At 41.1% G+C, this 60,948-nt stretch overlaps 2 protein-coding genes across 3 annotated transcripts; one reads left to right on the top strand and one right to left on the bottom strand.

The window, feature by feature from the left end:
• The first annotated feature begins 3,650 nt into the window (after positions 1 to 3,650).
• On the top strand, positions 3,651 to 32,042 carry STK17A (serine/threonine kinase 17a). The gene is made up of 7 exons (XM_080340480.1): positions 3,651 to 3,963; positions 11,944 to 12,156; positions 18,869 to 19,013; positions 25,683 to 25,809; positions 26,549 to 26,597; positions 26,752 to 26,931; positions 27,763 to 32,042. Exons 1-7 carry the CDS (start codon positions 3,791 to 3,793, stop codon positions 28,094 to 28,096), a joined length of 1,221 nt encoding a protein of 406 aa, XP_080196606.1. The 5' UTR covers positions 3,651 to 3,790; the 3' UTR covers positions 28,097 to 32,042.
• A 3,041-nt stretch (positions 32,043 to 35,083) lies between these two features.
• COA1 (cytochrome c oxidase assembly factor 1) lies at positions 35,084 to 45,822 on the bottom strand (the record flags this gene model as incomplete). Of its 2 annotated transcripts, none has more annotated exons than XM_080339436.1 (4): positions 35,084 to 35,474; positions 40,227 to 40,303; positions 42,238 to 42,389; positions 45,729 to 45,822. In XM_080339436.1, 4 exons carry the CDS (start codon positions 45,820 to 45,822, stop codon positions 35,381 to 35,383), a joined length of 417 nt encoding a protein of 138 aa, XP_080195562.1. In that variant the 3' UTR covers positions 35,084 to 35,380. The 2 variants fall into 2 exon arrangements, with proteins under 2 accessions (XP_080195562.1, XP_080195561.1); XM_080339435.1 differs by lacking the exon at positions 35,084 to 35,474 and adding an exon at positions 37,360 to 37,638.
• Positions 45,823 to 60,948: the final 15,126 nt, after the last annotated feature.

Genomic DNA, 60,948 nt, shown 5'->3' with positions numbered 1-60,948 from the left:
CATCAAGACATAAGTAGCTCATCAATGCAAAAAAGATAGCTTCATATGGAATTTAAGCAGCCTGCAGAAATTCCTGCCACAGAAGATCAAGTTTTTCTCTCATTATGGAAGTAGAAAGGATGAACTTAGCACCTGATAAACAACCTTAAATTATGTATATGTGCTGAGCTACTGATGGTTAGATTCCATATTTCTGTTATAAATGGACCATGATGATGATATAGGGTATATCTTCCATCATGTACAAGTTGCCTGAATATATTCATATTGGGAAGAGCCAAGTCCTGTGAAGGTAAAGCTAGAGTCACACTGATAGAACTCAGCAAAGCTAATAGCCCTGTGCAACACATTTGATCCACCTCTTCAGGGCAGAACTGAAATTGCTCTTTAACTCCAGTGCATGCGGGCATAAATTGAAAAGGACATTCTTCTAAACAGAGTACCTGTGCTAGTGTCTTCCACCTCACCTCCAACTTCTTAGCTTGCAGATCAAACACAGCTCATGAGAATGAATTCCTTGAATGCTACTGGTAGAAAAGAAAAAAAAATATTCAATGTAAACCAGTTAATGTTATCTGTACAAGCAGAAATCAATATATGTTATGCCATCTGAGTGCAACTGAGCATATAGCAACAGAAAAAAAGCTTCTTTTTTTTTTTTCCAGTAGGTAGCATATGAGAGTAACCAGCAAAATGTCTGTTAGCTTATCTCTAAATAAATCAAGTTTTATTCATATCTGCATATGTTTCTCCCTGTGTGGATAGCACGAACATGTTGCAGTATTTAAGGCTATCAGTGTTTTAATATATAGGTGAGTTATAAAGCTTATGTTTATTCTTTCTACAGAGAAAAATTAAACTAATACAGCATATATTGGGTCCATAAAATTCTGGTGTGACTGGACAAAGCATAGTCTGTGGTATGGCTAGTACATAGGAATTTGTGGGAAAAGATTTTATTTTCTCAGTTTTCAAGAAAGTAAAGCACGATTTTTCTTTTTGTCATTGTCTTCCTATTCTGTGGATAATTCTTTTAAAGAATGGAACAAACCCATCTTCCTGTTGTATTAAGACACTGTTCATGTCTTTGGTAGTTTCATGCTATGGGAGAAAAATAGTTAAGCTTACATACTGTAAGGAAAAAAAGAAATTCCAGATAGGAGGAAGCAATATACTCAAAACTCTCCATAAGTTAGAAATCTATCTTAATTTTTTCTGAATAACTGCATCTGGGGAAAAAAAAATGTAAGCCAAACAGAACCAAATGCTAGATTTTTGAAGGCATTTAATAATCTAAAACTTTTGATCTATTTAAAATATGAGCAGAGAACCTTAAAAATCCCAAAGTATTTTGAGGAAGGTCTGTTCATATTCCAGAATCAGTAATTGCACTCCTTTGCATCCTTTTTTTTGCAGGTTCCTGCCCCAGGAAAATGTGGTTTTGAAAGTAAGTAAAGAAGTAGAAAATATAATAAGAATTAAGTATCCAAACACTTCATTTAGGATTAACATAAGACATGATCTGCTTTTCAGGAAACAATCTTTTCTCCATAGTAAATGCCTCTAATACATACTTTCAGATGTAATAATTTCTTAACCCTCGTTTAATCCAAGTTTTACTGTTCAACAGTAAGTCTGTCCCTGCTGAAGCATAAGCAATGCTCTGATTGGGAAGCACATTGATATTGTAGGTCTTGAACCATCCATTACTCTCTATACTGGTTCTGGAGTTTATTGCTAAAGTATTTATTTCTGCAAATTGGGTGAATGAGGGAATTCCAGCAAAATGCCTCATCAGCAATTGTACTCCCATCCCTAATCAATGACTGGGGTTTGGGCTCGATCCCTTCCTGTTTGTTGGCCTGTTTCCTCATTAGTCTCGTCTCCACTGTGCTCTAGATATTGGCAGGCAATGGCAAACACATTCTGTGACCTTAATGGAGACAAATGCCAAAGCACTGCCCTGATAAATGGCTGAATAAGTCTCTTAAACATGTACATTAAGTAAGCCAGTCAGTGAAGAGCTTGTGAAGTGAGAGGAGCACAGCCGTTTCTCAATCCATGAGACAATTTCCACCAGCCTGGACAAAAGGGTATTTGGAAGGAGTTCCTACACACCTCATGCAAACACTGGGAGCTCAGGCATGCATGGAGGAGAGGAGCCAAGTACGCCCCAGCCATGGGAAAGGCTTAATTAGAGCTTGTGCCACAGACACCACAGAGGCCAAGACTTCATCAGGTAGGCTCAGGGGTACTTGACCCCTTCAGACATGATGCTACCCCTTTTGTCCTCACCTCCCCTCAGCCTTGCAGCCCAATGTCCCCATGGGGCCTGGGGGCTGTTTCCCCACAAGGGCATGCCCATCACAGCCAGCTGTTGTGGTTTCTACCTTATGATTTGCCCTTCTGTCCTACCACTCCCTCAGGCCACACCTGAGCACCCATGAAACCAGTTCCTGGGTCGCACAGATGCGAAGTCCTAACGGCAGTGCCAGGTGAGCCAACAACAGGATCACAGAATGGTTGGGGTTGAAAAGGTAAAGAAGTTTCTCCTTCTATTCAGACAGAACCTCCTATGCTTCAGTCTGTGCCCATTGCCCCTCACACAATCACAGAATCACAGAATGTTAGGGACTGAAAGGGACCTCAAAAGATCATCTAGTCCAATCCCCCTGCCGGAGCAGGAACACCTAGATGAGGTTACACAGGAATGTGTCCAGGCAGGTTTTGAATGTCTCCAGAGAAGGAGACTCCACAGCCTCCCTGGGCAGCCTATTCCAGTGCTCCGGCACCCTCACTGTGAAGAAGTTTCTTCTCATATTTAAGTGGAACCTCCTGTGTTCCAGTTTGTACCCATTGCCCCTCGTCCTATCATTGGTTGTTGCCGAGAAGAGCCTGGCTCCATCCTCGTGACACTCACCCTTCACATATTTATAAACATTTAGTTATATATATAAACATATTTATAAACTCACTCTCGCTGAAAAGAAGTTTCTCTCAAATTTAAGTGAAACCTCCTGTATTCCAGTTTATACCCATTGCCCCTTGTCTTACCATTGGTTGTCACCGAGAAGAGCCTGGCTCCATCCTCGTGACACTCATCCTTTACATAAACATTAAGGAGGTCACCCCTCAGTCTCCTCTTCTCCAAGCTAAAGAGCCCCAGCTCCCTCAGCCTTTCCTCATAAGGGAGATGCTCCACTCCCTTAATCATGTTTGTTGCCCTGCGCTGGACTCTCTCCAGCAGTTCCCTGTCCTTCTGGAACTGAGGGGCCCAGAACTGGGCACAATATTCCAGATGTGGTCTCACCAGGGCAGAGTAGAGGGGGAGGAGAACCTCCCTCACCCTGTCGTTAGGCACCACTAAAAAGAGTCTGGCCCCATCCTCTTGACACCCACAACAGGTCACTCGGCTTTACGACTATTTAAAAGTCGCCACTTGGCGGGAGGGTCCGCGGGCCCCCGCTCCCGACCCTCCTATCACTCCCCTCCCTCCCTGCTCCCCAGGGCCGTCGGCAGGCGGCGCTGCGCAACCGTTCCTCGCGGCACCGCGCGGCGCCCCGCCCCTCGTTCCCTCCGCCCCGCCCACCCCTCCACCAAGGTGAGGTGTTAGAGGGCGGGGCCCCGCGGCCAAGCCCCCGCCCCCTCCGTCCCATCGGCGCGGCGCGTGCTGCCCGCCGCCCTCCTCCAGCAGCGGCCGCGGTCGGGAGCGCACCCGCCGCCCGAGGGGAGCCCGGCCCGGCGGGGAGACAGACCGAGCCGGGAAGGGAAGGAGTCGGCGCCCCGCGCTATGAGCCCCGAGGAGAAGCCGCCACCCGGCCGCTCCCGCGCCGACCGGCCGCCGCAGCCCACTCCCGGCCGAGGCCGGCGGCGCGGCGGCTTCCTGACGGAGATCCGCACGCCCATCCGCACCGAGCCCTTCCAGGAGCGCTACAGCCTCAGCCCTGGCAGGGAGCTCGGCAGGTGAGCGCGCCGCGGGCGGCTGGCGCTGCCGGCGCGTCCCCGGGATGCGGGGGCGGCGGTAGGGAGAAGGTGTCTGGTGTGTCCGGTGTCCCCCCGCGGCCTCCCCGGCGGCTCCGCTCGCCCGAAGCGCCGGGCGTAAGCCGTGTGCCCGCGGCGGAGCCTGAGAGGCTGAGAACCCAGTCGGTGCCTTTGCTCTGCTCCGCGTCTCGCCCCTCGCTGCCAGGAGCTCACCAGCCGCTGTCACCTGCTGCCGCTTCCTATGCTGCCCTGTGTGGGATGACAGCGGGAGCGGGGAGCGAGGGGCTCGCTGCCCTGTCTGCTGTTTGCTCGCCTCGCCCTGCTGGCAGTCAGCCCCGGGGACGTGCCCATCGCACTGGCCGGGTGGTGTCTGGCTTGGTTGGAAGGGGTGCTGGGAGGCAGCTGTGCCCCAGCTGCTGGCCGCAGCTGCTTGTCCCTCCGGCTGGCCAACAAGTCATCCTCAGCCTTGGGAAGCCGGCTGGGGAGAGACTGTGCTCTTCCTTGGGAGCCAGTGTGGAGTAGAGAGTTTTGCCTTAGAGATTTCCCTTGGAGATAGAAACCTGCCTTTTTTTTCTTTTTCCTTGAGCTTTGTAAGCTTTGACATAGGGGAAAACAAGCCTAGAAAAGACTAGTCTGTAGTAGCATGTGCTTGAGAGTAATGGTGGGACTTTTGAAAATATTTTAAAAGTGGTTAAAAAAAAAAAGAGCTTGAAAGTGACTGCACAGGTGATGTTTAATTGATGTATAATTTCAACACCTGACTGATAACAAGCAGGGCTTGAGGCAGAAAGTCTCATTAAAAGGTTTTTGCATCTCGGGAACCATATACATGGAATTTCAGCACCACTAAACCAGTATTTTTGTCTGAAATTGTCACTTATTAGAAGGATTATAGTATTCTTACTGACGTGTACTTTATCTAAACAGTATTCAGATAAAGATGATTAGATTAAATGCCATAGGATATATGGCAAGATACACTCCTTGGTGCATGTTCTTTTGCAAGTTATGCTAACTGTGTAGCTCAGCTTATACAGCAGCACCAACAGCTCCTTTGGAGCTAAAGAGAAGTTTCAAAACAAATGTAGCTGCTGTACGTACCTCTAACAAATTTTTAGGTTGCCTAGGTGTCAGCTTAATGCTTAATTAATACTTCTGGTGTACTATTTGAATAATACCTGTTTAAACATAGTGGCCTAAAGCATTCACATGGGAAGCAGGTGGGAGAAGCCTAAAGTGAGAAAGCTTGATGTGACCATAATGTCCAGGGACTGGAAACCAAAGCTACCTAAATGCAGACTGCAAAACAGTCTAAATTCTAAGCAACAGTGAAGAAGTCACAGGAGCAGTGCAGCACAGGTTGTCTTGGTAGCACTACTTTTCAGGGTCTTTTTTAATTTGAAGATGAGATGACTTTTCAGAAAATATTTTGCCACTCTGCCATGGAGTGAGAGCTTCTCTTAGAGCTGCATGATATTCATTGGGCTAATCAGAAAAGAGGCAAGATGGAGCTTCCTTCTGGCGCACAAAAGTACAACTTAAATTATTAGTTTTATGCTGCGAACAAGAATTAAGTACTACAGCAAATCTTAGTCTGTAGTTTAGACAAGTAAATCTCAGCATGGCTTTCGTGTGGAGTCATTTTTGGTCAGAACTACATTTAAAGATGACCTTTGCATGAAGGTTGTGATTTTGTAACTGTAGTTACAGTAAAATGAGTTAAGTGACTGTTCTGAGGTTTTGTCTTGTTTTTGTGCAACAGTTGCACATATTTTGGTTCTTACTACCTTTTTCTTTCCTCAACTCACAAATGTTTTCACTGTCTTAGAATATAGAAATGTATAAATTTGAATGTATGTGCTTGGGTTTTTTTTATTCAATAAGTCACTACCTTTTCATTTATAAAAAAAGTGGATACCTCAGTTTGAGTATTCCCATCAAAACGGTTTTTTTTGCTAGGTTGTTGTGACAAAACATAGGTGGTAAATGGAAAATCTCTCTGCCACTTATAACTGTCTCTGTCATTTTATTGATAATGTATGCTTCAAAGAAATAGTTTCACTTTTGAGTGTTTATGAAGTGTGTAAGTCTCTGCTTATGCATAGAGTTTATATTTACACAGAACTTGAAAAAATGATCACTCGGGTATGACAGATTTTAGTCTCAGATGAAAAGCAGTCTTTGTACACACAACATAGTCTATTTTAATTCTAATTTGAAAGCGGAGTTTGCTAGTGGAAAATGTTGATACACTCTGTATTCATCCATCCCACTTCCCAGAATTGGGGAAACAATTTAAAAGCTACATTTTAGGTAGAGGTTTTGGGAATAACAACACTTGTATAAACTGAGTTTAAAACTGACAGCAGGGAGAGACAAAAAAGCAGATTTAGCACCATCAGTGAGAGTAAGACCGCTTCATGGGCTCAGTGGGTTTGTGTGCTCTTTGGCCTCTCATCCAGTCAGCCAATATGTGTATGTTGAACTCACCTGGGCACTTGGGGCCTCTGTCCTCTGTTTCCTTGTCACCTGTGTGTGTGATAGGTGGGAAGAGGGGAGAACATGGGAAAACATTCAGGTGTTTTAGTTCTAGCAGTGCAGGGCAGGCAGGTACTGGGGCTGGTGGTGCTGGTGGCACGTTAGAGGTGGAAGTCCCAGGGAAGTATTGCTGAAAGTTGTAGATGAGGGAGGAACCTTGTCACAATGTCACCAGAGGGACTTGGGTGCAAAGCCATAGGAAATCAGGCTTCATTAGTTCTGCTCATGCGGGAAAAACTGCTTTGAGACTGCAAAGCTTATGTGCTTCAGAAGGCTGCTGCCTTGTTCAGTAGCTGAATGGGCCTTTGCAAGTCTATCGAAATAGAGCTGCGAGGAAAACCAGGTTAATTTAGGAAAAAATACGGAAAACTTGGTTGTAGTGGCTACTCTGGAAATGAAATGAATTTAAGTTGCTTAAGATGACATGGAAATGGCGGGTTTTTTAATGAAATGAAACTTTGGGCTAGTCTTCACAGCCTTATTAATTCTACTGTCCTAAAATCAGAATGTTCTCACACAAATCTTCATCTGCCTGATGTTTAAAATCGAACTTACCTCTGATGGGTGTTTTAAAGGTGCCATTTTCATCAACTCACTCAGACTTAAGTGTTTTCAGATGGTGCTAGCTTGAGTTAGGTTAGTTTGAAGTAGTGTGACCTTTGCAGAGGACAAGGCACCAATTGCTTAACTCTTCTTCCACTTACCATCTATGCTTAAGCCATGATTGTGCTGTAAAATGGGGAACAATATATTTTGTATTACCTAGAGCTTCTCTAAAGAATCTAGTATAATTGTATTTAGTTGCTTTGCTCGTTTTCCTCAACAAAAAACTTCTAACTAATTGCACACAAAGTATTACTAGACAACTAATCCTTCAGCTCACTGGAGTATTGCACTCTTTTTAAATGTAAAACAAGCTATGTACATATTGAAAATCATCATTTGTGTACAGAAAATAATGCTCCTGGTGCTAGAGTTGGGTTGGAAGAAGGTGTAAATGACTGGCCTTTCTTGATGCCAACATTCATCTTATTTCTCTAAAATAAGAAATCTTCTGCTAGCAAAACGTATGCAACACATATATGTAAATGTATGTCAAGTGCAATTCAGTTGATGCTCATCATTCTCAGTTTCTTATTAAAGCAGACAAGCTCACTCTCCACCTGAGCTAAGAATAACAAGTATTTAATAATTTTAGGACACTGAACAGAATAAGGAAATATTATTTGTTTCTAACTAGCGAACTGGCTGTAGTTTCATGTGCAGATAACCCATATCTTGATTTTTTTTTTTTTCTTTTTTTCCACAAACTCTGGCATGACCTTGCTTATTTCTCGGGCAGCTTTCAGTAATGTGCATCTTAGAGGCCCATGACATCTGTACAATCTTGTGCATCGGTAGGAATGTATATGCTGTCACACTTCTGTCCTCAGCTGCTCTCTGCAGTAGCACAGCTGGGGTGGAACAGTTGTGGAACTAAGTAAAAGTGGAAAAGAGGTGAAAATGAAGAGTTGCAAGTAGTTGATTCCACCATTTGAGAGTAACTTTATGCAAGTAAATAATTTCTGAACAGCAGAAATTGAATGCCACACCATGCTGTTTGAAAATCAGAAATTCTAGGGAAGGAAAAAATCTCACTTCAGAGAAAATGTTTGATGTGAGTTACGTAATAAATTGCATAGTGTTTTGTGGGTCTTGGAGAATGTTTCTGAACTTTATGAAAAGTAAATATCTTCGCAGGAGTTGCTATTATTCCTGCATTTGTCACGGTGACAGGGTTTTATTGGTCGCTCTAAACATAATTATTAAAGTAAGGTTAGTTCTCTGTTCTTCTGAGCTTATGACAACCAAAATTAACTGGTGTGGCCTAAATGTTCTTGCTTATCTGATTTGACATTTGATTTGTGATTTGAGGCTTTTGCTTTAAGCCATAATGTATGCCAGATAAAACAATGCTAATTCTGTTGGTGATCTGAAAAGATGACATTGAGCTTCTTTGAAATCAGATATGATTTATCTGAAATCATAATTCTTGAATGAGACTCTTGTGAGGACTGAACTACTTCTGCTTTCCTATTCATATCTCCCTTCAAAGAATTTTTGTTTGCGTTTGGATGACTGATAGTCAGTTTTTAACTTTGGAAGTGCACATTCAGTATTTTCTCTCAATATTGCTCTTCCTTCAATGCAGTGTTCTCCCTGCTAGCTTTTCTCAATACAGCTAAACAAGCAGGGCTCTGATCTAATACTATTTTCACTATTTAATAGGATGTTTTTATAAGGAGTTCTGAAAAGCAAAAATGAAGCCTGTGCCATTTGTACTTTATGGGAAAGCTTGTTTCCATCTGTTTTGTCTACTATTCTATCTCTATCAAAATAAATTCTCTACAAATTTATCTTAACCATACAGTGGGTGATATATTTGGATCTCTCAAATTGTTTCAGGCATGAATCTATATTGCTGCACAGTAATTAGTTCCATTAGCTATAAACGTCAGGTTTGCCAAGTTTGATCTTTTGGGGGATTGTATTCAGAAAAGATGAGTTCTACAGTCTATAGTTATAATAGCTCTAATTATAGGTGTAACCATAAAGAATCTGGGCAGGATTCTTGGTCTTAAACAACTAAGAATTAGTATTTGTCAGCTGTCTGAACTCCCGTGTAACCTGTCCTTTTAATTACGTCACCTGTCAGGCTTCTGACCAGCGCAGCTAAACAGGACATGCGTGGCCACACACAGTGGTGGCTCTTGCTGTTTCTTCCTGCCCGGTGAATACTGTTTTATTTCCACAGTGACTAATGTGCAATGAATTGGCAACATTGCTACTCATTAGGCTAATTAACATGCTTCCAGATGGGTTTGTATGCAATGCAAAGCAAGGCCATGCTTCTTGAAAGCTGTATTATTGTGATTTTAAACTTTTCTAAACTGCTCTCTCTAGGTCCTTCACCAGTGCTAGAATTAAAAGCTTTTGACTCTGAGCTAAGACAACATTCAACCGTAAGGAAACCATTCATTCAGAGACTATTTAAGAAAAAATAGAGAAGGCTGAACCCAGGGGTCTAGATTTTTGGTAATAAAGGCTAAGTATCTACCAGGCAGTAAAAAAATTTGCTGTTAAAGAGCTTATCTGTTAGTCTTTCAGTTTTCTGTTTGGTTTTTTCTTATCAGCGTAGTCAATAGTGGTTTGTTTTGGTTTTTTTGTTGTTTGTTTTTCCTGTGCTGTTTTTGGTGCTAAAAATTTCAGGAAGGATTTTAACGCTTTTGATAAATTTATACCTTTATACTGTACACAGATTGTACAGATGCATGTCTTCATTTGGAGCAATTTAAAATCCTTTTTGCTTCCCACATGGGGAGGGTTGCTCTCTGTTGTGGTTTAGATTGCAATACTGGAGGGATGTTTCTACTTGTAGCTACCAACACTGATGTCACAAGCTTCCTAGAAATCTACCTAAAAGAAACACTGTCCATGCAATATTTTGGGGATTCAGAGCACATTCCAGTGTTTCCTGATGAGCTGTCTGTACTGTACACGTTTGTTATTTCTTCCAACGTGTTTTTTGACAGATGCATAGCAGGCTCCTAGCAGGTTGTTAGCCTTTAGGTGTCTGTTCCTCCTGTGGTGTTCTGTGGTAACTCTATTAACACATTTCATAGTGATCTTCTGACCACACCATCATAGTGCTACAAAATCCTATAGTATTATTTTAATGCATTTGCAAAACTGTAATGTTGTCCTAATGTATATATTAGTAATTAAGAACTTTATTCCAAGAAACAGGATGGAAGACATTGAAAGCATATTCTTACTGTTTGTCTGCCTTCACAGCCGTCTGGGCTGTGCTCTGATCTAGGCTTTGTACCTATTGTGCTGTAGATAATGTGTGCTTATGGGAAATATTATTCCTAGAGGAAAACTGTGGTTGTATGAGCGGTTACAAGTCAGATTATTTTGGTGAGATTGCCTAGCGAATACCCACTTTGTGGGATCATATTTGACTTCATTCATTTAGACTGGCTAATTTTGAAAGAAATGCTTATTTTAAGTAAGCTGACCACAGCTTCTTTTAGCAGTTTCATTTCATGGATAGCTGTCTGCCAATAGGTTAGGAGCTGTGAGGGGGAAAACTTCGACGTGAGCAGACTTGGTTAAATCTGTGAACTGCAGCTTGGAGGTAGGAAAGGCAAAGCTCATGTAACTGTATTCCAAACCAGATGAGGACTATCATTTTTGTTTCAACAACCCTTCGATCAGTTAAATAAAGAATCAAAATAAAGACCCTCAAGCAATTCCTGCAGCTTTATAAGACTATTTTCGCGTAAAGAGATAGATTTGATGAACATTATACATGTATGGTAATAACTAAAAAAAGATTGCTGTACCTTAAAGTATGATAATTCATCATTGCATTAGATTACAGATTAATTAATAGGCTTTTTTGGTTTAAGAATTCATGCTGTATGAATGAAACTTAGTGGAGCAGGTGGCGTGGGACTCTACTGCAAGGAAGTTTAGAGCAGACACTTCAGTCCAAAATGCTGTGGGGAAGTCTTCTGACATAAGTGCTGCAGCGTGGTTTTAGCCAGCCTGCTGGCTTCCTGTAACTCATCGGTTGTGTGTTGTGTCAGGGATGGAGATGACGCTCATTAATGTGGGTTAAGCACTATGCTCAGTTCTGCTCAGTGTGTGTCTGTGTTGATGTTATCATTGTTGCAAGAATTTTGTTAAAAAACTCTATGCTGGCCAAGGTGCTTATTTTTTTTTTATTATTATTATTATCTATGTTTCTTACTTACACAGTGAGACTAAGAATAAGGAATTTTGAGAGCTGTTAAACAATCAAAGAACTGACTCATCATTTGAGACCTATCATGGTGAAAACAAAGTGCTATCTTTGAAAATACAGAGCAGAGTCTGGATATGACATGGCAAATGGAGCAGGATTTTTAGCAGTTATTCAATAAGAGTGATGGTTGCTGTTGCCTTTAATATGGTGGCAAACTTTAGAAAACTAACTGGGTTATTGTGATGTAGACACCGAAAGTAGAAAAAGCCTATTTGTACACTTTGTTTTTTCCAGCTTTTTAATGAAATTTTTGAGGGTGACATAATTTTATGAACTAGCACAGATTATTTATTCTGTATTTTTGAAATCCAGGTTCCTTGAATTGATAGGTTTTTTAATTCCCTATTTTCTGTGGAGATTAAATTGCATTCTGAGTTGTAGTATTGCTAACTTTTAAGTGTAGGGGTTACCACTCAGGAAGGCGTCTTTGTAAATTTAGAACATATTTAAATGTATCCATTAACAGTGACTGAGTTCAGGTTTCCTGAAATGTTAAATTATAAGGGTGATACTAAAGTCGTCATTAAGAGACTTAATTTTAATTTTAACTTTAAATTCTTCTTTAATTTCAGGGGAAAGTTTGCAGTGGTGAGGAAATGTATCCAGAAAGACACTGAAAGAGAGTTTGCAGCAAAATTCATGAGAAAAAGAAGAAAGGGCCAAGACTGTCGGATGGAAATAATCCACGAAATTGCAGTCCTTGAGCTGGCACAATGCAACCTTTGGGTCATTAACTTGCATGAAGTTTATGAAACTGCGACAGAGATGATTTTAGTCCTGGAATAGTAAGTACTACTAATGAGTCCTGAATAACATTCTGCAGTATTTGCTTAAAACTAATAATGCAAAAATACTGTGTGTCTGTATGAATAATGTGAAAATATCTTATTGCTTGCCTGTTACACTTGCATGAGTTCAAAAAGAACCGCTACAAAAATCAGTATTACAAGAAATTATACGCAGTCTCATAACTACTGCAGCTTATAATAAATTTTTCCATTATGTAGTATCTTTCAAAGCTGAACTATAAATTGTGTATTAAAAAAAAATCTTAAGTTAAGTATGACCTGGCTACACTCCTTACTTGTATAAGAGGATTGCAATGAGCATCTCTTCAAAAAGTGAAGTTTCTTTCATTGACTGCAACAAAACAGACAAAACATCTGTTTGGTTTTTTTACCACTTTTGAAAAGGGTATTGAAGCAACCTCATTGTTAGAAAGAAACTATCAAAAACCCCTATGATCTGCAATGAAAAGCTCTCTAAATCATCTTTCTGGCAAAGAAAAAGGAAGAGGATTCTGACCTAGAATAGTTTCTTTCAAATGACATTTAACTTGACTCTACATTTGTGTGTGTGGTTTTTTTTGCCTCCTCGGGTTTGCCCAGGTGGGTGTCTCTGCAGCTGTTGTGATTGTTCATCTAATAATATGCCAGTGGCTTATATGTTTGACACGTAGGTGTTAAGAGACAGTCAAATGACTGTTAAGATTCTGTTCAAGCTTTATGGATTTTAAATAATTAGGAGAGGAACAGGAAGGCTTGAGAGTTCAGAAGTTACTTAACCTGTCTGCTAAGATAAATCTAGTTTGTACAGCTCTTTTCTTGCTTGATAACAAAAAGAAATAGTGAGAAATCTTGTGTCCCAATCTAATCTCGTTTAGATATGAAAAGAAACTGTATCTTTAGTGTTCAGTGAAATGGAATCAGAGTATGTCTGCTAAGGCAATCTTCCTTCCAGAGTACGTTTTTTCAGCTTGATTGTGCCCTTATGGAATTCACGATTTATGAGATACTCAAGTATCTGTTATAATGCAAAGGTGTAACAGAGCTTCTAGAGTTTTAACTGCTGCTATTGGAGACTCAGAAATACATGCTTTAAACCCTAGCAGCACAGATCTAACTAGAATACAGTCTAAATTTCTGGATCCTATAAGTATATGACATGAGCGGTAGAATGAAAATCAATGGGTTTTGTGATAATTTTAATCCAAAATTGCTTGTTTTCTTTTATAGCTCAGTTCTCTTAAAATTGCAAAACATTTTAATTCCAAAGTATTAACTAGGTTGTTCAGTAGTCACCAGGTTGTTCACTAATTAGCAACATTATGTTTTTTATATGCATCAAACAGTCATACCTTGTTTCAGATAAATAGCTGTGTGTTAAGTTGTAAATTACAAAAAGCCATTCCCTGACTCCAGTCAGTATGTCTGGATGCTTCTTTAATGTCAGCATGTTCCAGAGACATGTTGCAACAAAACAGGTATGAAGGTTAGTAAATTTCTGACATTCTGTATGCAGGGGATTAAAGGTCATATCTAGACTGTAAGCTTCTCCAGGACATTTCAGTTTCTATTAAGCTCGATGGTCTGTGTGGCAAATGCTTTATCTTGGGAAGGAGAAGAACAAATACTTAATTGTTGGCCACTAACTTTATCTGCTAAGGTTTTGAAGTTTCTTGTCTTGATGTTGAATCTGTCGTAAGGGGTGAGGAGGACACCTAGTGCTTTGCCTTCATGAAGAGAAATATTAATGTTTCCTAGAGGGTTGTCTTTCAAGCACTATCAACTTTTGACAGAAAACAAACTTAAAATTGGCCACTAACTGTTAATATTAAGTGCTGAGGAATGGGAAGCAATGAGGCATTACAGTATCGGCTTCAGCTGGCAGGTAGCAAATTGGTGGTTGTCGGCCTCCAACCTTACAACAGTCTCTGATTTGTGTTTGTCGGCACAAGACATGAAGCAGAGGATTTAAGCAGGAGTTGAAGGGGTAGCATGTAAAGCCTGGAGTTGATCTGTGGGTCAGTCAGGTTTCTATATATCAGTGAAAACTGAATGAAAAAGAAATCTGGACTTTTACTGAAAAAAACGTAGAGATACAGTCTGGGAAGCCTGACACATCAGATATAAAAAGAAAAAAGCAAAGTTGATAACTTTCAAGCTCAATATTTGTATGCAAAGTACCTGGCTTTTTCCAGTTTCTTTTGAAAGAAAGAGCAACAGAACATCTGATGCTTTAGAACTGGTGAGGTTTTTTATATGTGTTCATCACGGTATATTTATACATCTGTGGAAGGGATAGATGGTATTAGTGGGTTGAATATTAAAGAAACCTGTATGTGTAACTTCAGAGTCTAAGCCATTAAGTATTCTTTTGTGAAGAGCTTCTTAACTGAATAATTACCTGCCAGGGTCTTGTGTAGATATAGTAGACTGTTGTTATACTTTTTAAAAAAATAAAAAAGTTGTCTATATCATATGGAAAATATACGGATTATTTGATGATGCTGGATGAATTGCTTTTTTAACCTATAGTTGTTTAGACCCGGACAATGTTACTACTTGTGTTGTCCTGAATATTACTTATCCTACTCGCTGGAAGTGCAACTGGTTAAAGTAAGAGTCTGCTGTCATTTAACAAAGGATTCAATAGATAAACCTTGATGCAAAACCACTGTAATCAGAAATAACTGCTGCTCCAGTCTTTGCATTGTGTCTATTAGGACAATTAGCAAATTGTTCTAAGTGACAATCTCAAATCAAAGCTGAAGCTCTTCAGAAAGTTTTAGGGGAAAACTATTTGAATGTGTCAGTTGCCTTCTGTTTGTGTTTCAGTTCTTGGGTTGCCTTACTGGAAAGGTTAAGGAAAAAAAAAAGAAAGATAATTTGTCTGAGAACCAAGAACTTAAAAGAACAGAATCTGCAACTTAGTGCATTTGGATGCTTCTCTTCCCATATAACCTCTCATAAGATACAGATGTGTAGTTTTCTCAGGCTATGCAGACATTGGTATGTTATGGTAGCCTTACACTGGAAAAATTTTCAGTAAATTCACTTGCTTGTTTACTATGCAATGTTGTGCTGAGCCAAGGAAAGGAGGGTAGGTATGACTGTCAGCTGTAGCAAAGGTGAACCTTTGCTGATAGTGTTACAACCACCTTGGTGTGATCTTTAATATAAGCTCTGTGTACAGAAAGCAGAAGATGGGTTTCCATTTATCTTCCAAAGACAATGCTTTCAATAAAGGCTTTTGGCAGACCATAACATTTAGGAAGTAAATTTTTGACCCTTGCAGACTGTATATGCTCTCACTCAGCATTTGAAATCAAGTGTAGTCTAGGAAGTTATCTATGTATCTGTACTCTGTGGATTTGTACTTCTGAGTCTTTCAGAAGACTATCTTAATGTCTGATCCATTAGAGCTGAGGGGATGTTTAATTTTTTCAGATGCACTGAAATAGGTTTTTTCAATATTTTTCTAATGATACGCTAAATGACTGTGCGGGTGTATTTTAAGTACCCTTGGGAAAAGTAGGACGCTGAATTCCATACAGTGCATTGTTAAGCTGTTTGAAGGAAGACAAGCAGTCTCTATTGAATTTAAAGTCAACATAACTGTAACCAAGATTAATGCTCTGGCCTTCCAAATGACTTTTACCTCATTTATGCTGATAAGCAGTAATAGAATGTTAGCATGCTTTTTGTTAATGAAGAGCAGTTGGATTTCACTTGAAACTATAGAGAAGTTAATAGCTAAGGGGGTGTATACTGGAGAAATAATGCCTTCTAAGTAACACTGGATTTCAATATGTTGTGCTCTTATATATTTCCTTATTAATTTTTTTTTTTCAGATTAAGATGGCTGGTTTTCCTAGAGATTTTCTTGTCCTAAGGACAATTCTTTGCTTTTATCCTATGGGAACATTTTGCATGGAGATGGGTGGGGGTACCCAGTGGTTTGCAAAGTTATTTTATAATGAGTGTTAGAAAAGCTACAGCTTAATAGAAAATGTGATCCTAGAAGAAAAATGTGTAAATGTTGTGAACGCCAGAGAACTCCTGGTCTGTATGTGTACAGAAATCAGAGGAATGACATGCCTGTGATACCTTCATAGCAAGTATCAAAACCCTTCTGTGTTTTGATTGACGTTTTTTCCCTAAACTCCAGCTAGGCAATACAAAATAACAGAGTTGAAAGTATTGTTAAGGAGCTTGGCAGAATTTGGCATAGATGTGCGGGAGAATCTTTTTGGAGTTCATTTTGATGTTGTACTTCAACCATTTGTGACTGGGTTGGCTCACAGCTAAGCTGGCTGTTGTGCTTAAGTGGATCAGTTAAGCTCACTCCACAGCAACAATACACGAAACAGACTTGCAGGAACAAATTTCCCCATGTTCTTGTAAAGGGTCACTAGTTACTTGTTTGAATGGGGTAATTTTTTGATTAAATGAATTGTCTGGAAAAAGTTGTTCTAATTAGTAAAGTTGATTGAAAAATGAAACATCGCCTGTGAAACTACCTTTCCATGTGAAACTTTAAGGGTAATATTAAAATTCTCTGTAGCTTATGTTTTAGCTTGATGCCTACTTCAATGCTAATATGTTTATTAGTGTCACTTAATTGTAACAGATGTCTGCTGAATAAACATATAGCAAACAGGACTTTATAAGGCCCCCCCATTGCTGATTTTTGTTTCAGCAGAGTCTATTAAACATGCAGTGTGATCCCTGGTTGACAACAGCAACTTTGTTGAAATAAATCCTATTTCACATAGAATTAAGTAGCAGAAGTACTGCTTCACTTATTTTAAGTGGCCAAGCAATACCAGAAAAATCCCAGGGTTGTTACTGTAAAACATATTGTGTTAGTAATTTTCGTAGTAGATATTACCACCGCATTTACGTTATAATTTACTGCTACAAGGAATTAAATAATTCTTCAAGTAACATATTATGGAATTCTTAAAGGAGAAAGTTTAATTTCTTGACTACAGTAGATGTTTTTCTATCCTTATCTTGAAGATCCAAATGATGTTGCTTTTCAGAAGAATTATTTTAAAATTTATTTTATTTTAAAATATTATAATATACCTGTTCAAACCTGAAATGTTATTAACTTTTTCCTTGAATTAAGTAAAAATGTACTGAAGAAAGATGTGATAAAGTGTCAGGCATATGCAATTCTTCTAGAGGAATTAAAGCATTAATGCTGCTTTGGTGGAAATTGATTTCAATTTTGAGTTCTATCATCTTTGATAAAGGATGAAGAAAAATAATTATTTCATGGACTTTTCTTTTTTTAAAAGAAACTCTTAGTTTCAAAAATAAAACTGCATTTCTGTACCAGTATGCCAGAATATAGAACAGAAATATAAAACTCTTTAGAAAAAGACATAACCCTCTTTTAAATTCCTTTTGCTTGTAAGACACTCCACAGGAAGAATTTTAAATAATGAGAATATCTGAGAAAGCAAAAAATTATCAACCATGACTCATTTTCAGGTCCTCCGACTATAGCAGTTAGTATTGCCAAAGTGAAAAATTGAGTATATTTGTGTTTTTTGTGGGTACATAATCTAAATTCACCATTTTTATAGAACTCTCATTTGTTGTTACGTCCCTGCTGAATACCACTCTCTGTCTTTTGGATTGCCAAGGTAATATAATTTATTAGAAAAGAGCAAGCATAGGCAGAATAGATGGCTGTGCATCAATAATGATTAATGCTTGTGCAAAGTCAGGTTTGGCTTGTCACAGTTCGAGGTAACTGGAGAAGATCCTGTCCTCGGGGGTTTCACATCTTTCACTAAGGGATGATTATAGAATTTAATGCAGAACAAAGTGTGTATGTGTTGATTTCATTTATACTTTGCTAAGTAGTAATTCAACAATCCGTATGCAAAATGGTTCCATTCTAATGCCCATTCTTGTTTTAAGATGGAGCCTCTGCTCTGCTCATTTTCCTTTAGATGCTACATGGTTATGTTGTGAAACAATTTTTGTTCTCTAGAGTCACTCTTATATGGAGACAGTACTGCATGTGGCTTCAGAGTACTTTAAAACATTCATTCATCTGTAGGTTGGTTTTTTTTTTTGGGGGGGGGATTGTTACTTTGTTATTTATTTAAATTATACAAACAAAAGATGAGGAATCAAACTAAGAGCTAAAATTTTCGTAACTATTTTTAGATGAAGGCCATTTAGAAACCGAATGCATCCCTGTGTACCAGAGACCTCAAGAACAAATTATAAACTTTACATTTAAAATTTTGAGCACATACAAAGTATTTCGAGGAGGATTGGGGGTGGGGCTGTTTTGCTTTGCATTTACAAAGGTTCACCTTGGCCAAATTTCCAGGTGGTTTCACATAAATGGTAAAAGGCACATCTTCTATGTAAACACTGCCCTCCAACTAATGTGGCATTCATCTTTAAGCATAGTCAGTAGTGTTTCCAAAACAGTCCCAAAAGTTTCCGTAGTACTCATATTCTCTAACCTAAATGACTAATGACTCATCTTTGCTTCTCTCCAAAGCCACCACACTGCAGAGAGGCCTTCCTAGTAAAAGCTTGCCAAATGTTGAATAACTGAAAGTATCACTATTGAATGCCAGTGCCTGCTGATCTTGTTTATGCTAAATAAAATAGTGTAAATAGAACAAAATGGGTACTATAACTGAATATTTGAAATAATAGAATTCATATTGTTCCATAGTGCTGCTGGAGGTGAAATCTTTGACCAGTGTGTGGCTGAAAGAGAGGAAGCCTTCAAAGAAAAAGATGTTAAGCGACTTATGAAGCAGATCTTAGAAGGAGTTTCATTCTTGCACAGAAACAATGTGGTTCATCTTGACTTAAAGGTAAGGTTGTTGCTGTATTTTTCTCATTAATTTCTTATTTGGTGACGTCTTGGTCATATGTCATACTAATACTAATTTGTAATTAACACAATTTTTATCTACTTATTCTTCTAAGGATAAAATTCAACCTTTGAGGGGTTGCAGGCATTTTGGGGTATTTCTATGATTATGTCAAATATAAACTTGGTTTGATTAATGGAAATGTAATTAAGTCAAAAGTGGATTTGCATTTCACCCTAAATTGCAAATGAGTACTGTGGATAAGACTTGGCTCATTTTTAAAGTGCAGTAAAAATGTCTGAGTATTATATGATCATTGAAAAATAGGTTGGTTTTAGTATTGACTTGAGTTTCAATGAAGCAGAAGGATGGCAGAGACAGCGGTATTATAATGTTTCAGAATTAAGTGTTCATACTGGACTGGAAAACAGTATGCTAATGTGTTAAATGTATTTCTCACACTTCAGGGATTTTTTTTTAATTACTGTAAAAGTTAATTTAAATATTTGTCAATTACTGCCAAACAGTTGGCCACCACCCTATTGGTATATCAATTATCATGACTTACTGGAGTAAATATTTTTTTCTTGCTCAAAAATACTTTTGACCCAAAGGAAGAGAAAAATACAGTTGCCATCCTACAAATATCAGAGTGTTGTTTATGGTTGTACCACAGATCCAGAAAACTATCATCTCCCATTGGCAACAAGCTGCAACTAATTTCCTTTAGCTTCCATTTGTACTGTCATATGGACAGTCTGATTTTGAGGTTGAACTACTTTATTATTACTAAGCAAGGCAGTAGGAAAAGTATCTTGCATTAAAATTTTTGAATTTTTTTTTTTGCATGTCCAATTACCGTATTTACTAAGTATGTAGTAAGCCGCTACATGTTTCTTCTGTTCTGTTGCTGAGATCCTTACTTATACTTAATTGCTTTTTGGCAGTAGTACAAAGCTGCCAGTAGATTCCAGTATCAAGCTGTACATATTTAGTATATAACCTAGCACATCATACACCATTCATCAGCTAAAGCAGATGATGAGTAATATTTGCACACAAATACCTCACCTGCCTGGTTTCCCAACCATTTATTCAAATTAGCTCTGGAATCCTTTAAAATTCTCTGTAGTCCATTGATTTAGTCATACACGTAATATTTTAATAATTGTATTAAAATAATTAATGGAAAATTTTTAGCAAGTGATGTGAGAATAAGTACTCAGAAGGACTGAAAGTGAGCAGTTAGAATTCCTTAAAGTTCCAGTACACTTTTACATGAGATATTCAGTGTCTGTACTATGGCTGGCCAAAAGTATTTCCATTGAATGTCCTTGAAGCAAAGTGCAAATTTGCAAATTGAAGCAAATTAAAATGTCTTTCATGGACAGTATGTATTCATACATGTTTGTAGTTAAAGCTGTGGTGTTCCTGAACACTATCAGCTGAGTATCTGTAATCAGAAATATGTTGTGCTTTATTTGACTACAGTACTTAGTGGCAAAAGTAGACTGGAGTGTTGATTACAGCTTGTAGACAGGCAGCTTTTTCAGAGTTCAGGAAAAGCTTACTTAAAAACTCTTTGCAACTGATCAGAAAACTTGTGCTATAAAATTGAGCATCTCCAGTTCTCAATGAAAGATCCAGCATTGCTTTGCTAGCTTATAAAAATTAATTAGGAGAGCAAATTGTCTCGTATTCAAGTTAATATGTTTATACGTTATTGCAGTGTGCAATGTGTTTTTGAAAAGTGGATCTTAATAGGAGTTCTAATTACAGTGTTATCACTTTGATGATATATGAGACTCTTCTGCAAAATAAGGTTTAGAAAAATCTTCAGAATATTGGCAAATAAGGATGATAGAAACTATAGGATTAAAAACCATGACTTGAGAAGATTGATTGACCTACATGCCTTGCAAGACTTCAAAAAAAAAAAAAGGGGGGGGGGCTATTTTTCAAGGAACTGAAAAATGGAAGCTAGTGCTGGTTTTGGCAGCATGTTTATGGCCTCAAACCATCTTCTCTTGTGTAGTGTGGCTCACACTACCTAGTGCTTACAGCACCGTGGAATTTACTAAATACTTGGTTTTGTGGGCTGACATTTAGAAGACTCATGCAAAGTGTACTGCTGGTGAGCAAGGTGTTCGCCAATATCAAAACGTTTACAAATACATAATAAAATGTTTTGCTTGTGCTGTTAGTTTTGGCTCTCTAAAGGTTTCCCTTTCATTTGTCTGGTACAAGTACCTTTGGAAAGGTCCATCCAGTTTCCCTGTGTTGCACCTTGAAAAAAGGCTCTATGCCCGAAAGAATTTAGGTCAAAATGGTTGTCAGGATGTGTTTATCAGCTTGTTGTTGTAGTTTTGTATTATAAGTCTAATCAACCAGATCTATGACACTGGCAGCTAACTTACTTTAGCTTCTGTCTGCCTCCTTAATAGATGCAAGATTTTTCCTATGAGACTAAACACTGCAGAAAAAAATGAGGTATTTTTATGTGGTTTAGCAGGGTTGTCACCTGATCATTTCTTTCCAAAGACATGGTTCTTCGGAAAGATCATTGAAAAATAGCTTGTTTTTAATAGCAAAATCTAATCATGTAATCCAGTTTTGACTGGGAGAAAGAGCTAATATAGTGCTACTGAGTGCAAATTAAGTATCACTCGACAGTATTGTGTTGATGCTATTTAATTTGCAGGGTGTGCGTAGATTGTAGTCAGAAGTCTTTCATCTCCACTTAATGGTGCATAAAAGCTGCAGAGTAAGGGAAGACTCCTTTCTCTGTGTTTTTGCTGTTTGACTTGATCTTGAATTGGTGTTTGGTAAAAGCTTAAAGTAGTTGGGAGTGGACGAGCATTTAAAAAGGCGTGGGGGTTTAGGGAGGACTTGCTGCCTCTTGTATGCAGTGGAGATGGGTAAAAAGAGCCTTACCTCGCCCTGAGGTGTGGGAGAATGCTTCATGCAGCACTCTCCTACAGCATGTATTACAGACAACTTTTCAAGGTGTTGTGTACAGTGAGGACAATGAGCGTAATCACTGTTTGGAATTGTTTTGGGTGTCATTTTACACCCGTATTCAAGCAAGCAAGCTAATTACAGAAGTGGCCTCTTACAAGAAGGTTACAGTTTAATTTTCTCAGCTGAGATTTCCAGGTGGGTTAAGGTGGAGTGTTTATTACATAGAAGTGTGGTATTCCAGTCTAAAGAACACCTAGGAAAGAAAGAAAAGAGTTAAAAATTAAAATATCATTTTTTCAAGGCAAAAGAACAGTTTAATCTAGAGTTCAAACCTTTATAGCAATTAGAGCAAAACTACTTAATAGGCAAGTATAGAGTATCCAGGTTCTACAGAACCTATTTTGATTATGGCCTTATTTCTTAATTTGAGACTTGCATTGCTTATTTTTGGGAATAAGGTGTGATGCCAGTCTAATATGTGTACTCTTTTAGTAAACATTGCATTTTTTTCCATTTTTACATACGGATGGAGACAACCCAACCCCCAAGTAAGTTCTGCTCTTGCATTTCAATCGCTTAAAGATATAGGAGTCCTTTAATTGTTTTTATGGCTGACTGCTCAGCCTGCTTTAGTATCTTTACATACCCTGTAGCTGGGGGATCCCACCTAGTCTGTTTTTCCCATTTCTGCCCATTATTCCTTGAACAATTCCTGTGCTGTCTTATAGGGATCTGACTTTTCTTTTTGACAGTATCATAAAATTAGATAGCTAACTTAATGTTGCAGGTTAAGTTGATGCACTGATAAAAAGCATGACCTTTATGTGTTCTTAGTCAAACTCTTCTTGAAAACAACTAAAGTTACAAGAAATATTAGGACCAAAGTTTCTATGAAACTTCTAGAATAATGGCAAATTTGCAATGTACAGATTTTGCCATTATATATAGTGCCATTATATAGTGAGTTTACAAGATTCAGAAACCTTCTGGCAACATACGGTTGAAGGTTATTTCATTTCACTAAGTACATTTACTACAAACTGCAATTTGCAGAATAAGTTTCTAGATGAAAACAGATCTTTGTATATATTGCCTTACTTTGGCCTTTGCACTGACGTTCGTAGTGTCAGGAGAGCCATGCTCTTTTTATTTGGCGCTAGTTTAGTCCAATTTAAGTGATTTAAGTGATGTATATTCGCATTGACAAATTATGATTTACACTGCTATTACTCTAACACGATGATACGGGTATAACCAACATCTCAAATTCCTAAAGCCCAAGTTTCTGATTGTTGACAGTATGCCTGGAAAAACAAAACTTTTCTTTTTTCCATAATCTTTCCAAAGGTTTCTACCTATGCTAACATGACATTGGGCTAGACTCGTATGGCCATGCCACGTGGTTTCTCTGCACATATGCATCTTGTAGTAAAGTGCATCCATTCAGATTGCCTGTTTGGGCAGGAGTTTTTTTCCTTTTATGTTTTTGTTCAGTGCACAACATAAAAGGATCTAAATTGGAACCTTTAAGCCCTGCTGCAGCGGAGGGGGAGGTTTTTAAATGTTGCCCTTTGACAGCTGTCATTAGTCATTTCATTAGCACCCAATGGTAAGAGTGAAAGGCCCTTTTTAGAATGACTACCAGGAGAGCCTCTGGCCTGAGTTGCTCTTGCATTTGTGGGCTAATCAGCATTAGGCAAACCTAGATGTATTGTAGCAGTGGAAAGGCAAAAGAGAAACAGCTTTACAGATGTGAGAAAGTGATCTTCCTTTTATTAAACCTTTAGAGTAATTGTGTCGAGCTGAAAGCTATGGTAAGTTAAAAGCTGTGGTTTATTTAAGGCTTCATGCTCATGTTTAGACTGTCACTTCTCTTGAACTCCTTAATGATTCCCTAAAAGAAGAAAATCACTGATATTTCATTATGAATTGATTTAGGCTTATGACTCAATTCATTCTTCAGAAAGGTTTTTTCTGTATATGTGTGTTTGGGGTAATTTTTGTTTGTTTTTTTGTTTGGTTTTTTTTGGTTCGTTTTTTTAAAAAGAGACAGGCTTCTGGCAACCACATTAGTTACAAAAATATTACAATACAGGGTCTGAGGGTTTCACAAAACATTTCCATCAAAAACTTTTCCTCGTTTAAATATAGAAAACAAATGCTTTTCTCATGCTTTCTATTTGCCTCTTCAGAAAGTAACTAAATTTCCCAGTGGGAAGAACATCTGAGAGGCTAATTAGGGAGGCATAGTCAGCATTTTTGGATGTTTGTTTTTCTAATACAAATACAGAATAACAAATGTGAGCTATAAAGCATATGGTAATGTGCAGCTCCAAAAGCCTTTGTAGGGCCATCAGAGCCCAGTTTGTAAGCAAACAAATTTAAAAAAAAAAAAAAGTGTTCTTAATGCATAAATTTACAAACAAGAAATAGATTGACAACATAATGGAGTTATTTTGAAATACCATGGTTTAAGTTTGCAGGAAGGAAAGAACTTGACTGTATTTAGGTCTCGCAGCAAGGAGAACTGGCCCAAGGTTTTGAAAATGTTCTTGCACAATTCTATTTCTGTATTCAAAAGCAAGGCTGTTCCTGTGAAAACATGCCTTTGTGATTGACTGGGGGATGAGGAGAGTAAGATTATAAATGTTAGTAAAATTATAAATGTTAGTGTTAATTCAGTTGGATTACCAGCCAGCGGTTGCTTCGATGTTCTTTGGCCCTCCTTTCTTTTCAACCAGCCCTAATGCAAGATGATCCAGGTTCTCAATAAATAAAGGATTCTTCACTTTCATAGAACTTGTGCTCACCGGAGGCGTGAGCGTAGTGTCAACTGTCAGTGTCGCCACTGGAGAAGCTGATGTTAGAACCCAATGTGATCATTGGCCTGGGAACAGGGAGTGTCACACTTGGTGTCTTTTTTGGCAAGGATGTGCTTCAGTTACAAAAAAAAAAAAAATCTCTAAGACCTGTTGTGTAAAGTTAGTTTTCAGATTTTCTTCTTTTTTTTTTTTTTTTTAAACTGAGCAAGCATTCAAAGTAGACAGTAAGGAAATTCTTAATGACCACAGAGTTGCTTTGAAGGGTGACAGCCAAGATCTAGTGACGTCAGAGCAAACAAGTTTATCCAAAGGTGATGCTCTTAAAAACCTGTTTTTCAGGCTGCTGTATTTTTTTAAAACTGTTCTTGAGCTAGTATTCTGTAATACAATTGTTGGACTTTGAACAAGATTGAGGTTGGTTGCAACAGACTTTAAACAGATGTAGTCAATAGTTTTATGTGTTCAGGTCTTTTAGAATGGTCACCCTCCAACAGGAGGTATTTTGCACCATCTGTTGGAAGGACACGAGGAAAGGGGAATTTTAAGGGTGATATGAAGGACTAAAGGTACAAATGTGGAGGTATTTATATGCTATTGTTAAATCACTGTTAATGGTATGTCTTCTGTTTATGTTCTAAGCTAATAAAGGTAGATATTTTGTCTCAGTTATAAGCAGAAAAATCTGCCACTCCTTTTAGCTTGTGTGTTTCTTCAAGTTCACCTTGAGGGGTAGAGGGGAACACAAATAAATGAATGAATCATCCTGGGTCTCATACTTGCTGTGGGAACGCATTATTGCTACTTGTGATATAAAATATTTATGCAATATGGCGTCATAGGCATTAGATTTTGGTGATCCTGAAAGTCATTGTCTTTTATTTTTCAGCCTCAAAATATTCTACTAACCAGTAAGTCTCCTCTAGGAGACATTAAGATAGTGGATTTTGGCCTTTCCAGAATAATGAAGAGCAGTGAGGAGCTAAGAGAAATTATGGGAACTCCAGAATATGTAGGTAAGTTGTCACGACGAGTGATGTCACCCCAAGGAGGGGACTGCCCAGGCTTTGGGAAGTGATGAGAAACTACCTCAGTCCAGTGAATGTGCCAGGCTGGCTGGGTAGTTACTGTGTTGAGAGATCAGGTTATTACTTGGATGTGATACTGCTGTAAAAGCTAAAACTGGCAAGGTTTGCCAGTCTAATGTGTGACAATTGTGGGCTTGTGTTAAAGATGACTTCACACTTCAGATCATTCTTAGCAGCAGTGATCACAAGTATTACGTGGATTAAAAGTTCAGAATTGCTTATTCGGTCTCTGAATATAATATTTTAGCTTGTGCAGGTTTGTATCAATTTCATTTTTTTAAAAGCAAATCATTCCAGGCCTTAAAATATATTTTCAAGTACATTTTCATATCTTTATGGGTATGGGTTTCAGTGCTAGAATATAGAATGTTGGGTATTTCTCATTTTCCAATAAGGAATTTTTGTATAGCCTCCTTAACTGAGAAGGAGAATGACCTTGCTTCTGAAGAGAACAATAAAAGGAAAACAACCAGTTTCACTTAAAACCAGTGAATGGCAGCAATCACTTAAATAACTTGAAATATCTCTTTCAAAAGACTGTCGTGCTGCAAATTATTTATATTAAATTTTACCACATACCTGTTATTGCACTATGTAACTAAAATATAATGTCTGCATATGACAAAAAAAATAGAACTGTTTTTTGTTGGTTTTTTTCCCTGAATAGCTCCTGAAATTCTGAGTTATGACCCAATCAGTACAGCAACCGACATGTGGTAAGTTGAAGAAATTAATGATGGTCATAACTTCACTGAAAAGGTGTTTTGGTTTGGTTTAAAAACAGAACAAACCAAACCAAACATTTTAAACAAAAAAAGAACCAAAAAACCACAACACTAAACTGCTTTTCTGTTTTTTACTTTAATTTAGGAGCATTGGAGTACTGGCATATGTTATGCTAACAGGGATATCACCTTTCTTAGGGGATGATAAACAAGAAACATTCTTAAATATATCTCAAATGAATGTAAGTTACTCTGGAGAAGACTTTGACCTCATATCAGAGTCTGCTGTGGATTTCATCAAAACTCTCCTGGTTAAGAAACCTGAGTAAGTAAAATACACAATTGTGTATGCTAGGATGTCTGACTGGATTAATTTTAAATATACCAAGTGCTGGTATTTTCATTTTTAAAGTAAAAGGGGACTTTGAGTATTTGCATTTCATTGTGCTATTACTTTTCATGTATATGAAAAGAGAAGTTCTCTGTTTCCCTCCAAACTTGCATGTTCTGAATGTGTCCAACTGTTAGTAAGTAAAACTCAAATTCCTTTCAGAAAACTGTATATGAATTGTAGCATATGGTACAGTATACTGGCTGTTTTTACAGGTACCTTGCTGATGTCTTTTAAATGAACTGTGTTTTGAGCCTCTTATTCCTGATGAGGTGGTAGAGTAGCTTTGTCTTTTCTGGGTCGTTAGTGTGCTTTTCTCAATGGGCAGCAAGTTGGAAATTCCAGGTCTCAAAAGAGGTGTTTCCTGTGGAACTTCACCAGTTCTTCATGGGGCACGTCAGCCATTGAAATTGCCTACTGTGTGTCTGTGGAAATACTTTAAGAATGTAAGGTTTAGATAGTTTTCCTATATTAAAAAAAAAAAAAATCACCTGTATAAACTTTGAAAGTTGGTTGGAAACATGGGAGTGTAAACTGTGATATTTAAGGATCTATGAACTCTTTTATTTTCAGTGTTAGCTGTTCATCCCCTTGGGCTGCTGTTGGTCTTTTTTGGTAAAAGGTAGCTGTTGGCATGTTCTTTTAGATGTTCTGTCAGTCTGTCTTCAATAGAGTCATATCCTTGGAATAGCTGATATGGATCTCTCCTGCAAGGCACTGGATTTGAAATTCATTTGGACATTTAACACTTTTCTTCTTCTGCAGGGACCGGGCAACTGCTGAAGAATGTCTTCAACATCCATGGTTAGAACAAAGCGATGATCCTGCTTGCAGGGCCTGGAGCAAGAGTACAGGAGGGGAGACCAGTGATGTTGCCCAGAAAGATGCAGATTCTGCCTCTGAAAAGTCAGTAGATGCTGAGAAGACTGAAGAGGAAGAATCCATAGTGACAGAAGAACTAATTGTAGTGGCTTCGTATACACTGGGACAATGTAGGCAGTCAGAAAAGGAAAAAGTAACTGAGCAGAAAGCCATTTCCAAACGATTTAAATTTGAGGAACCATTGCTGCAAGAAATACCAGGAGAATTCATTTACTGAACTGTGTGAAGCTTCATAGCTATAACTGGAAGGCAGTGTTTTCTACTAAACACAAATATCCTAGCCAAGTGAATTTCTGATATGCAATACATGTTCTAGATAAAAGAAAATGTTGATAAATGGCATCCAAGGAAAATGTGCCAAGTTTTTAATTTCATGGAACAGATAAACAAGATTTCAAGTGGCTGACAGGAATTTAACAAAGATAAAAGCTTATTTTTGTTTGTAATTTTTGTTTCCGTTTTTCTGTTGCTTGATAGTTTTTGTTAATTGTTCCAGTGTTCTGGAGAAGTTGACATTGGAAGTGTTTCAGTGACAGATGTCAAAAGGAGTATTTTAGAATACGTTTTGGCATGTAATGCAGATACATAATGCTGGGTTTTCCTCAAACACCTTTTAGCACTCCTGACTTCAGTGGTACTATCTACTGATCTAAAAATTGTATGAGAAGAGAGTTTGATCAACAAGTTTGACATACAGATTTCAAAGTTATACTGTGTATATAGTTCTTTAAGTTTACATCAAGTCAAGACCCAAACTGGCCTGGTGTATGGCCAAAGTGAGCTGTGCTTCTCTGTTAAGAGATGCACATGTCCCACAGGTGAAGAAATCTGTATCAGTGAACAATTCCAGACCACACAGAGGTGATACTTATTTGGGAGCACAGTAAAATCCTCCTCCTGAGAGTGATGAATTTGCTTAAATTGGTCACTCCTGCGAGCCAGCAGAGATCACTCCTGTCCCCTCCTGTGTCGAGTGAGATGAGCTGACAGAATCCAGCTCAGTGTGGCTGCACAGTGTTAATGAGTAGAAAAAAGAAAATGACAAAGGGTCTGATGTAGCTCTGTTTAAATTCTCTCCGCTGACTTCACCATGCTAGATCGCTTTATCCAACTAATGATAAATCAGCCCTCGATTCCACCCCTTCTGCCCAGAACCCAGCTGGGGTTTTACTGGGAGCATGAGGTCATTGCTGCCTTCTTTCTGTTCCTCTAACTGCTGCTTTAAGGAAGAAAGAACTATCCTTAGGCTAAATTGCATAACCTGGTTCAATATAACTATCAGATGAGGAAGGAGATGCTGCTTCCTCTGAAACAATGAAGCACAACTCATACCTCGTGCTTCCCAATCACTCTCCCTTAGGCACTTGGAGAAACAGCACATGGATGATGGGGCAGAGCGGGATTAGGGACCTGCACGGGTGGGTCATCAGTTCTCAATGCATGTGGTCCTGCAGGGGACGAAGCCGGGACCAACAAGGCATCAAAATGACTGGTTTTTGCAATGCACAGGTCTCAGGATCTTGAACCAAATCCTAGTTTTCCAAGTAATCTTTCATATTGATGCTATTCCAAAGTTTAATTTTGATGTCATTGAAGTTTAGTAGTATTATATTGTGTACTGTTAACTATTCAACTATTTATTTTGTTTCCTTATGCTGTTCCTTTATAATAAACCCTGATAAAAGTTTTCTTGCTGTAAAATAATGAATATAAGTGCTTAAGCTAATTTTTCATGCTTTTTCATGTTGCTACAGACTTTCCCAATTTCAAATGTGCCAAGGGTGTTCTTACTCTTTTGAGTGAACAGGAGTTCAGTGCTCTGTGCTATTACAGTTCCTCCTCCACACAAGAGGTAAATGGCTTATTAATAACACAGGCAGTCCTGGGGTGACCTAATTAGCATTGCTGTACGGGTGTGAGAAAAAGTGCTAGTAAAGAAGACAATTGAAAAGCAGCAGCGTGACACTGAGGGAGGCAATGAGCCTTTTTCCCTGAGGCTTCATCGCCAGTGCTTTGCTTGCCTTCACTTGAAGCCACATCAGAAAAATTGCACCCAAATTAAACTGTTCTATCAGGATTCTTCCCCTGTGGAATCATATATTGAATATTGATGTAGGTAGAGCAACTTGCCACTCCTTGAAGACCTTCATGTAAGAAAACATCCAATAGTACTTGAATGATTGAGTTTGGATGTGTTTTATGTTGTAATGCGGAAATGCCTTTCACACTCAGGAGAAATGGGTTGTTTGCTGGATTTTTCCCTTCTGTAGCCAGTAACCTACAGGCTCCTACTGAGAAGCAACCACGCAAGGTTTTCTTGGATAGCTCTGTGTGGCCATTAGCAACTGTTAAACAAGAATCTTTGAGCCAACAGAGTAGTTGTGTTCCCTGGATGTTTCTGGAGGTGGGGGGTAGCTGCATTATCACACATTGGCTGACCCTACCTACAATGCTGATCTCTTTCGGAGTTTTGAAGCAGGGCAGTACTTTTCATGGGCATCTCTTTTATTGTTTGGTCATTTACCCAAGACAATTTGCTTGGAGGAGGGACATCAACTTGTGAAATTCATTTCTGTGAGATTAAAATTCTCCCAGTCTCCGTCACTGCCATTTTGACTTTTTCACATTTGTGCGTCCTTGCTTTTACAAAGTCGAGCAAAACCCTGAGGTGTATGTTCACATGCCACTCTTACAAAACAAATTTATGTTGCCATATCTGCACACCTCAATGTGTAATAGCTCATGGTTGCTCAAAGCAAATCCCTTGAGAGACCTATAAGCTGTTTCAGTTCCAATTTGTAACTGCAGATCGTGTCTTGTATGGGGGTTGGTACTGAAGAAAGACAGTAGATGCTGAGCAGCATACATTTTGTCCTATGTTTACTGGTTTCAATGTATGACAATGAAGCTTAACATGTATAAATGAACTATGTACTTATTACAAGGCCAGTTTCTCTTGAATTGGCTGCTTTGAGACTTCAAGTGGGCTGCATTTCTGTTTAACTTTTTGTGCCTTAAGGTGGTTTTGTACAGCGTTTTTTAACACCATTAAGAGTTTGTATAAAGTTGTGAAAGTTTAATAGTATAAGTTATAAACAAGGCATCCTAGGTTGGCCCTATAATAGGAAAAATTTTCAGTAATGTTTAACTGCAGGACTATCAGTCAGTCCCACACACTTCAAGCTGTTTCTGTTCCACTGTAAGTGTGGGTAAAGCCGTAGAAAGGGGCTATTGAGGTTAACGTTTTTGAGACGCTTAGTTATTAGTGAAGTAACACATTAAGACTGGGAACAAATCACCAGTTTGGGAAGAAGAGCTGGTTTTCTGCAGCTCCATGAATACAAAGGGCTGTGTTGTATGTACGCAGTTCATCTGAAAAAAAGCTGCTTTTGCCTTAAAGTGTTTGTGAGATGGAGTGGTTGTGGAGAAGGAACCAACTCCTTGTCCCTTGGTCCCCCTCGCTAGACTGGGCACCTGCTGGCTGCCTTTGTAAGGCTGGGGTTGGGCTGCTGTTGACTGAATGCAGGAACTTGAAAGGAATGGAAGTGCAGATGTTCCTGCAAATTGCTGGAGAATTGTTATTTCTGTGGTTCTGATGTAAGAGATGTGACCTGCATCTGGAGGGGGTGTTGGGGCAACTCAAGGCCTTTACCTCTGTTGCAGTTGTTGGAATAAACAGCAAACATCTAGCTGAAAGTAAAGTCTTGTCTCGTATTCTTGCTATGTTCACCTCTCTAAGCAAGAAACAATAGATTTTATAGTCATTAAACTAAAATTTCTATAAAATAATCCTTTTATTGTCCAAAGCTGAATTTGCATTGTGATTTGTCTCATTTCTTACACTTTTCAGTCGAGGATCCATAAATACAAAAGGCCGAATTCCAGCTTGCAATCTGCCAGGTGAAGCTTGAGGGCCATTAGGTAGGAAATGCAAATAAAAATTAACTGCCCATTCTCCACTGGTGGTGCTGGCAAGGGACAGGGAGGAAGGTGGGCTTTGCACCAAGTTGTTCCATGGCTTAAGAGCTCTCTTGAATATTCCAGGTGCTGTTCCTGGAAGACAGTTCAACATTTTAAAGAAATAGTGCCAGTACATTGTACTTCTGATAAGGTGTTTATTGTTTCAGGAACTTTACAATAAATAAAATTTTGTTTTCTGAGCAGCTGATGGGTCTTTTGTTCTCTATTCATTGGGAAACACTTTAAAACATCATATATATAATATTTTAAAAGAAACTATAATCTTTCTTCAAGACAGCATTACTGATTTGAAACAGAATTCCAGAATTTACTCTGTTTTGGTGCAGGATGACTGCATGATGGCTGGAATCACTAGTGAAGCTGAAGTGCAATGCAGCATTGCAAACTACTGCAACTCGAACCCTTTTGTGGTTGGTGACTGCACACCTTCACACTTGGCTTTGCATACCAGCTAGAAATATATTGCTGGAACTGGGTTGTAAGATGTGAAATGAAGTCTCAGGTTGTTGTGGTTTAAGCTGAGCTAGCAATACAACCATGGTAGCCACTCGCTCACCCCCCAATAGGGGAGAGAATCAAAAGGGAAGGCAGAAACTTGGATTGGGATAAACACAGTTTAATAAAATACTAACACACTACTAGTAAATATATATACAAAATAGAAATAAAAGATACTCAAGGAATTCCTCATGAACATGCTGAGCAGCCAGTCCCAACAAAGCAGCATCCTGGTCCCAAAACAGAGAGAAGGAAGAGGAAAAAGGCAGAAAAGCCCAGAGGCCTCTGCAAAATGGCAAAAGGCCAAACTAAACATCCCGACCAAAAACTCCTTTGGCTGTGCCATAGAGCAAGTGAGAAGAGTGGAAAAGCCAACCAGAAAGTCCTGACTCTTCTTAAATAATTAGCATGACACTAATGGGATGCAATGTTCTTACTGATCAGTCTGGATGTCAGTCAAGCTCTGCCCCATCTCTTCCCCCCACTTCCCAGCTGCCTCACACCTGTGAGCAGAGCTCAGAGTGTCCTTGGCTCTCAGACCAGAGCAATTAAAAACATGAACTCTGTGTTATCTCTTGTTCTCAAACTAAGTCCAAATAATGAGCGTACTAGCTATGAAAAAAGAAAGGTTTCTAACCGCATGAAGAAAATTAACCCACTTTCAGTCAAACCAGCACACATGTTCAGGTGTCCTTGCTTTTATCCAAGGAGTTTTGTAGTTATTTTTCTCAACATTCGTATAGCAGGATTACTAATGTTTTAGTTTTCTCAGTTACACACCTGTTCAATTTTTGCTGCAAATATTAAAACGCACCAATAAAGCAATATGCTTACACTGAAGAGATCTTCACAATACAGCATTTACAGCTGTTGAATTAAGCTGTTACTGGGATTAATAAATATGGTCACATCACCTGTGTAAAGCTGAGGTTTTTTGGGTTTTGTTGTTTTGTTTTGTTTTGCCATTAAACTTAGGACTGTTATTTCAGATGTCTGATAGGTGGGAAGCAACCTGCCTGAAGACATGGGGCTGGAAAGATGATATGTGAATGCCAGTGAATGGTGTGCAATGTAGGACAGCTGTGTACCCAGGACAAGGTGAAGCAGATGCAAATCAGCATTAATCCAAGTTTAACTAATCACACTGAAATGTGTCCTCTGAAGCAGTGACACAAACTTTCACACCCCCTCCAAGGGGCACTGTGTCCAGAAATGTGTTATTTGCCTGACACACATTCCCGTGGGGAAAGTCAGAGCATTGTCTAGATGCTGTGGAAGACGCTGTGTTCTTCTAACACTGTTTAATTTCATTAATTGTTCCTGTTATAAAACACCTGACAACTGTAAAAGTAAAATATTTGGTTCCATAAAAATACAACTTGGAAGCTTTGTAAAACAGAAAAAAAAAAAGTCCATATGGGTATGATAAAAATCTCTCTTAATTAAGGAAAGGTTAGAATTTGTCAAAGTGAAGCAGAGCGTTAGGACTACAACAGTTGCTACAAAATTAGGAGAGGAAAGGGAACTTAACTACTTGAAGGGATTATCTTTTTTCATGTAAACACAGAGAACTTAATTGCATTGAGTCTTTGCTTGCTTGTGCAACCAGAATCACAGCTAAGCTGGTAATGCATTGAAACCAGTGTACCCCATCTCTTCAATTAATTTGTAATCCCAGTGTACAGGCTGAATGACACAGGTGCCTTTTAACCAAACCTTAGAGGAAAATCTCCTGAGCTGTTGGGGTATCGCCTTACCAGCTGCCACCTTCCAGAAGCACCCTGTGAGATCCAGCTGGTCTGGTTGCTGGATGGAAGTTCTCGCCTTACCAAGCAAAGAGAGGCAAGGCTCTCTCAAAAGTCACTGAAGGAAGGTGCTTGCTTCTAAATCTTCTAGGAAAGCCAATTAACAGAAAAGTGCATTTGACTGGTCAAGAAATGCTGTGATTCCAGTGTTTTTATATACTCAGTGCTACATAAAATGAACCAGAAGTGCTTAGCTGTGTGTGATGCGTCTTCCAAAGGTCTCCTTTGCTACCCGTGTTACAGGACTGCCTGGGCCACGCTGCAGGGAATTTTGCAGCAAATTTTGCAGGAAACATGCAGGAAAATGATTTTGCTTTGTCAGGCAGACAAGATGCAGGCAAATGGAGGGAAAGAACTTTATGCAGCCTCATTTCTAAATGGGAGGTGAATCCAAATGACTAATGTTCCCTGTGCATTGCAGCACATCTGCCCAAGCTACGCAGTGAACTGACAGGCCCACAAATTGGACAAAAACATATTATGAATATTACCTGGAGAAACATACTCAAAAGGGAAGGCATCAGCCTGCTGAGCCTTTACGAAACTAGTGTTTTTAAAACATCTGGTTTCATATAGCCCCTCTGTGCTAGTCGGGTCCAGCTCAAATAGGCACAAGCATTGTAACAATCTGCTAAGCAGTATTTGTTGTTTCTCAGTTGTAAATTAAGTTCTTGCCTTGATAGATTCCTTGAGGGTGATGACTGCCTGGCAGAACCTATTAAGATCAAACTAGAGAGTAAGAAACAAACATGCAATCCAGCAAAGGTCATAAAGATGATGCTTGGTTTAACCACACCAAATAGAAAAGGAACTATGCAGATTTTCAAGCCAATTTAAAAGAAATTATTTAACGTGCCTAAAATGATTAAGATGATTAAAGGATTGCTGCACCTGTCAGCAAGGCTGAGAGACCTGGGACCGTCGGTCTGGAGAAGAGAAGGCTTGGGAGGGATTTTATGAGTGTGTGTAAATAACTGTGGGTGAAGAGTAAAAAGGACGGAGCCAGGTTCTTCTTGGTGGTGCCAAATGGCAGGACAGGAGGCAACCAGCACACACTGAAACACAGGAAATTCTGTTCAAAGATAAGAAAAAGCTTTTTTTGTTTCTTTGTTTGTTTTGTTGGATTTTTTTTTTTTTTTTTTTTTTGGTACTGTGAGAATGGTTGAACACTGGTACAGTGTCTCCAGAGGTTGTGGAGTCTCCATCCTTGGTGATCTTCAAAACCTGACTGGATGCAGTCCCAGGCAAGTCGCTCTTGTTGACCCTGTTATGAGTGAGGTAGTTGGACTAGATGATCTCCAGAGGCTCCTCCTGGGATTAGAAAAGAATGGCTTTCTGAAGGAGTTTTAACTTTTTAAGGTCTTTTGATAAAAGATGAATATTTTCTTAATAAAAATGAAATTATTGTCCAGACTGGTATTTACTGACATGCAACACAATATAATTACAATTAATTAGTGCTTTAATGACCTAATGAAGATAAAAGCAACCTAATCTGCTCCAACATATTTTAGTGGAAAAGACTGCAAGGGGAAGACGGGTGTCCAGGTACCCTCTTGAAATTATTTGGGCTTTCAGCAGCTGCTAGTGGTTTTGAGACCTTTGTGTTCCCTGTTTTCCTGGCATGCTCCAGCTCTTTTGGCTGCACCTGTGTCCTCTCTGAAAGCAGCAGCCGTAGGCTGTGGTAGATCTAATGGGAGCCACATGGTCAAAGCAGCTCAGCACTGAACACACCAGCCTGCTCCTTTTTGATCCCTCTGCATATGAGCATCTTAGAAGAGCTTCAACACAGGGAGGAAAGTGGTTTCTGAGCCACTTAAGGTCAAGAGGTAAGAGATTCTGGGTTTACTGACTATTAAATAGCAAAACATAAGCAGGGATTTTAATGTGACTTTCCTTTTGTCTCACTTCAGTGATTGGTTGGCTTCCAGCCTCCACCCATTGATTTCCTCCTTCTCCAGGTTTAAAGATTGGACTTAGAGAAACATTGATATGATGATGCCACCCATTCTCACCACTTTGGGGAGCCCATGGCTTGGTTAGGATGATCAGGAGTGCTTCAAGTTAAAGGCGGGGTCTACTAGGTCTTTAGGGGGAAAGTGAGAGATGAAACTTCGTTGCGAGCTCTGCTTCCCCCAACCAAGGTAAAATCTCCAGTGTTCCTGGTCAGGTTTATGGGGGGAGATCTCCCTCAGGGTTAGAGCCACGCCAGGCGGTGGTATCGTGGTGCAGCATTTTGTGAAGCCAGACCAGGGATTTCGTTTGTGCTGGCTCAAGAGAAGCTGCATCTTGATTAATCTGCTCTGTTACAATAAATCCAAGATACTCTTTCTTCTGTATGTTCTTAGTGGCTTGCATGTTACTTCACGGTATGACAGCAGGACAGCTACTTGTGTCTCTCAGCCATCTCAGACTGAGCCTTAGGCTTTGCAATTAGTTAGAAAGTGCAGTTTGGTGGGGGCTGGGATTTTGGGCTTTATTGCTTATTCCTCAACTTGCTCCTGTTATAGGCAATCCTCCATCTCCGTTGGTTGAGTGGCTGCACTGAGAGAATCAAGGCACAACCACAATCTCTTGTTGTAGTCTGACTGAACTGTGGTGGTATTTTGCCTGTTCTGGACCTCCTGAGTGTCTTCCTCTCTAAGCAGAAGCGGGAGAGTGAAGGTGCTCTCCTGAGCCTGCGTCGGGCAGCACTGGTGTGTAACAGTGGCTTCTTCTGTTATACCGACCTTCAGCAGGAGCAGTGCGAGTAGCAAGACTTTTCCTGGAATTCATAAGTTATGGTAAGTGGTCTCTGCTATCTCGTGAGCTTTTTAATGGTACCTGTGAGGGTGTAAATCTACCTAATATGTGACATTCACTAGCAGCGGAGGAGACTGGTGCTGAGCTTCACCTTCACTGCTTTGTCTCTCCTGCTTTAGGTAACACTTGTTGAGAAATGGGGGAAACCGAAGTAGTACAGGAATGACTATGAGAAGCTGACTCAGCCTTCTAGCCATGACAGAGCAGCCCAGCTGTCCTGACTTTGGTCTGTAATTGTAGAAAAGTCTGGTTTCCTGGCAGTTTGTTTATTTACTTCAAACTCATAATACCAGCACGCACAGGGCATAACACATGACTTCTCTGGAACAACAGCAAGTCTTTTGCAATATATTTATTTTAGTCTTCTGCTGAACACATGAATAAACCAGCAAAAGAAAGAAATTACAGTCATGACAATGATGAGGTCAGTCTTGGAGAGAAAATTGTCTTGAGAGCACCCACCTAAGTGAAATTGTCGCTTGTGACAACTGCATACATTCACAAACACAGTGGGATGCGATCGATTAATGGCTCCTTCGGCTCAGTGGGAGGTGGAGACGCAGCTGCCTTTGAGTTTTAGCCTTCTTGCACACCACTGGTCTCCACTGGGGAGTGGTAAACAGGAATACTCTGACCATCTCGCAGTTTCAAGGTGACATCCTGAAGGCACCAGCTGATACAAACCGAAAGAGGTTTTCAACTTGTTTCAATTACCTTTAATATAGTAGTAAAGGTATAGCAACAGCTAGCATAGATAAACAAATCATTCCATGCATTCAGTGCTATTAAAAATTCTTTCAAGTGTTTTAAAACTTGGTTTTTGAGTGCCAGCTTCTGAAAGCTGTTTTTCCTAATAGCACAGCACAGCCCAGATTTAAAGGTCTGGGATGCATGTTCCTGTTGTTTGCAACTCAAATAAAATCCTGCCAGCTATTTTTAGAGAGGACATTCCTCCCCCGACCCGGTGCCTTTCTTCCTCCCCATCCTGCGGGTGCATTCCTTGCTCAGCTCCTCTCCAGCCTTGGAGCCAGACTGTGTTGCTAAGGAATTATCCTGGCTTGGAGGAGTTTGAACACTGTGTGATCACTCAATGTGACTGCTGAAACACTGACAGGGTATGACAGTGGTTACTCAAAGGAGAAGGAAAACTGCATTTTTTGGAGACCGAGAGGGAGCCTTTTCCTTCCTCTGAACTCTGTTCCAAGCCTGCCACTGTGAGACTGCTCGTGCTGCTTTTTCAGCTGGGAAGGACTAGTGGTTTGGGGTACTGAGATAGGATTTTTTTCAAAAGCTCCCGGTGCTCATCCAGACCAGCTCTGCTTCTGCTGCAGTTGGTGCTGAGTACACAAAACCAGGTAATTCAGCTGCCGCACCTCTGTGTGATGGGTCTGTGGCAGGGCCCTTGGCTCGCCAGCCCTCCATCTCCATCTGAGCTGGGATGAGCAGCTGCCTCATTTATAGCAGCTTGAAGGAGTAACTGCTCGTTCTCTCCAGCATGGCCTGGGGTCTCGGCCCTTCCCTCCACTCACTTCAGGGCAGGAAAGTGTCATTTTGTAGGGCTGGTGCCTTGGAGGACCTCGCCTCCAGGCACCCTCCCCATCCCTGCGCTGCCTGCACCTGAGTGCCTCCTCCTCCAGGACCAAACCAGCTCGTGCACTCAAAATTTCCCTTTCTTTGAAGTTGTCCTCTTTTTTAATAACCACATAAACAAATAAACTGCTATGGACAGGCTGCGCTTGGAGTCAGAAGCATTTTGGTGGCTTAGGAGCCTAAACCACTTGCACAGAGCGCTCCTGGTGTCATTTAATTGTGTCTGTTAGTCTGGTGGTCTCCACCCGAAATGCCCATGTGCCCACTATGCTGAGCCCCACCTGGATGGCTGGCTTACGTGTTTGTTATTCCTGTTGAGCATTTCAGGAATTCCTCTCCATGGATCAGATGGGAACCAGCCATTTTACTCTCAGTTCCTCAGCCCAGTGCAAGGACACCAAGTCCTGCCTAGCCTCAAGTGGAACTGTGTGCAGGACAAAGATGATTGAGTCCGACAGATTTGTCTGCCACAAACCCTTTTACAGAAGATATCTCTGTGAGATATGCGTGCACTTCAATTTCTCCTGTAGTTCAACGTCTTGCAATCCTCAGTTATCTTCACAGTAACTCAGTGAAACAGGAGGGAACTGTTATTTCCCTCCATCTGTCAGGAGGAGATGAGTGAGGACATCAGAGCCCAGGCCCTGGGGAAGTGTAGATGTGCAAGAAAGGTGGCTGGGGACCTCTGGGGATATCTCTGGTCACTAGGGAGGAGGCCAGGTCTGGCCTTGATTCTCTCAAGTCCCAGCCCAGCATCTTCCTCCCATTGTTTTACACCTTACTTCCCACGGTTATTCAGAAGAGAAATACAGTAAGTTGTGTTCACCTCATTATGAAAAGAAAACATTACCATATGGCTGGTGGCAGCTGAGTAAAAATGTTGTAGCTTTGGATTTTTAAATAGAGCTAACAGAAGTGCCTAACAGACTCCAAGAACAAGTACATGTGAAGAAGTTTGTGTCTGATAAAATTTCCTCTTTTGCAACGGAAGATGGACTTCAAATTCATGTTGTAATTTTTTGCTTGGTTCTAGAAATTGGTTTACCCTTGATGGGGGAGGTTTTCAGGCTACAGTGCTACAAAAATGTAAAGTTGCTACTACATGATGTGGAATCAGAGCATCCTTCTGCTATAATGTATCTGTTCTAGCACTTTTTTTAACTATAAGGACTGTATCTATCAGGTAGCTTGAAAAAAAAAAAGTCCTGCATTGATTTTTAGCTCACCTTGATAGGTTCTGATCTAATGTGTAATTCCCCTACTGCAACACCTAATACTAGACTGGAGTTTGGACTGCTGTGCAACAGCCTCTGCGCCTCCATGGGGAGGAGAGCTGGGAGGGGGCAATACATTACTTTGGCTCACAGTATTTACATATATACTGAGCTATAGTTTGCTGAACAACACATTTTACACAACAAATGGCTCAGGTTGCTCTGCTATTTGTATTCATAGGGATGAAGTCAATGTATTTCTCAACTAGTGTATATTTTTTGTCATAACAATGGTAACAACCCTTCACAAGACCTTCAGACATTAATTTCTGCTTCCTTTGTGTGCATGATCTCAGCAACATGGATGACTAAAGCAAATGCCCTGATCTGTTCTTTTCTCCTACCACTTTTCTTCTTGCATCTATATGTTTCTCCCAGCACCTTCCCCAGTACTCACCATTGACGGGAGTGGTCCATCTCCGAGTTAATGTAAAGGTACCCTGCTGATTTTGTTCCAGATACTGGTAACTTTATCTGCAAATGTGAAAGTATGTTAAAGATTCAGTGAAACATGTTATGAAATGGACATTCACTCCTTTTACAGTCAAAGATGTAACACCTTTTTAACTTTTTTTTTTTTTTTTTGCTGTATTGTAGAGTTTCACTAAGCTTTAGCTTTTCTAATGGCTAATGTGTGCATGGCTATACAGGTATGTCTGTTCTGCCATACATTAATCTCTCTCTGCTGAAAGAATGTACTGTGTTACAGCTGCAACCCCCAGGGAAAACCACTCACTCTCTGAAATATTTATGTGCAAACACCGTTCCTCACCGGAATGCATGGTGATCCAGAGGTGACCTGCACTGTGTTAGAGCTTCCCATAACCATAACATAGGTTCAAATCCTCTATAGATCAGTCCCTTAACACACATCGAGGCAATAAGAGATGTTCAATGATTTTTCTCAGTGCCACAAATCCTAACACTCAGTTCAACAAAGTTAGGAGCTGTAGCAGTGACCACAGCTAATTGCACTTAGTGTAATGTTTGAATAAAACAAATGAGTTTCAGGGGTAGTGTTTGCTGGTGGTATTGCAATCATGAAGAGAAAATGTCAGGGGTTGTCCAAAAACCCCAGGAGCTGGGAATGTTGTGGAGTTAGTAAACTGATCTATGATATAATCATTAGTGATGATTAAACAGCTTATTTCATGAGAACATGAATGGTCAGGAGCATGAAAAAGCAGAGAAGAAAGTTGGTGGTTTGTGTCTTGGGTGAGGTCGGTAGAAGGCAGGATTTGACTTCACCCTGAGTCACCCAAGCGACCAGCATTCTTAAGCAGTGACACAGGAAAACATCACTGGGACAGGTTCTCTTCTTCTTTTCAATCAGCATAAGAGGTCGTGTGGGGTTTTTTGCATGTTTTTGGCTTTAGATATGTTTGCTGGTAGAACCTCTAAAACCTGGGAAACTTGGAAATGTTTTGGCCCAGAGTATTACACGGGTGAATCCTCTCTGGAGTGAGATGGAACATGGAATTTTGTGAGCTGGTTAAAGGTTGAATTTTTTAAATTATTTTTTTTTCCTTCTTGCCCTGACAGCCCCTCTCCTTCACTGTACCATCTACCCCATTCCTTAATGCCCTTGCTTGGTCCCCAGGACTCAAAACTACTCACCAGGAGCAACAAAATGATTCAAATGTGATGAGATGCCCCAGTGAGGGACCTGCACAGGTCACTAGGCATATTTTGCATTACCAGCAAAACCAGAGAAAGGCAGCCAGCCCTGGTCTAAGGGGAAAAACACTGATGGGATGTCCTTTTTGGCCAGCAACCCTGACTGGAAGTGGACTTGTGTTTGTGAGCTTTGCTTTGGCCCAGCCCTGGGCTGATGCAAGGCAGCCTTGTGCAACTCTTCAGCACCCAGCACAGCATTCTTCAGTTACTACGTAACCCACGCACTCAGTCCCACGCCAGGCAGCCGTCCTCCATGGCACAGAATTACAGGTGATTTTTAGAAACCACATCATTTGTGCTGTACCATGGCACAGCTCATAAGCAGCTATAAAACTCTGTTCTGAACAAAGCTTTAAAAACTAGCCTGGGATGTATCTAGGGAGATGAAGGAGGCAGCTGCTACTTTAAAGCTGGATCTGATATGTTTCTGAAAACTATTTTGTGACTTACAGTAGCAGGAAGGGGACTGACTGGCTTGGGAGGTCCCTTGGCATTCTGTGACGTGCCCATATAGTACAACATGAAGATGCCACTCTTGCTGTATCTACTCCCTCACAGGAGTGGAGACGTATTCTCTGGAAACCTGTTCCTCTTCCAAATCAACTGGCATCGCATTTTACTGCTTTCCAGTGCACCCAAGTGACTCGTGACCTGCTGAAGATCCCCTGGCTGACCTCTTATCAACTGATGCCTTGGGAAGCCACCCTGTAACACCACCTCCTCAGCGTTACCTGTGCTCTTTCTGTGTCCACACGATTACTCCCATCTGTCAGTCGGATGTTGTGAACCTCAAGAGGTGGGGCACCCAGGGCTTCCAAGGCATCGGGATTGCTGTTCAGTTGCTCCAAGGCCTGCTGGTAATACTGGGTCCGGGCAAAACTTTCTAGGTGAGAGAAACAGGATGGTGAGGAGACTGTCCACTTAAAACCAAAACATAAGTTTTGGTTTTTTTTTAAAAAAAAAGACATTTCCTCCAGACTACCAAGACTACCACACCCTCCCTGAAAAACAGTCCAAAACTACTAATTAGGAGAAATCTGTTTAAAGAAGGAAACACATCAGAGAAGCAGTGCTGAACTGTAATGTTATTCAGCTAATTTAAGTAAAGAGGGCTCTGAATATAGCCTGCTCCATACTGCTATACAGTTCAGCTTATGGCTGTGTCGCCCTGCTTTTCATACATTTGTATGTCATCTAAAAGGAACAAAAAAAAAGCGTACAAACGAATAACTGAAAATGTTCTGAAGATAACTACTTTCTTTTTTAAAGGAGGTACAGAATATACTTCAAGAATGGAGAATATTTCACAGACATTGGTGTGAGACAGGAAAAGCTGCTGCTGCTGTGAAACTTCCTGTGGTCTTGATACAGCTTTTCAAGTGGCAGCCATGAAGCTGCAACTCTACTGACGGATGCATTGAAAGGGAGGCACAAAGAGGGGCCATTAGAGTTAATGGTCAAGCAGCAACAAAAGCACAGTAGTCTGGATGCTGCACTGTTGGCATATGGAGAACAATTGTGGTAAATCGTTATTTATCAATGTCTGGTTGCCATGTATAGCTGGGAAATGCTGTGCAGTGGTCACCAATGGACAATGCAGAGCTGTGAGGCTGGAAACATGCCGACCCTCCATATGGGCGCAGAGATTTGCTTATAAACAGTTGTAAGGCTTGTCTGTTGGGACTTCTAGGTATGCTTCACACCAGCCTAACTTCACTCAAGAAGGGCAGAGTTAAGCCAGGAGTATGTACATGTGAAAATTCCACTCTGGAAACTTGGTTCTTGCCTTCCAAAGAGTTTAAAAAAAGGTGTAAGGTTTGTTTCCTGGCCTCTTGCCTGTTGGTATTATTCTTGGAGCGTGAGACAGAAGGATGCTGCCCCCTCTCCCTCATTAGAGGCATCCCCTGTGAGCAGGCAGCACCCAGCTGGCACAGAAACAGCTTTGCAAGCTGTGCTGGTCCTCCCTGGACCCCTGGACCATCCTAAGGAGCTCCAGCAATAGAGGTGGCAGCACACCAGCCCGTTAGTGCCCACGGATCATGGCAAGCAGTCACCCAATGTTAAAAGTATGTTGTGCTTATCCTACAGGTTGTAGAGGAAATGGGTTCAAGTTTCCTGGTGCTGCTTCTCAGCTGTTTCTTGTTAGTATCTCCTATCACAGAATGTCAGGGATTGGAAGGGACCTTGAAAGACCATCCAGTTCAATCCCCCCATTGGAGCAGGAACAACTAGATGAGGTTACACAGGAATGTGTCCAGATGGGTTTTGAATGTCTTCAGAGAAGGAGACTCCACAGCCCCCCTGGGCAGCCTGTTCCAATGTTCCATCACCCTCATAGTGAAGAAGATTCTTCTCATATTTAAGTGGAACCTCCTGTGTTCCAGTTTGTACCCATTGCCCCTTGTCCTATCATTGGTTGTCACCGAGAAGAGCCTGGCTCCATTCTCATTACACTTGCCCTCTACATATTTATAACCATTAATGAGGTCACCCCTCAGTCTCCTCTTCTCCAAGCTACAGAGACCCAGCTCCCTCAGCCTTTCCTCATAAGGGAGATGCTCTACTCCCTTAATCATCTTCGTGGCTCTGCGCTGGACTGTCTCAAGCTTGAATTGAGGCGCCCAGAACTGGACACAATAAAATACATAAAATACCCAACCAGTCCATTTGTCCACACATTTTCAGCAGGAGAGCTGAAAGGATGCTGGTGTTGGCTGGGGAGGCTTCTCCCTTGAGAAGGGTGTGGAAGTAAAGTGAGTGAGTAGAAATAGGATTACCCAAGTGTTTGTACAAGCTTTCCTAGACACCATGTGCATGCAAACTTCCCTTCAACCTGAAGCAGACCTCTCCCCCTGCTCCCACCACTATGGAAGTTACTTGCTCCTCACAGATCCCAGTATAGGCCAGGTATGTGCACTGGGATAGCAGAAAGAACTGGGATAACCTTAGGTGTGGGCCAAGGGAGGAAGTGTCCCAGTGTGGCTCCCCTGTCTGCTGGAGGCTGCAGAAGGACACATTCTGCAGCACAAAGCATCCTTTCAACAGCCTGGTTGGCTTGTCACCAAATTGTCAGACAGCTACTCGGTGGCCACTGCTATTGCAACAGAGCAAGAAGTAGCCATCGCGTTGCATCGCTGGATTACACAGCTAAGTGATGCAGGGAATGAGCTCTTTGACTTTCTGTATAGTATGGAGGGTGACTTTTTTCGCCCCCCAGAGATTTCTAGATAACAATGTCAATGTTGAAGCTGAAAATTAAAAAATGCTAATGTCCTTGTTAAAGAGTAAGAGGATCATATATCTGTCATGTGCTCCAGAGCTTGAAGGCATGAGCTGCCTAAAATTAAAGCCTGCTTTCCAGCCTTGTCTGATTTGTTATTAATACGTGCAAAATGAAGAGGAGGTTTCAGAGCTTATCTGAGGGCTTGAGGAACAGGCTTGGTTACACATTTCTGGCAGCATCCTCTGATATAAGGCTAGCTGAAAAGCAGTGTAATTTGATAGTACCAGCGAGTGAGAGGCATAAGGCCAAGAAGCCTATAGCACCCACCAAGAGAGAGGCAAAGCTTTGTTTCTGGTCTGACGCCAAATATCTAGAAACAATTTTAGAAGAAAATAAACATATTTTGACTAATAATTTGGATTCTTGGCCAAAGACATGTGGCAATTAGAGCTGTTTATAAACAGCAATGGCACCTGTTTAGCTTTTCTCTCCTTGTCCTCATCTTCTCAATGAACACTCTTATCTGCCCTTCATTCAGAAAAAACTAATGTCTTAGCACTTCACAGGCATGTTGTGTTTAAGGGCCAGCACCACACAGAGATTTGCAGATAAAACCGCTAGACTTTAATACCCTCTCACAGATGGTCCTCTTTTCCTGCCCAGCTGTAAAATCTCAGTAAGAAACAAAACCTGCCTAAGCTTTCACTTTGCCCTCACCCTCAGGAAACCCTCCAGAAACTAGAGTTTCTCCTGACTACTACAGGAGCCTGATTCCTATTCAGTACCCACCTCTGGAAATGTGTGCAGCAGCACTTGGGAGAGCAGCAACCCTGAGGCTGAACAAAGCAGAGCCCATGGAGGCAGAACCCAGAGGCTCAGCCACACTTCCCTTAACTTCATCTGCTTTTCACATCTTGCATGCTGCTATTTTCCCCGCTACACAAAAGCAAATGAAAGGAGCAGAGGAGAAATAAGGTTGCTAACAGCACCAAGACTTACTTTGCATAAGATTATACATCACGATGCATCCCCCGCCACTGAACAGACCCATGAAAACAGCCATTTGCTGCAGTTTTCTTAGAGAAGCTGGCATTTTTCCTCCCTGAAAACAAAAAGGGAAGACATTTGTTATAAAAGAAGAAAGCTAAAGGATTACTTCCCCCCCTTCTCGTCTTTCCTAAAAGCCCTTTCCAACCAGGCCTGAATGAAAGTGCAGGGCACAGGCATCGTGCTCTTGCTCACTGGGGCCCCACCATGCGCCCAGAAGGAAGGGTGGTGAGAAGAGAGCAAACTGGGGACCCAGCCGGGTTGAATGTGTTTATTCAATTTCTTTTAGCGATGCCACCACTTTGCTAATTGCCGAGAAGAAAATGACCTCCTCAGTGTGGCTGGGGGCCAGTGCCAGGGCACATTGTCATGGGGGCTCGTGGTGCCTGTACGCTCGCTCGCACACTGTGAGCATTCAGACTCGGGGGGCCGGGGTTCTCTCTCAAGTAAACTCTTCTAAAGTAAACACGCTCGCGGCAGGGCTGGATTTGGCCTGGAGTGGTGAGGGACAGAGCCAAGCCAGCACTGTGCCAGCAAAGATAATGGAGCCAGGGTGTGGGTATTCTGTTGTCTTGGGTTTTTTCCCAAGCTATGGGTAAACAGGAAGGCTCTTGCAAGCCTATTTTTCTTCCTTCCTGCCCTCCCCCCAGCCCAAGCTTGCCCTTTTAATGAGTCACAATTTTGGCATCTGAATGAATGACCCAGCAGAATAAGAAACACCTCTGAGAAAGTCCATCTACTAAACACTTCCTATGGTTTGGGTAAGAGGGAGACCGTGTGGCCTGAAGAGCTCAAGCTAATGCTCCTGCCCACAGCAGCTTAGCAAGAGTCGAGCTGAGGTGTCAGTGGGGGAATAGCACATTTCTTCAGACTGTGGCAGGATGGGACTTGACTAAGCATCTGAGTATTGGTTTATGCTCTTGTTTCTCTTGCAGCTGAGATGGTAAAGGCAAGTGGTCTTGACAGCAATAAATATTAAAAATAATAATAATAATAATAATAAAATAAAAAAATAGCAAAAGGCTTCCCTCTGATGTAGACATCTGAATACATGGGGAAACTGTATGGGATTTCTAATCCCAAAGGCTTCACACCCCATAGAACAGTTTGGGTTGGAAGGGACCTAAAGATCATCTAGGCCCCATGCCACGGGCCAGAACACTTTCCACTAGACCAGGCTGCTCAAAGCCCCATCCAACCTGGCCTTGAACACTTCCAGGGATGAGGCATCCACAGCTTCTCTGGGCAGCCCGTTGCCTTTCAAAACATCCCTCTCCAGCTTTCTTCTAGGTCCCCTTCAGGTACTGGAAGGCTGCTACAAATTCTCCCCAGAGCCTTCTCTTCTCCAGGCTGAACAACCCCAACTCTCTCAGCCTGTCCTCACAGCAGAGATGTTCCAGCCCTCTGATCATTTCTGTGGCCTCCTCTGGCCCCTATCCAACCGGTCCATGTCTTTCCTGTGCTGAGGGCTCCAGAGCTGGACGCTGGACTCCAAGTGGGAACTCAACAGAGTGGAGCAAAGGGATAGAATCACCTCTCTCGACCTGCTGGCCACGCTCCTTTTGATGCAACCCAGGAAACAATTGGCTTTCTGGGCTGCCAGTGCTCATTGTGGCCACAATGATATCACTTGAGGGTTACAGTTAGTGAGACCTGGTTAAACCAAGGCTCGGCTCAGACCAGTAAGAGAAATGTGACCTGGGCAAGGCTGTTTGAGTCCTGTTGTGAAAACCACCTCTAGATCCCCTCAGGTACGCATTAGTCAGGCATTGCTCAGCTGACAACCACAGTTTAGAGAAGGGTGGAGAGGCAAATGTCAGGAGTCTTTCCCATTGTAGCTGGACCAGGTGACACGGGCAGCCTCCCTCCATTTGCCTCTCTGCTGACATGCCTGTACACCGTTTCTTACATCCTCTAGACCAAGGGAAACCATGAATGCAACCCAGGTTGATTTTAAGAGCTCTTAATATCTACATTTATTGTTTAAATTACTTCATATTTATGGATGGCTAGTAATGCTAGCAACTCAGAGAAGCACGTGTGCATTATGTCTATTTTTTGCCTCAAAAAACCCTAAATTGTGCCATTGGTACAGTTAGTCACCATCTCTCCTTCCTGATCTGCTTCTCTGATGAGTTTTCTTCTTAATTTCCCCTGGGGAACTTGAGTGGTGTGAGAAGCTGCGGCAGAGGAAGTACAAGTGTGTTTTTACAGAGAAACAGCAGCAGTCATTTCACAAGGACAGGGAGAGCTTTCTGCTTGCTTGCTTGTGTTTGCAACTTCCCTTAAATTGCAATTTACAACATTATTTCCTGACACCCCTCCCCCTCCCACCCCGAAACTGCAAAATCTGATTAATAAGATTTTCCTGTAAGATTTGTCTGGCCAGGAGGAGGATCTGACAACACCACATAACAGGAAGAAAACAAAAAAGGTGGTAAATCTGGAGACCAGATCAGATACAACAGGCTGTGACCTGCAGTATTTGGTTTTGCCCTACTCAAAGTTGTGGCCAGGCAAAATTTGCTTTCTGTGATGAAATTCAGGGTAATTGAACACAAATGTCTGGGGGTGGAGGGGTGCTGCTGGCAGTTTGCTGAGTTAAAATGGGAAAATGTGGAGCTCTTGCACAAGTGAGGATGTTTTGACTGAGGCTCATGGGACGTGCCCAGCAAAGGACGGAAATCAGAGGCTCCACAACTCGCTGTCAGTGGGTTTGAGGTTTGTTAGGTCTCACGGTCTGCTTGCACTCAGACAAAGGGGATGGAAAGTAAGAGGAGTTTTGTGCCGATCAGTCACATTCTCGCACATGCTCTCCTCACCCCCTTCGCTCGCAGCAACACAGTAGCCGCAAGCACCCTGATGGTGCTGTGCCGAGGCAGTGCCATCTGGCAAAGGAGCTTGGCAGCCAAGGAATGGTGATCCCGGTAAGCACTGCAGCCCCATGCAGTGCTACTAATGTGACACCCCTGCCTGCAGCTGTCGCACGTTACTGGTCCTGGTGAGGCAGGGACATGGGGCTGAGGCGCACCCAAGTTGTGCTGGCTCTTTGAAGGTCATCGTTGCTGTAACAGGGAGAATGTAGCTGGTGTTTGCTTTCAGTAGCAGCAGGAGGCCCGCAGGATGGACCACCCCAGCCCCAGGCTAGCCCTTGACACTCTCCTCACACTTATTTCTTGTCTGTTTCCCCAAGCCAGTCCTATGACAGCGTGTTGCAGGAAGAGGTTCAGAGCAAGCATCTCAAGACCTTGCAAACCTCCTCTTTGATGCCACAATTCCCTGCTAGCTTTGAAAAGCAAGGACAGAAGTGTCCTTGGAGCCCAGTGCAGCCCTCAGAGAGAAGCTGCTGGTCCCCTTCCTTGCCATCACAGTCCTTTGCAGCATGGACGTCCAGATATTGCATCCAAATCCTTGAGCATCCCTCAGCATGCAGCTGCTGATGACTTCTGGATGATGACACTGGAGATTAATGGTGTCACCTTGTGGAAGATAGAAACATAGTAAGGAACTGGTGTTTGCGAGGGCTTGTGGCTAGGATTTCTGCCCTCTGGCCAACCGTGTTTGCTGCTCCCATCTGCTGCTCTGCTGAAGGGCCATGGAGGTGACTCGCTAGGGAAGGGAAGCAGAGACATGCCTAGAGGAGTGCCTTCTGTCCTAAGCTTTTCTGAAAATTAATTAGAGCCTGCAAAGTGCAGAGACTATTAAAGGGAAGAACCAAACCCCATTGACTTCATTGGGCACAAAGGGAGTAACTGTAAGACAATGCATTTAGGAGAATCTTACAGATAGAGCGTGCAATTGCCTCCTAACGAGGGCAGCTCACACTGCTATCTGTGGCGGAGATCTCCCCTCAGAACCTGTTATACCACTAAAAAGTATGCAAGTCAACTGGTGGAAAAACAGATTTCTTCACAGCCGGTAATTAAAAAAAGCACAATTTCCAAGCTATGCTGTTCTGAAAAAAAAAGATTTTTTTCTCTCCCTGTGCTATCTGCAGCAGTAAGAAAGATTAAGTAGAAATCAGCACACAAAAACACTGAGCCTACAGTTATGAAAGGAATCATTCTCTAAAAATAAATATTAAAGAACAGAGATTTCTAATAGGAGTGATGGTGGAGAAGGTAGTATTCAGGCTTCACTTTGAAACTAAACAGGACTCAGGCAGTTAACAATGAGATTTAACAAACCCAGAGAGGTGGAAGACTCCCAAGGTCACATGTGAAATGGTGGGTTACTGTAACAATAAAGTCTGGATTTAATTAGACTTTGTTTTTTCCACAGAGGTCCTTCTAAAAATAGGCTGGGCTTAAGAGAGTCTCCCTTATTTCAGCAAATTCAGATTTTCTGTTTTGGTCTCTGAAATTTGTGTAGGTCATTATTTTTCCAGGGTGGCAGAGGTCGATCTCAGGCATCTCCACCAAAGGCAGGTAGCAGTGATGCACAGGCATTTTCACCAAGCCACGTTTATTCATTCTGTTTGCCTAAGACTTGAATGAGGGAGCTGGGGCTGCAGGTTCTTTGGGGAAGGCATTTCCTCCTCCTTCTCCTCTTCATCCTCCTCCTACTGGTGCTACCAAGCTCCACCAGCATGTCTGGCTTCTGGGTGCCAATCGCAGTCCAAACAGTAAACAATAATACAGTACTGAATTCAGAGAAGTGACTTGATCCATGCAAACTTGGTGGGATCACTGCTGGCTTTCTCACCTGGCCAAGACAATGTACTGCCAGGCCACCAATACAAGCAGCTGGGAGCCTTTAAACTTTGAGGTGTCAGCATGACACGCAACATATGTGTGGCAAAAGACTACTGTTACATTAAATTAAAACTCATAAATAGATCTGAATGTGTATCTGAGCATACATCTGTCTTCAAGGCTAGAACTGTTGTCTGACCTTTCTGCAATGAAAGTCTCCCTTGGACTGATGGGGTTTGTGTTGGCCCCAGGTCCAGCTTTTCTGCAAGCCACCCAGGTAGTCATGGAAGTCACAGGAGATGAGAGTAACATCAGGCAAACCACAGACAAGCACAAGCACACACTTGTATTTCACATTCTTGCTCTCCTGCCCATTCATTGATCTTGTAAGATCCATAAGGTATCTGGGTGTGAGCCAATTCCTATACTAATAATATGCCAGGACAACGATTTAGAAACAGCTTCTTGACACTCACTGTCTACAAAATACCTTCATCATCGGTACTATCACCAAAGACGACAGTACAGCACAAGTGTTTTGGTAGGATCATAATTTCAGCATGTCATTTTCCCCTTTTTCAGGTCTTAACATGCTATTTACCTGACTTCTGAGAATTAATAGCACAAATTGTGGCCCTTGCCAGTATGTTCAGAAATACCAAGCTTTTGCATATCTGATGTGCCTTCACAAAAAGCTCAGCAACTTGCAGAAAATATGTTTGCTTAATTCACAGTCAAACAAAAGTAGAAGTAGCGCCTTTTTTTTCTCTCTTTTTTTTTTTCCTCAGTGATTCTTCTCTAGATGCACTGAATAGGCACATTTTGGCATTTAGGGAGGTAAAACACCTTTACAACCAGCTTTGAAATGGTTCCTTCAAGGGTCTCATGGATCGATTCCTAGAAAGCTGTAACTTACCCTGATTAAAATTCTTTGAAGGGACAACTCCAGGCAAGTCAGGAAACCATGATAAGTTTATTCTATGCCTTCGCTGCTAACTAATTAACCAGGAAAGTGAAAGCAGACAATAGAGTGATTAAGAAGAACGCTAAACAGCCACCTTATTCTTGCATTGCATCTCTTGAGGCACACACAATGCAGGTGGCTTGTTCAGCTGGTACAAAACCTGACATGGTGCCTACAGATATTTTAGTTTCATTTCCTTTTCCTCCTCTCTTGGGTGCTCTCATTTGCACGTTTCTACGTATTTATATATCTTCGTACATCTTCTGTACCCACTGTCACAGTCTACTTCCCCATGTGCTCTTATGCTACAGGGTCTCATCCAGCAGGCTTGACTGAACTGTACTTTTTTTCCTCCTGCCTGCCTACCTTCACCCTTCCAAATGCCCTCTTCCCCTGCGGACTATTGCACCCCAGTGCCAAGTAGACAGAAACAGTGGGACCACTGCTCCCGCTGTCCAAGGAGTCTTCTTCTGCCGTCCCTCAGTTTATCCCTCTGTGAAATGGATTCTTTCTTCCTAATTGCAGATAACAAAGGCAGCTGCCTAAATCCTTTTTTGCTTTTCTCCCAAGTTGCAAAGATGCTACATCATAGTTTGTTCAGTCTTTTAGAAGGACAGACTCACATGCCAGCCAGTTCAACAACCCACTACAGACCATCATCCAACTGGAGCTGCCCATGCTTTGTACTGAAATACAAGTGATATCACAGGAAAGAGGCAGGACCAGGGCGTGTTACTGGAGAAGGAGGATAATTATACCCACAGTGTGACCCATTTTTGCTGTTATTGGAGCACAGCATTATAGGTTAATGCCTAATAATCTGTCATTAACATCCCTAATTGTATGTTTCTGTAATTGGACACCACGGAGTGGTGAGGAAGGTGTGAATTCACTTTTTGTGTTTTAGAGGTGAACTACAAACAATTTAAGAGTAAGAATTCTTAAGTAGGGCAAATGAAAAACTTACATCCAAGGTACCGGAAGAAAAGATCAGTAGTGTTTATGGTTTTAACAGTGAGTGGTTTACCTGAGAAACCTATAGGACAGCTTCTTGGTTTCCCTGCCACTGGCAGGGAAGTCATGAACGCTGCAATCCAAGGTTCAAAAGAATTACTCCACACTCTACGCACACCTACCCACAGCCTGCGTCACAGCCCGGCTTCCAAATGGGCACATTAAAACAAAAGAATCTCATAAAGAACGAGCTAATATAGTCCTTTGACAGTCTCATGCTGTCAGGATGAGAGGGAATAGCACTCTGTGCTTAGCAGGAGCTTAGCAGAAGTGGACTGTCAAGCCAGGGAAGTTTTCATAGCGTGATGTGTATTATCTCTATATAGTTTCCTAGAATAGGTTCACTGAACCTGCACGGTAAATGATCAGTGGAGAGTACCAAACCGTTTCTCATGGAAAGATCAAAGAGCCTGCAATACCTGCTATGCAATGGTAACTACTTAGCTCTCTTGCCAGTCTGCCGCCATTTATCTGTGTCCAGTACATTAGTTATGCCAAAGACAGTGATAAATTCTCAGAGCCAAAACCAACAACCTACCTACCTTTAAGTCACCTTATTAAATCCTGAGATGGGGAAAAAACATCAAGAAATACAAGGAGTCTGCAATAACCTCCCTGGCAATCAGGTCACATTTACTGCTAGAAACTATTTGGCTAGGAACTATATGGGGCTACGTTAAAAGTTAGTACCTGTCTGGAAGTTTACAGTCTCCATCTACACTTCTGATAAGGTTTATGCCTGTCTGTAGTCTTACTAGCTTCAATAATACAATCCACATGCATGCATTAAATAGGCAAGAAGTAGATGGTGACCTAAAGGAAGAGAATGCCAGGGGAGGCAGTCACAGGAAAAAATGTTTAAGGCACAAACATAGTGTAAATCATATGATGCTTATTCCCTTGTAATGCATCTGCTTCCAGAAATGAGGAGGTAAAACATCTGATCTACTCTGCCATGATCAGCCTGGAGCCCAGCTTACAAAGCCTTTAAAAATATCAGCAGAGATGGGAAGGTTTGCAGCCCTAAGGCTAAACATCTTGCTGACATAATGCCTTTTATTATATAGTATTATACATACTTTCGGCACTTCACGAACACCTTGCTCTTATTCATACTTCCTACTGAAAACCAAAAATAAATAAAATGCTGCCCTAACCCCCTCCAGATTCTCAGATGTGGTAAGTTTATTTCAAGTGTCCATCTTTATACCCTCCTCAGCACGTTCCCTCCCCCAGAAAATGCTGACCCTACCCTTCTTCTGAAAGTCAAGTCCCTTTGTAATACATCAGATCAACAGTTAAAGCCTAAGGCTTTGAGGAAAACTAATTACTTTCAAACATCTTGGACATCTGGATTGTTTCCAGAAGTTGGTCCTTGCCCATAGGAGCAGAACTGGTTCAGTATCAGCTAAATCTGTTAACACAAATTAAGATCTAGGGAAAAAATAACCTCAAAGACTCGTGACTTCTTAATAAGCATGGAACAACAAAACCAGCACAAGACCATCAGGGATTTTGACCTAGAAACATTCTACTCTCATAAAGACAAAAAGGGGAAGAAAAAGTTATGATGGGAACCATTAAAAAAAATAAAAGAAAATAATAAAAAAGAAACTTTCATAATACTTGAATGTTTCCATTCAGACAGATCCAGCTTGTTAACTTGTGCACAGAGCTGTGCAAGACGGAGAAAGCAAAAGGGCAAAGGAAGTGGTGGAACCTGCCACACCGTTTGCACGTACTGCATCTGGGGTCAGACCCCTAACTTGCTCTGAGGAGTAGCTACCAATTTATCCATCCATCCTTGGAAAAAGGAAAAGATGTGCTGGATGCTCACAAGACAGTTGGATGTGAATCAGCTTCTCTTCCAAAAATGAGTCAGGGCAGGAGGAATTTCAGAGAACAGCTGACTACAATCCATAGTTTCCTGCTGAGAACATGTGTGGGAAAAGATTTGAGGGAAAAAAAAATCTCTCTCTAATGCTTTAAATGATGTCTCTATTTCATTCATTAAATCTTAGGTCCTCCTATAGCTCCTGTTAGGAAAGGCAGTTGTTGTTTTTTTTTTTTTTCAGAGCTGTGGCAGAAAAACATGTTATAACTTCATAGGAACCTTATGCCAGGTCAGGCACTCGGTCTCCAGAGACTGGGCTGTGCCCCTGCCCCATCCCCTCTCACCCTAAAACGTACCATCCTAGACAGGTTCAGCACGACTCTGGGGCTGTTTCCTATGGTGAACGTACCTTTAGGGATACAGGGACAAGGTTTTCCTATGGAGCTACCGTGTACGGCTTTCCCCAACAAGGAGGTGTGGCAGTCCAAGAGCTGGACAAAAGCACAAACCACACTTCGATGTACTGTTGAAGGGTGACATTTTTTAAAATGGGCAATACCTTTACAGAATCACTGTATCCTGAAAGTGCTGGGATCTTCGAAAATTAGGCTGCTTTATGGCGTTTTCAAGACATACCCTCACAAGTGGCTTTCATACAGGGCTGCTAAGAACATGCATTATTTCCTCATAAACTTGTTGCTACTGTAATCTTCAAATAGGTGTTTGTGGGGTTTGTTGATCAAATGCTGGATTACCAAGAGCTAAAGACAAAGAAATCTGACAACTGTGGCATACATAAGATACATTGTTGTGCTGTGATCCATTAGAAAAGGAAACAGGACCAGTTAGCGGGGAGTCAGTGCTGCTTAATGATGCTGGCAGGGATCCATGCTCTCAGAATTCTTAAATTGAAGGCTGCTGAGGAAAGACTTTGGTTTTGACCACAATACACACATTTTTCTGTGTGTTTTTGTTTTCTTTTCCCATTGCATGCTACTCAGCTCTCTCTTCTGTGGGAATTAGAAAAAGTGACAAAGAAGTACCATGGCTTTTACACAGTGTACTCCTAGGGACCTCTGCTTAGATATAAAAAGCCCCTACTCGGTGCTACTTCCAATTTATCTGTGGCTTTTGCAGTTCATATGACACCAGAGCAGGCAAAGCAGAAGACAGTGCTTTCAGGTTTCATAAGCAGCTCAGAGACCAACTCACTGTATCACTGTGGCTAAAACCATAAACTTTGCGTGTCTCAATTCACACCTGTAAAAATAAGTGACTAAATACTTCGTGGTTACTATTTTTCTGGAATACAACAACATTTAATGTCTGTAAAATGCTCTGATAGCCTAAAATGTAATTTTACTTAGGTATGAATTGCCTGGTGCAGTACACACGTGTGAAGAGGCATGACAGAGTGTTCCAGAAAAAAAAAAAAGGGTATTTAGCAGCCTGGCACAGAGTGTGTTTCAAGACCAGCAGAATAATTACAACAGCCACAGTTGGCACTTATTGGCAATTAAAGAAGCTGTTAACAGGTCATTAATAATCTGTGACTACCTGCCTTATTAGTGTTCTTCTGTGACAGGCACGAGGGTGAGGGGGTGGAAGAAATTGGTCACACCTTCTTCTAAGTCAGTGTAGAAGGCTGATACCCTTATTTTTCATCACTTTGTAATCTGCTTGTTTACCTCCCTTGTGGTATCTCTTCCCACCACCTCATCTCTCGCTGCTATAGCGCTCACACCAAAAGACTGCAAGGATCTTGGCCAGGGAAGCCAGCAGCTGCACCTGCAACAGCCAGCCCCAGGGGAAGGACAGCCCCCTCTGTGGCGTCTCAGCCTGGCAGCCATCTCCCTGCTGTTCACAGCAGCCTCTGAACACCTCTCCTGAGCCTGTCCTCCTACTTCTGAAGATTATTTTGTCTCCAAGGCACCCATGTCCATTTACAACACACTGTGGTTCGTTCTCTGGTGTCTTTCTCCTTGCCTTCCATGTGTAGGCAGATGGTTGGAGGAGGAGAGAAAAGCAACTTGTTTCCCCACATCTTCAGACAAACACACGCTCTCCAGAGCAGACAGATGCCTTAAAGTCAGATCCAGGGCATCAATTCATCCTTTGGGTTCAGCTGTACCGTATAAAGCATTTGCTGGCTTTGGTCTAATGCTTTTTGACATTGTCAGACCCCCTTCAGTGAAGTACTGCCTTGTAACCGACTTGACAGCAAGTATTGTTCTACATTTATTAATACTGTACGTGCCATCTTCAAACTGACATGTTCCAAGGCCAGGCATCAGCTGTGCTCAACTCTGGCTTCAAAAAAAAATAGTCAGACAACAGCACAGACCTCCTGCTGCTAATAAGTAAATAAAAGCACATCTTTACCATGCTGCTGCCATACCTTTTTACCCTTTCAATCTAAATTTTACAATATTTTTTTCTTTCCTTATGGTCTTAAAATTTGAAGTACACACCTCCCTGCACCATTCACTTTCTGGTTTCTTTTGGAAAGGGTTTTTTTAATTTTTATTTTTTCTTTCTCTCTCCCCACAGTCTTTCAATTTATTCCTTTCTCTCTCTTTGGGATGCAAGACTAAATTCCAGAAACTTGAATCTATATAAAAGTTAATTAACTTCAGGAGCTGTTTCTCTGTTTCTCTTCTCCTTTTTTTTTTTTTTTTTTTTTAACTGTAGTCACTGTTGTTTTCTATTATTTTTAAAATGTTCAGCTTAATGGGTTATGTTTACTTAGTCAATAAGCTGATGATGCCCGTGACAGGACCAGAAGTGTTTGGTTAGCAGCAGGGAAGAAAAAAAATCAATAACTCCAAGCATTTGGCAGCTTTGTGGGCAGGAAATCATTTGTATTCTCTGGTTTAAATCAATGACCTTCTTTTCTTTGCTGTTCCAACAGGAAATTATAAACTCTGTGAACACTATTTGCATAGTGCCTCCTGCAATACACTTGTATACGCCTGGGTAAAACAGTATGTTAACCCCAGCATTGCTTTTCTGAGGTCTCTGTTAGAGAAACCTGGGCACTCTAGCACAGAGCTTTTCAGCCGTGGGCACTTGTATTTATTAAAAGTGGAAGCAGAACACAGCAAGATGTGAAAAGAACTCCTTCTCCCCTTCCAATGGCACTATCAAAAGATGAAGACGTCATTATTTTATAATAGGATTGTCTACTGCACAGTATGAAAAAGTGCCTTCTTTTTAACTTGGCAAGATGCTGTTTTTCCAACATGACAAACAGAAACTTGCTACTTCAACATTAAAGCTGAAATTGCACTCCTGTATCTTGCTTGTCAGGGTTGCCCTAGTGTGCCAGGTATGGTTTGAACGTACTGCACCTTTGCTTGAGCTCAGCTTAGCATTACAGAGTTCACGTTTGTGAAAGTTTCAGCCTCCTCTATCCTGTCCTTTTGCTAAATGCACTTAAGGTAGAAAAAGAAATTGCCACCTTGTCTTGCAATGCTGATGGGAAGCCATTCCAGGAAGGTCACATTCTGAGAAAAGGCTGTGTTGAGCCTGGTGCTTAATGTGCCTTCTCACTTTTTCTGCTGCCCTCCATTACATTAAGTCCACATCAGCTATTTCTTAGCATGTCAGAGAGCTGGCATTCAAGAAGACCAGATAGTCACAAGAGACAGAGGAGGTGTGTCATCCCTTTTTCTATGTTTTCCTCAGTGTGATCGCAGTGCAGCCCCAAAGTCTGGGATTCTTGTCTATGGTCGGAGCTAAGTGTTGCAGCTTGGAGCACCAGCAACTGGCACTGCAAAGCTCCTGGACCTAAGCATCTCTTGATCTGCTCAACTTCATCCTGCACAGGACAATGACATGGTAAATCAGTCTGAAAAAAATAGTTATAACCCCAGAAACCACTGAGGCCTCAGTAGTCTGCACTGAAATTAAATGTCATAAAACTCAGGCATCCAGATTTTTCTGCTTTGCTTTTGCTCATGACAAGTCCTTTCACAGTAGTTCTCATCATCTCTCCTGTGCTCCCAGTGCCACTGGCACAAAGCTGTAGTCATCAGGTGATACTTGGAAGTATATTTATTAGTTATGTCACAGCTCTCCTTCCTTGAAACAAAAAGGACAGGAATGTTATTCGGAGTGACTGAAGTGGAAGTAATATGTAATTCTTGCACTCCTCTTTTTTTTCTATTAATTTGCCAGATGTAACGTTGCCCATTCTGACCCCAAAAGCATTTAATTCCTTCCCCCTGCAAACTCTACATGCATATTCAAAGTCCTTACAGAGCTCCTGGCTGCTGGAGATCCTTCGCACTTCTAAAATTTGCTGTTCCTGATTGAAGGGAGCCACCAAGAAAATTAGGTGCCTGACTTTCTCACTGACAGAAAACCAAAGTGGCATCACAGTATCACAAAAGGGCTGAGATCAGAAGAGACCTCTAGATGTCACTTTGTCCAATCCTCCTGCTCAAATGGGGTCACCTGCAGCCATTTGCCCAGGACAATGTCCAGACAGCTTTTGAGTATCTCCAAGGATGGGGACTCCAAATCCTCCCTGGGCAACCTGTGCCAGCACTTAGTCACCCTCACAATAAAGAAGTGTTTCCTGATGTTCAGAGGGAACCTCCTGTGTTTCAGTGTGTGTCCATTGCCTCTGGTCTCACCATTGGGCACTGCTGGAAAGAACCCGGCTTCCTTTTCTTCACACTCTCCCTTCAGGTATTTACATATATTAATGAGATCTCCCTTGAGCCTTCCCTTCTCTGAACAATCCCAGAAAGCAGAGTGCTAAATCAAAGGATGAATTGGGTAGCTATTGCTCAGTTGACTTTCTTCTCCTGGGTGAGTCAAAAGCAAATGTGCTTTTCTGTCCCTGTTGCTTTTCCTCCTGTCTCCCTGCATACTTCTCCTAAAATGTCATGCTGTCATCTTTCCCTGTTGAACACCACGTACCTGGAATCTTTCCATATCACAACAAGAAATGCTTTAATCCTGAGAGAGGTGCAAATAGACTGGCTCACACTAGAAATATGAACTGGTCTGGTTAGTTTTAGTCTTTGGACTGATTTGTGAGTGATTTATGATTGCATATGAATAAAACATAACAGAAACTGTCGAGTGATAGTGGTGTACATACGAAGAGAAGAGCTGCTCTTGCTACACGTGGGAATGTATGGGCCACAATCTAAGTCTTTGAGGTTGTGAAAGCTGTACTATGTGATTAATTCATTTAACTAACATATGACAAGCCATTTTCATAATGGAAAAAATTACTTTCCTAGATAATTTGTTTTTAAACGATGTATGACAATGGTTACCCTTCCAAGGCTGTATATTTTCCACTATGCAGAAAACTGGTATGGAATTAAAAATGCTGATAGACTCAAAAACTGCATTTAAGTTCAAAACAAAAGTTTGTGGGTTGTCATTTTTTTAATATATATATATATTATACAAGCCGTGGTCTTTGAGGTTTTTGCTCAGAAGACAACTATGTGTTTCATGTAGACTCTGTCCACAAAAAGGAAATATACTTATTTCTGGGGGAAAGAAACTAGATTACATTGCAGGAAAAGAAGATTTAGTGCTGCAGTGTTCAAGAGTACTCAGATGAACATTCAATTCAAGAACTCTGAACAATATTTACCAGTTGGCTCTGTTCCTGCATTGCACTTAAATGTACTGTTGTATTCGTATTGAATAGAATGGGATTCGCTGAAGAGGCAAAAAGACTCACTCTCTTTTTTGAATTTTATAAAGGGTAATGATTTTACTCACTTCATTAGAGTAATTCTTGATTTATACAGCTGTAAGCAAGAGCAAGGCCAGATTAGGAATTTGCATCAAAGTGACAGGGTTCAGACGTGTGTTTGATCTTTGTTAAATGAAACATTTGGAATAAAACACACTATTCACTGCTCTTAACATATTATCTGTAAATTCATTGTGAAATGACTGAGGTATTATTCTTTTTTAACCTTTATAACATTACTAATGAGGACCCATACTCTCCCAACATTATATTCCTTACGTGACACTTCTTCAGTGTAAATCAAATCACTTTAAATGAGGTATAACTCAGTACCAGAGTACAATAGCAGAACTGGCTGACAGATATACAGAGCAAAAATTTACCAGATCTGCTCCTCTGCCCAAAGCGGGCACAGAAGAAGAGCGAAACTTCCTCCTTTCCTGCCCTCCATATTCAGATCCTTTAGACACACCCTCAAGTGTCTCATTTCTTTTTCTCCTTTTGTGTTGGCTATTTCTTTCTAACAGGCCATTCTCCTCCACCCAGGACAAGCAGCTAGGCAAGCAAATGGTGCGATACCCTGCCTTGGAAGTTCCTACAAGCATGGGATTTTTCCCCTGCGGATCATTGGTGTGGGACATTTTATGATGCAAAGGTCTTACTGGAAGACAGAACTGGCCCTACAAGGTCTGGATGCCTTGCTGAGAGACGAATGCTAGTTAGCATATATAATATCCAGTACTGGTGGGAAGAGCAAGAAGAAACCAACCAATTATTTTTAACTTATGGAGCAAGCTGCACTCCTCTGACTGCACTCTTCCCTAAATCCGCTTGTTAATTATGATTCAGTATGTGCTATTTGTGCTTTATGGGACTAAAAGTATAAGCCAGTTTACTGGTGAAAGTAACAACTTTCTCATTAAATGTTAATGGGAATG

Source organism: Nesoenas mayeri, assembly GCF_963082525.1.
Source record: "Nesoenas mayeri genome assembly, chromosome: 2".
NCBI lineage: Eukaryota > Metazoa > Chordata > Aves > Columbiformes > Columbidae > Nesoenas > Nesoenas mayeri.
The sequence above is the reverse complement of the archived record's forward strand: the minus strand, read 5'-3'. Positions and strand labels throughout refer to the sequence as shown.

Excerpts from the sequence above, each read along its gene's own strand:
- STK17A (XM_080340480.1), top strand. The coding sequence starts at position 3,791 with ATGAGCCCCGAGGAGAAGCCGCCACCCGGCCGCTCCCGCGCCGACCGG. Across the intron at positions 19,014-25,682 it reads TGGTTCATCTTGACTTAAAG|CCTCAAAATATTCTACTAAC; the intron begins GTAAGGTTGTTG and ends TTTATTTTTCAG. Across the intron at positions 26,932-27,762 it reads CTCCTGGTTAAGAAACCTGA|GGACCGGGCAACTGCTGAAG; the intron begins GTAAGTAAAATA and ends CTTCTTCTGCAG.